General features: G+C 40.9%; 4 protein-coding genes across 4 annotated transcripts in view; 2 read left to right on the top strand and 2 right to left on the bottom strand.

Annotated features, from left to right (window-relative positions):
- Window positions 1–501: 501 nt before the first annotated feature.
- On the bottom strand, window positions 502–13,740 carry sppl2 (signal peptide peptidase-like 2). The gene is made up of 15 exons (XM_083908163.1): window positions 13,610–13,740; window positions 12,409–12,525; window positions 10,536–10,718; window positions 10,332–10,421; window positions 9,659–9,798; window positions 8,901–9,043; window positions 7,905–8,001; window positions 7,482–7,598; window positions 6,068–6,149; window positions 5,920–5,994; window positions 5,773–5,835; window positions 5,548–5,647; window positions 5,223–5,300; window positions 4,585–4,745; window positions 502–2,140 (listed from the first exon to the last, which is right to left on the bottom strand). The coding sequence occupies exons 1-15, from the start codon at window positions 13,655–13,657 to the stop codon at window positions 1,982–1,984; spliced, it is 1,653 nt and encodes a 550-aa protein (XP_083764289.1). The 5' UTR covers window positions 13,658–13,740; the 3' UTR covers window positions 502–1,981.
- Window positions 13,741–15,862: 2,122 nt separating this feature from the next.
- dapk3 (death-associated protein kinase 3) lies at window positions 15,863–24,668 on the top strand (the record flags this gene model as incomplete). The annotated part of the gene is made up of 9 exons (XM_083907933.1): window positions 15,863–15,914; window positions 17,033–17,124; window positions 19,514–19,874; window positions 20,794–20,923; window positions 21,084–21,132; window positions 21,222–21,248; window positions 21,336–21,488; window positions 21,575–21,620; window positions 24,135–24,668. Exons 2-9 carry the CDS (start codon window positions 17,063–17,065, stop codon window positions 24,666–24,668), a joined length of 1,362 nt encoding a protein of 453 aa, XP_083764059.1. The 5' UTR covers window positions 15,863–15,914; window positions 17,033–17,062.
- A 5,663-nt stretch (window positions 24,669–30,331) lies between these two features.
- On the bottom strand, window positions 30,332–44,452 carry LOC310942426 (polyhomeotic homolog 3; the record flags this gene model as incomplete). The annotated part of the gene is made up of 13 exons (XM_083907806.1): window positions 44,243–44,452; window positions 42,474–42,638; window positions 42,314–42,391; window positions 40,330–40,488; window positions 40,166–40,255; window positions 39,871–40,072; window positions 37,511–38,260; window positions 36,718–36,995; window positions 35,731–35,890; window positions 35,540–35,654; window positions 34,314–34,443; window positions 32,076–32,361; window positions 30,332–30,486 (listed from the first exon to the last, which is right to left on the bottom strand). The coding sequence occupies exons 1-13, from the start codon at window positions 44,417–44,419 to the stop codon at window positions 30,332–30,334; spliced, it is 2,745 nt and encodes a 914-aa protein (XP_083763932.1). The 5' UTR covers window positions 44,420–44,452.
- Window positions 44,453–47,994: 3,542 nt separating this feature from the next.
- The window catches only part of prkci (protein kinase C, iota), a 33,638-nt gene continuing 20,684 nt past the window's right edge, over window positions 47,995–60,948 (top strand). Inside the window, exons 1-6 of the mRNA XM_083908180.1 lie at window positions 47,995–48,180; window positions 55,424–55,545; window positions 57,594–57,683; window positions 59,028–59,078; window positions 59,188–59,273; window positions 60,756–60,896. Coding sequence (XP_083764306.1) covers window positions 48,098–48,180; window positions 55,424–55,545; window positions 57,594–57,683; window positions 59,028–59,078; window positions 59,188–59,273; window positions 60,756–60,896 — 573 coding nt within the window. The 5' untranslated portion in view covers window positions 47,995–48,097. The remainder of the gene's footprint in view (window positions 48,181–55,423; window positions 55,546–57,593; window positions 57,684–59,027; window positions 59,079–59,187; window positions 59,274–60,755; window positions 60,897–60,948) is intronic.

Below are 60,948 nucleotides of genomic sequence, written 5' to 3'. Positions count from 1 at the left end.
AGTGCGGGGGTGGGAAGTGTTGTATCCCATCAAACTGCTTTGAGCAGTGGAATTGATTTTCCTGGTGCTTTTTGTTTTCAGTTCATCTCCAAACCATTTGCACCTTTACCAGTGCAATGTGGCTGTCGCCTCAGTCTCTCAACATGAAACCTAACACTTCCTGTGTGCAGCATGGGAAAGTTGCTGGTCAACATAAGACTTTAGCACTGCTACAATGGATTAGGGCCCCATTCAGGCTAAGGACGGGCATGAATACTCCATTATTTGATTATTTGTTTTTATTATAAAAAGTTATAATCAGTATCACTTAATATAATGTGACTTATACATACATAAGTAAGTATAAATATATATAAAAAAGATACAGACTTTTTTACCGATTGCATTAATTAATGATTTCTACTCAAGGTGGCAGCATTAGAAAGCTGTTAGTTGACTGCATGTCTGTTTGCAGTAGTGGTGAAATTTACAAGGTTTCTTGAATGCATCTCGAAGCTGCTCCTCTTCGCTTAACATGCTGTGAACCCTTTCACTCGCTTTCATGCACTGGAGTTTAGAATATTCAAGTATTCAAACAAATAACCCTGGCAAATATACAAACAGAATTGTTGTGTTAGGTATGACTGTTCACACCTGGCATCAAGATGTCTCCAGTGATCACATACGACCTGACCATCTGTGTTTAGCCCTCCCAGTACATAAAACAAATCAGAGAGTAACTAGTGTTAATATCGTGGCGATGTCTGCACATGAATTAACATATTGAGCACTGGTTCGTTTTAATAATGCTATGAAACTAGCACTGGTCACAGGACTTTATCAGCATTGTGTGAGGTCATGCAACACTGGTTTGAATGATTTATGTAAAAGTTTGCGCACTACAGTTTTAAAATTTTAAGTGCCTGAAAGCTTCTCCACACACAGTTTTCAGATATAAGGCCACTACATCGCAGTTTTATGACCTTTTCTAGCACAAGCTCACTCACTGTAGGCAGTGATTGGATGACCTTATGGCAGGAGGTGTGCAACAATGTACACATGCACAAAAGAAAATGACCCACTCCTTTCACAGCTGTAAGGAGCCACTGATGACTTCAGACGCTTGGTGTTTGTTCCAACAAAACCACTTTTCAGTGGTGCAGACCAATGAGGCAGAAGTACTTGGATGGTTCCAATGCTGCACCAACAACAGTGTAAACAGTACATGGAAAGGTCCTGCATTCAGCCTGGTATTTCAAGTAACTTTAGTTACAAAACATAACTTGAGTGAAATTACTTTAGTTTAAGTACTTTGTCCCCATCATTTATATCTGACCTCATTTCCTGAAGCTCAGGGAATTTACTTTTTGACCAAAATACAAACTAAATGACCATCACATAATGATAATAATCACAAATGTTGCTTAAACCATGGGATGAACTTAAACTTTTTTTTTTTTTAATTACAAATCATAAAGATGTTGCTGGTTATTTCTGTAAATTAGTCATATATTGATATATAGTAGAATTGTTTTTAATCCAGTGCATCCAAACCTAGAGGGACTCCATCAAAGAGTTGCCAGATAAATTGAAGTTGTGATTCCATTAAACTACAGCTGCTGAATAAATGTAGTGGAGTCCAAAGAACGGTTTGTGCCCCTGAAATGAAGTAGAATAAAAATGGGACCATTTTTACAAAGTTGTAAAGTCGAGTACAATACAGCTGTTCTTAAGAAGTAAATTCCACCACTGGCACAGACTGTACAATGTGTTACAGCAGAGGAAGATGTTGGAAGTGCACTCTGGCCTTTTATACTCGGTGTGTTTGTCAGGTTTAATGCCTCCCATTAGTGTCCAGTCCAACTGCAATGCAGAAAAACACACATCTCCTCTGCTCGTCCCTTCACACCAAGTGCAAATTAACGTCCATACTTAAAATGTCCGTTGACTAAGACGAAATGTATATATAAAAAAAAAAATGAAGTGAAATTGAAAAATGCTGTCAGTCGTGTTTCTCAGCTGGTGGCATTTCCTGAGGTGGCTGCTGGCACAGGTCGTTGTCTTCTTTTCCACTGCGAGTCAGGGGTTCAGTTTGTGGCTCCACTTTCATCGGTGGCGCCGCAGTTTGCGTGCAGTTGATCGGCGTGAGCGCTATGGCAGGCTGTGAGGGGCAAAATAAAAAAAACACAGCACATATGAGACAAAAATAAAAAATTTAATTTTAATTACAGGATATAAGGACCAGGTAGCAGGAGCAGATAAAACCCACAACCACAAAGTATACAGTCATTCCTACATTCCAACTGAATCAAGTGAAAGGAGGTTTACATCGATCAGAGGTATTCCTGTAGTCAGCACTGGAACATTCATGGAAGAACATACACTAACCCTTAACTGTAATATCAAACCAGCCACCATCATTATTGTATTTTGCCAAATAGTCACTAATATATAAAAAAATAACTAAATAAATAAATAGTCACTAATCTATCACACAAACACACACACACACATTCTTGTACTTGCTGCATACTGAGGACCAGCATTTCCACTTTAAAAATCAACACAATTACAAAAATCTACTTCATGAACGACATCTACAAAGAACTACTGGTTGCAGTACCATAAAATGTCTGCAGGTGGAGCCCCAGAGCAGAAAGGGCTGGAAAACTTGGAATTATTTTTTTTTGGTCCAAAATTATACTATACTAAATTAAACTATACTCTGTCGACCAAAAAAATAAATAAAATTTGACCAAAAATTGTTGGTCCACAATTTGACAAAACTATCATATTATACTGTCGTCCAAAATTTGAAGAAAAAAAATTGACCCAAAATTTTTGGTCTAAAATTTGACAAAAACGTCATACTATACTATGTCATCCAAAAGTTGAAAAAAAATAAAAATAACTTTTGGTCCAAAATTTGACAAAAAGTCATTCTATACTATGTTGTCCAAAATTTGAATTTTTTTTTTTTACAAAAACGTAATACTATACTATGTACAACTATACTATGTACTTGTACTATGTACAAATTGAGTATAGCATGTTATAGCAACCTAAGGAAGTGATTTCAATGAAAACAAAGTGAGGACCGGCCAAAATGTCCTCACTTCGTAAAAATGACCTCACTTTGTTGGTTAAAAACCCTCACTGGTCCTCAGTATGCCGCGAGTACAAAAACACACACACACACACACACACACACAGGGAAAACAACAGTATTGGTCCAGTGTGCAAGAATTAATGACGTCAAAAGGAGTTACATCAGGAAACTACAGTGGCCTTTACATACCAAAAAGGTGCAGCATCGTCTACTTAAAGCTAGGACTTTGCCTAAAGTACATATAAAAAAAACTAAGCTATTTTTATTTTAGTCATTATACACTTTTTGTAGTAGCAGCCAGTACTTTAATAATCACAGATAACAATCTGAACTCTGAAATATGCAATTTAATCAGCACCATGTTGAGGTTTTTACAAATAAAAGTTCACTGGCATCACACACACAACTATGACGACACGGTTGTCAATCACAGTGGTGCACACAATCTGTCTATAAATGCAAGGAATGTCTGTCTGTCTGTGACTTACAAAGAGTACCAGTGTGTGCAGTGCTGATTTGAATGTTGTTTGGTTAAGAAATGCCAGAGTTATATCAGCAAAAATCCCCCCAAACTGCTTCAGCCACCACAAAAAAAAAATAGTTTTACCCATAGACTTAAATTCAAACATGGAGTCCCCCCCCCTGGTGGCTATTTATTGTATTTTTACCTACAGAGTTGGCCTCATCTAGGAAACTGGATTATCACATTAACCTTTTACACATTTTATAATGAAAACATACTCATTAGAGCACTTAAATGATTTATTGATCCAAAAATGATTGTCGGGGTCATAAGGTGACTTTAAACTTTCTTTAAATTACTTTCTTGAAAATATAGTGTTCTTTGCTGGAGATTAATACGTTTTTAATACGTATTTTTAGCATTGTTTTGGTTTGATTCTTTTGTTGTCACGCTCATGGCTCTTCCAGTGAAGACACTCTCTGGCCAATGGGTGGTCTGCAGTCTGTTGACGTCATGTTTTAATATCGGCTCAGGTCGCTGAGAACCTCACCAGAGCAGGTCCTAAAAAAAAGCTCCAGGTACCACCGTCTAACTGCTGTCACGAATGGAAAAGTAAAAAAAACGAAAAAGAGACAAGCCTAAGTAGTGCTACAACTGTATAATGGATATGCACCATCAGTATTTTTTTGTTTCTTCCTCAGTGTTACACACTGGACCTTTAATGGTGAAGTGTAAAGTAGTGAGCCCAGAGAAAGAATACCTGCAGTGGCATTCACAGACCGCTGGGCCCTCGGCAGCAGACTATTACACACCCACAGTAAAAACAAGGTTAGGGGGGGAAGGAGGAGACAGCAAAACAGAAACAAGAGTTTGGAACAAATGGAATCATTTAAAGAGGTTACTCAACTTGAAATTCACTTTACTCTGCGTGTTAATTAATACTATATTTTGGGTGGGGGGTTGGTTTTGTTGTTTTTTGTTTAAGTCTTTTTGTTCTCCAGCAGTAGGGCAGTCATATCAAACTGGTATTCACCACAAATCCACTTCCAGTCCAGAACTGGGGCAACTCCCTGCGCCACAGTGCTACCGCCAGGCTGGTGAGCAGTGTGCAAGGCACCAGGTAGAGCAAGGCCGGCTGACCCATCTGCATCACAGCAAGGGCTATGAAGGTGATCAGCAGGCCGACGCCGTAGGCTGCCAGAAACAAAGACAAAGACGGTCAGGATTTCCAAGGTGCTCTCATTACGCTGTTGCTTCTTCACGTGGACTGGTGCTGGTAGTCAAATGAGTGACACTGTAGAAAACCTGATTTTTATTACACTACACTGAGTCTTTATCAGCTCAATGTCATAGTTGTGAACTTATTTCAAGCCCCTCCTCCACTTATGATATAAATTCCAGCTCAAAAAAATCCTGAAATACTGAAAAAGAAGATCTGCACCACTTACAACTTCAAATATTTTAATTTAAACTAATGAGGATAGTTCATTACCATCCAATTACCAAGGATTCTCACCTTCCTGTTCACTGCCATGAAGATTTTGACTGATCCCGAACGGTTCTGAATTATTTGGACTTGAGGTGCATGTTCTTTTATCTATTTTTTACTTCAGCAAAGCGACATTTAACCAATTCCAAATCTTTCATGCCTCCTCCTTCTCGTGTACTTACCGATTGTACAGGCCACAAAGTAGATCCTGGAGGATTGTGTTAAAATGTCAAACCTGTGACAGTAAACCACCAGCAGACCTGACAGGAAAAAAAGGCAGTTACTTTATTGATCATGGAGAGATATCAGTTCACTGTTTTAGTAACATTAGTCTCATCACTTTAACATACCTTGATGCAGATATGTTACATATTACATCTTTAAATGACATAATAAATACTGTGTACTTGGAGAGTGTGGGATGTTATTGTTAAATCATTTCCTGGTGGCGATGACGTTTAAGCCATTTAAACAACTTCTGTTGTGATGATGCATGTAATGAATTACCTGGTACAAGGATATCACCAAAGCCCAGGAGGGAGAATGGCCGGTCACAGAGAGCCAGTGGAGAGAAGTTTAACCTTGGCACTTTGAGCACCATGGGGAGCTGGAGGAGAACATGAGCGTCAGAGATTAGAGGAGGCGTTTAGAGCAGTGGGAATTACAGTGTTTTCTGTAACTACACTAAAACTCTATTACCACCCATAAGGGAGTTGTGGAATTTGTACTCACCTTTTCATGTGTGGAGGAGTCAGAGGGACCAGCCGCAACCTCCACCATTATACTTTCCCCACTCTGTAAAGAGAAAACATGTCCATAAGTGTGACGTATGGATATAGACATGTGAAAGAGTCTTGAGAGGGAAAAATCTTTACATACCTTTGTAAATAAGGGTGTAATAAATACGAAGAACACGTCATAGACAAAAAGGACCGACAGTAGTAAAGTGCAAGCCTGTGGAGGAGGAACAGAAAAATTGATTTTCAAACATAAACCAAGCAGCACCATTGGAATAAAGAATAAATACCTTAAATGTTGGCAGTCTGACTGTTTTGAGCATGTAGAGACAGAAGGCGATGCCCAAGGCGTCCTGCAGCACCCACGCCCACCTGTAGGACGCAACAAAACACCAGTCATCATCAATATAGAACACAGACCACACAGACAAGCACAGTCACCCGTCACAGCACACATTAGCTTTAAGTTTCAACATAAACTGTTGTCTAGCATTGGGCAAGATATAAAGTCTCAGACAATATCATGATTGGTGTTTTAGATGTGCAAATTGACATCATTGAGTATTTAAATGACCGAAAAAAAAAAAAAAACTACGAAACACGCTCTGAAAATCCAAACACTTTTCTTTACATTTTAAATAGTTTCTTTGTCGCTTTAAAAGACAAGGCAGTTTCTACTTTTTGTGTATTCTTGTTATCACAGGAAGAGAAGAAACAGACCGATATAGTATGAACATTCCACTGTGGACATAGCAAGATATAAGCAGCAGTGTTTTTTTAAGACATGTGACTAAGGGTGAATTCCAATTCCTTGCTTAACCCTCAATCTTAACCCTCAATCTCAAAAATGCGCGCTCCCTCTAGTGCAAGTGTTGTCCCGATTCTCAGAAAAATTGAGTTGAGGGGCAAGTTTAAGAGCTGTATCGCCCTCAATATTGAGATTTTCCGAGACCACCCTTGGGAGCAAGGGCTACCCAGAATGACCAGTGACCTACCCAGTTACGTGCCTGCAGTTAGCGAGCGACATGTGTGGATCAATAATATGAAGAGCACGCGTTTGAAAGCACTGCAGAAAGATGTAGATGTTGTCCTACATTTCTTCTCAACCAAAGGCTGCCTTTCTGTCGTGTTTCCACGTTCTCTCCTCATATTATTCTGAAAAAAGCTGTTTTGGCAGGGTTATTGAGCTGCTATTGTGCTTCATCCTTATGATATTTTGACTAAAGCATGACACAGACATGTTCATTAGGGCATCAGGAACTAGTTTAAAGGTCCCATATTATACCCTATTAACCAACGTTAAATGTATTGTATATGCATTGTTCTGTGTAGCAGTGTAGCTCACAACAATAGTATCTGTGCTCATACAGAGAGGTGTGGTTTCACTGACAGCTTAGACCAGGAGGGGGTTGTTCTATGTAAATGTGATGATTCTGTCTCTTGGCTCCAAGAAGGTGTAAATCTTTGAGGCAAACATTCTCCCTAAAGCAGTTTGAGGAGTGCCTACATTCAAATGGCCATATCTTCTTCAAATATTATCTGATTAGTTGGAAAGCTTAGAAATCACACTTTCAGAATCTGTAAATAACTCAAAGATTAAGATTAAGAACCCTTAAAAGGGACTTTTGACCGATTTTGCCATGGCTGGACACATATATGCATTTGCAGAGAATGGATTTGACTTTTCTTTTTTTTTTGACTTACTGGTCTTCGTTGCGAAACACCATCCAAGTGACGCTGATGCCGATGCACAGAACCGACAGCAGCAACGCGCAGATCTGTGGCCGCTTGTGTAAATACGGCAGGTTATTCTCTGGGATCCTGTGCTCACAAAAATATCAATCCGGTTTTAATGTCAGTCACCACCTACCAACTTGAACAACCAGTATATAGTTTTGTTTACTCAGGCTGCCAATTATGCAGCAGTTGCACTATATACCCACAAATATACAAGGCACAGTGTCAAACTCAGACCATATGTAGCATTCATTTTTTTTAATGATTTATTTGTTATATGGCGCAAAGAAACCAGAGAATATTCACATTTAAGAAGCTTAACTTGCAGAAAATGCAGAAAAATATGATAACAGACAATTGTTGAAACAATCCTGATGTGAACAGTCTCACCTGCACTTGCAGAAAGGTATTCTCCTCACAAAAGGCCACAGGCAGCTGTAGAGGCCGACGGACGAGGCCACACAGAAGATTGCAATCACCCAAATGGCTGAACAGCGAGGACATAGTGGAGGGAGATTAAAGATTAGAATTTCATCACATATTTAACAAGGAAATACACGTGTGTTGTGTTTGTTCTTACACAAGCCCTTAAAATCGGTCTGTGGATTAAATGTCACCAGTTTAATCTCTTTATCAGTGCAACGTTATCCGAGGCATTAAAGGTCTTTTTCAGTGCTTTCAGTCTCGACACTCGAGATGTTCACAGCCAACATTAACAACTCTGTGAGAGGAAATGTGGAGACCTGACCTGAGAGTAATTTCAGTTTATTTTAGACATCTAAAATAGAGTTCAGTGCATGATTAATTATCTCACCCAATTATCTCATCCAACTTCTGCTTCACTTGTCTGTGTTTTTAACCGGCAAATTTTTACCTGTTTTTAGCTGTGAACGGCATGGCTTATACTCAAATATATATTAAATTTTGATTTAAACTAGTCACTGCTGGTTCCAAATAAAACATAATCCTACAACCGCATTACATTTTATTTTAAATGTGATATAATTGACGGAACCTCGTCACATAGCGCTCTATCACAGCAATAACTGCTAAGGATACACAGCTCAAACCCCCATTAATAGATTCAGTCAGAGCTTATATAAAGGTCTGGCCTCTGAAAAATTGCCATTAACTATATACTTTTAAATATGCCTTTTCTCAACCAATTGCCAGGTTATAGTATAACACTGTGTCCCGCAAATATTTCACAATAAAGCCTTTTAGGGAAAAAATTTGAACGTATTCGAGTAACTGAAACAGTAGAATATATAATTATGTACAGTATGTGGTGATACATAATTTTCCCTATTTTTGCTCTAAAATAAAACAGCAAAATATCACATATTCAGTTTACAATAACGGCATTGTTGTGTGTTTATGTCATACCTAGGTGATCGTAGAAAAAGTAGAGGAGCACCAGCATGCTGCAGCACATGACCACAAACACACAGATCATGATAGGAGTGACGTCGACTGTCTCCTCGTCCTGCTTCTCTGTGCCGTCATCCCGCTTGTGCTTCATGTAGCGTCTGCAGGAGGATAAATAAAAGTCTGTGTTTAGGAATGATTGCTTATGTTGAAGAAAATGTTGAACTAAATATAAAAAAAACACCAGTCACAATGATCAAATATCAACTTAGACAAAAACTATTTTCTTCAACAAGAAAACTTTTTCCTTTATAAATTTCGACTGAAAAGTAACTTTTCCTTCCTAATATCTGCCAATGAGGTTGTTTTTCATTAAGGTTGTTAAAAATAGCTATCGGAGTAATAATAGTTGCAATATCTATAAGCAGGTTAAGTTCTACACAGATCTAGAAATCCAGTGGATCGGGTGCCTCTATATAAAATGCAGGTAAAGTGTTTAAGCCTTGTTGGAGGTGAGTGCTCTCTAAGTGCTCTTATTTTGCCCATATTATACCCTATTACCCAAAGTTAAACTAGTTCCTGATGCAAAATAATGATGAACAAAATAAATGAAATTTTGTTCATTTACATTTCTGAACAAAATCAAATTCACTCTCAGCACACTTGAATGACATGTTTACATTATGTGAAAGAAATAAAACAGTAAACTAAACTAAAAAAATGTACAACTAAACATTTATATACACACACTCTGACCCATAGTTGTGTCCACTTACTTCTTGGTGTCTCTGCTGCCCGCCCAGTAGCCCCCAACTGCAACCGTTCCTACTGCCATCAAGAAGATGATCACCATGTTGTAATCCAGCACGGGCTCATTGGGTGCATACATGGCAACAAGTCTCCCTTTATCAAAGGTCTACAAGAGTTAGAAACAACATTATGCTGGGGTTAGTTGTACTGTAATTAACAAAAAATGAATTGTTCATTGGGCCAAAAACAAAAATATATCCTTGAGGTGTTCCTGGTTTAATTAGTTCACAAGGCAAAACTGCAATTTGTGAGGTCACAGCATCCTAAAATATTGACAAAAAAGTCCAATCACTTAATCCGTGAAGGAGCAGACGAATTGAAAACATAATTCCGTGGCCACTGGCTATTGCCAGGCGCAGAGGTGGAAACATTGATATACACAACCATTAAACAAGAGTAATTTACCTTTTGGCGATTATCACTTTTTTTTTATGTTGTCTGCTGTAAGATAAACTATGTGTGTACGTCTCTTCTGTCAGACTGTGAAATGGTCCATACTTAAAGCTGCAGTTAGTGACATTTGGTAATCGGCTATGTTATGAATGCAACATTCATAACACAATGTATTTACATTTAAAAATTGCATACTACAGTTTTAACACTGCTGGGTTATCAGGAAAAGAGAAGACTGCCTCTTACCTTGCTTATGTCCAGCATATCAGAGTAGCTGAGCAATGCTACAGGAATGTCAATCTCCCCATACTGAGTCTTGTTTCCTGCTGGTGGTGTCTGGAGTTCAAAAAATAAAAATAAAAACATATAGTTTGTGTTTATAGCTAAAGTCAACATAATGATGCAAAAATTAGCACAAGCTACAGCTTGGAACTGTTATTTTTAGATTACCAGTCTGTCCTTGCTGACGATGAGTAGGCCCTTGGCGCCGTTGATCTGGGCCAGACGAACCTTTTCATAAAAAGTGCAGTTGCCGCGCATCACCATGGGGATGCGATTTGGGAAGCCTCCCTCTGGGACATCAGAGGCCGAGCACAGGACTGATGTTGTCAGGTCATAGATCTGCAGACGTGACTACAAGAAGAGACAAGATAGTGTTAACCTCTTCTTCACGGTTGCCTCCGGGATCGGGGGCAGCGTCAGACTCAGCGACAAAAGCGTCGAAAAACCATATCTAACTTTAACAAACACAGACATGCTGTAAACCCACAGAAAGGTCAGAAACTCTAAAAGCTCATATAAACCATTCTTATGTTCACGAAACACCTCTTTCCGCCTCTAGTTCATCCAAAGACTATTATACGGACCTAAAAACTTGGTTGGTGTGGAGGCCGCTAGCCCGCTTGCTCCTTCAGCAAGTCGAGGGCCTGGGATTAAAGGACTCGATCTTTTTAATGGAGTTTAAAAGTCAAAGTTCAGACTCCGCCAGGTTTTTATCAAGGACTATTGAAAGTATGGTTTATGCTGGTGAAGGAGCGTGCTGATCGGTGCGACTCGCTGCAGTGGCTGCTGAAGGAGCCGGTGGTCTATGGAGGACGGCTGACCACAACCCTGTTGGGCGGGGCCAGCAGTGACGGAGGTCTTCCGCAGGGCTCGGGTTTAAACCTTGGTCTCAGTGGTGAAAAGCGCCGGCACCAGACTGGAGGACGGAGTCGCTCTCACTGCTGCCTTGGGTCTGAGGTCGGTGAGAATGGTGAACAGGCTGCTGGAGCACTGGAGACGGTGTTTATCGGGGCAGGAGCTCACGCTGCTGGACAGGTCTTCTGGACGACCAGCTGAATCTTGCTCGGAGGACCCGTTTCCAGTTTTAAGGATTAAACTGGGGTTCGATGGCTGTGGTGGATTTTATTTGAAGGATTTTTATGTGAACCTGAACGAGAAGGGGAAGATTTTATGTAAGACAATGGTCAAGGTCCTAAACCAAGAGAGACTACGCCAGAGGTCTGACACAGCCTGGCGTAGTCACCTGGGGCTGGAGGCCGACACCACACCTGAGTGGAGAGGACTGTACAAGCCTCCACTCCCTAAAAAGACAGCAGACCTGCAGTGGAGAGTTTTACATGTGGCAGTAGCTGTGAGATCGGAGCAGCTACAGATGACACGTGTCCTTTCTGCACAGACAGAGAAACTGTCTTTCACTGTTTTTATGACTGCAGTCGTCTCACACAATTGTTTTATCTGGTGAGGAAACTGTTTGGACAAATGGGGGTGACTTTCTCCAAACAGGTCTACATCCTTGGTTTTAAATACAAAAAAGCAACAAAAACAAAATGTCAGATGATTAACTTCCGGCTGGGACAAACAAAGATGGCCGTCTACATCAGCAGGAAGAAAAAAATAGATGAGGATGTGGATGTAGACGCTGCCTTAATCTTTTCCAAGATGGTGAAGGCCAGAATAATGGTGGACTTTCACTATTACAAACAAATGAAGGACATTGAGGTTTATATCAGAGAGTGGACTTTTAAAGATGTTTTATGTTCAGTGAGGAATAATGAGCTGATCTTCTCCAGACAGCTGTTCTAAAAAAAGTTTTAATTTGTGTGTATGAATGAGCAAAGAATGACTTTAGTATGAGTAGTATTTGCCGTTGAGACACCCTTTACGTCCTGTCATCAAAAGGCGTTTTCTGTGATCAGATTGCAATCCGATAGCACCTCACCATGTCCAGATGAGCCCTGTGGAACTTTGTATGTCCAAAGCCAGTTTTCACAACATTACCCAAAAAAATGGCTTCAGTCATAAAAACCAGAAAACCACTTACCGCCTTGTTGAGGTCCTGAGGTAGACGTGCCCACTGAGAGTTGAAGAATATGCAGTAATCCTTCCCTTTGCTGTTATCATTATCACTGAAATGGGCCATACCATACTCTGCCACCACCTGTCAACAGCACAACAGTGTCAGCATCAGCGCACATGTCCATTGAACAGTCATTTCACCTTTCACCTCTGAAAACCAGGTGGACCTCCTAGATTTTTCAAACTTTTTAAATATGTTATTTCTGGATGTGCAAATCACATCAATGTGGAGGATAACCTAAACATGGATGCTTTTTGGGAGTCAGAGGTTTTGATTTTTGTCGGCAATTTGTGATGATGCTTTACTTTTCTATTGAACACATTGTGTCTTTGAGTCCAGCAGTGCTCAACACTCGCCTCACAGGTAATATATTAATATATATGAATGTCTTACATGGCTTTTTTTTATTGTGTTTTGAAGGATGAGGCTAATTGATAATCAGTAATGGGATCAGTCCGATATTAGTCAAAATAACGGATATGTATGTATAAACCCTTCAAAGAAACCGAATATCACATAAATGCTTCACAAAAATGTCAATTAAAGATCCGTAACAGGATTTTAAATTAGTCATGCCATGAGTGGCTCATTTGAATTAATATACCACCCCATCCACCCATCGCCTTGGTTAAGGCTTATATAAAACAGTAACAGGCTTCTTCAGGACTTCGTGAGTCTATTCACACCACATGAAAACAAAACAGAGACTAAACCAAAAGACACATAGCAAAGAATAAACTACAGAAGCTGTTTCACCAGCGCAGGTGTAAGTACAGTGGGATTTCTACATAAAAGACACGGCAATGTTCAATCATTTCCTGACTGTAGCCTAATGTGAACTGTTTGTTTTGCTAACACTGTCTGCTGTCTGTTATAAACAGTCTACGGTCTGTTATAAACACTGTACAATATGTTATAAACGCGGTGGTTCCTCAGTGATGTGGTAAATAGCGATAAACCATCATATTTCATCTGAGGGTGAGCGGTGGTGATGGTGAGTGTGTGTTTCCACCGGGGCCCGTGGACGGTCATCTCCGCAGGCTAGCACTAATAGCATCCATGCTACTACTCCCCCGCAACACGGGTAGAAAACAACAACCCGATGTCAACCACAAGCCGCTTTACGACATCGACACACGGGTGATCCGTTTCCGGTCGCTCTCACCTTTTGGGCAAAAAAGACGGTCCACAACAGTGTTTCACGGAGCCTCATGATGCCAATTTGCTCGCTGTTGTTTCCCCCATTAACCACCGACGAAACGGCCCTACTCCAGTCCCCTTACTAACCCCCACCAGCTGTTCACACAAGACACCATACTTTTGAGAATTCCAGTGTTTGATTGGCTGTGATCGCGCCTCGGGTAGAAGCACGTCTCCGATTGGCTCTAGTGAAAGTCATTCAAATGACCCAATAACAGACCGTGGCCCTTTCTCGGGGTAGTACATACTTGAGAAGAACGACTGGAGTACATACTCGCCAAGTACGGGAGTACACCTACTTGCTTTCTAGTCCTTCTTCTTCAAATACGTCAACGTCATCATGTCAGACGTGATCCCTCACCCAATCAGTGTTGAGGGGGCGTGTTTGTAAGGGGTGTGTTTGTAAGGGGCGTGTTTGTAGGGCCTGCCATTCCCAGTTGTCGCAAAGTAATTGCCATAGTGTTGGCAGTAAGGGCGCACTTGAAATGTTGGAGCGGCTGGCTTGACCACGCGAAAACGAAAGACGGCTGGCGTGAACGCAGTCTGTTGATTTCTTCCCATGAAGCCGACATTAAAACTATTTCGGTTAAGTAAATGTCTGTCAGTTCAGCACTGCCTTCAAGCCAGCCGTCCCTCGATTTCAAGTGCGCCTTTATTGCTAACTTTATGTCAAATACGTTTGCGAGCTCACTGCAGCTCGTGGAAACTTCCGGTTTTCAGAATAAAATGGGTATTGTGTAAAAAGTGTTTTTTTTTTTTAAATATGAGTGTTAAAGGTACCATATGTAAGAATGTGGCCAAAAACGGTTACTACATTCAAATTCAAAATACCGAGGTATTTTAGGTTTCGTTTTCTGACCTAACTGGCAACCCGTGGTTGCTCGGCAGCAGAGACTCTACTGACTGCAATGATTGGTAGATGGCGGTAGGTGGCGCCACATGCCAAAACATGATTTCAAAACATAAACATGATTTGTGTGCAAAATATATTTTTTTTCAAATATTTTGGCTGCAGTGCTGTTGTTGTTGAGTTCAGTTTGTTTTATGAACATTATTGATTAGTAGGATTTTATGGCCAGTTATTTATAACATAATGCACCTTCAAGATTTGTTTTGTATTTTTAAAGTAAATAAATAAACAGGTGTGTCTCATTAAACAAGTGTATGCCTGCACTGATTTTGAGCCAGCAGGTGAATTGGAAGCTATTGAGCTTTAATGCGCATATTTACTGTATTTTTAAAATGTATAAAAAGTAAGGAAAGCATTAAAATCTGATTTAAAAAAAGAGGTGTGTCTCATACAACAAGTATAGCTCTACTTTCATACACTGGAATAGGAAGCTCATGAGGTAATATTGTCATTATCATTTATTAGCAATTAACAAATTAATTACCTCTAATTAATATGTCAACATTACCTCATGAGCTTCTTGTTGCCTAAAAATCGGTGTAGGACAGTAGAGCTACACTTGCTGTATGAGACACACCTCTTTATAACACATTTTAATGCTTTTCTTAATTTTTAATACCCAAAATACAGTAAAAATGTGCATTTTAGCTCAATAGCTTCCATGTTATTTCAGCTGCTGGCCCCAAATCAGTGCAGGATCACACTTATTGTGATTTGTGTTTGTGTTTTTGGATTTGTGTTTGTGTTTTTTGATTTGCGTTTGTGTTTTGCAACTCAGGGCCACCGTACATAAGTGCTTCTGACTCTTCAAGTACAATCAATCACCTGCCACAGGTATACCTGTTCTCGTTTATTCTTATTCTTCTTTTTTCGCCTTCTCCCTGAAGGGGTCGCCACAGTGGATCATCTGCCCTACATATGCTAGATATAGATGCTATGGGCTGGTCTGGTCTGAGTAATTGAGGAATTGCTGATTTTCTGTTATTTTTATGCAAAAAACAACAACATTTCTGAATTGAAAAAGAAATGTGAAACTTTTTAAACAAGCACTTTTTATTTTCAAGTGATTATGCTCCCATACAAACTTGTGTAGGTGTAATATTTTACATTTCATCCATTAATCCTTTACATTTTGCACATTGGACTTTAAGATATATTTCCATCTCAAGGGACTTTCTTTCTTCTTAAATAGAAGAAAACATGGACAAACACATATCAAGAGCCAGGAAATTGTCAAATTCGGAGAGGCTTTTAATTTGAAGATGAAGACCGGATGTTCAGTGTTTTGTTGTGGCTACTTGACAGTGTCGAGTTTTCATACACTCCACGGAAGAATGCAGCTCTCGTAGACAACTGTACTGTAAGTGAAGCGTTTCTTCTAAATGTCATATTGTTAAATGTGTATCTATTTTGTTAACAGTTTAGAATCACCGTCAACGGTATATTTTCCTAAAAGTATCGTAAAACAGCGGGGGCTGCTTATACCGTATGCTTGGTGGTTAACGCAGCTAGGCTAACGTTAGCCGTCGTCCGTTGCTGGTGGATTCCCTTAATTTATTGAATTATTCCGTTTGTAAAAAAGCTTGTGTTGCGTTGTTTTTGTACCAGGTCGTGGCTTAAATAAAATCTTTATGCTGCCTTTGCTCTTGAAAATCGCCTGTTGAAATGTCCACTCTCACAAGCGGAATAGTCGCCTCTCCACATCTTTTACAGCTCTCGCCAGTGTGTTATCAGCTAGATTTAGAAATTAGAAAGTTCATTTTCATCATTAACGACATATTTTTATATCAGTTACGTTAAACAAGATGCAAAGTCTCGAGGATGCGGCTAAACCTTGGTCCCTTTAATCGAGTCACGGATACATGGTCCGGGCAGGAGGTGATGTCAGTAGGACTGGTATGCAGCAGATGTCTGACGTCACCCAGAGTCTCAGAAAAATTCAAGCTGTGTACACTAAGGCCAAATAAGGAGGAAATAAACCCAGGTAATAACAAGAGGTGGAGTGTAGATTCAGAACAAAATAAGGAGGAGATGAACTCATTTAATAACAAGAGGTAAAGTAGATGAGAATTCCAATTCCTTGCTTAACCCTCAATCTTAACCCTCAATCTCAAAAATTTAGTTGAGGGGCGAGTTTAAGAGCTGTATCGCCCTCAATATTGAGATTTTCCCAGAATGCATTGCTTGTTTTCACATGAGAGTGAGTGCAGTTCAAAATAAAGGTGAAGTAAGTAGTTTATACTGCCATCTAGAGGAGAGGCTGAAGTTTACAACAAAGAACTGCTCCTCTGCTCACCCCCTCCCTTAACCCAGGATAACTGGAAAATCCTGCTTTAATTCATAATTGTGTTTTGTGAAACAACCCCCTCAGGTCTAGGTACATGGTGTTGTTACATTGGTGACTGTATTGTCTGTTTAGTATTTCCTCTCCACTTTCTGCCAGTTTCTAGGTTTACAGCCTTATCTCATTCACTGCAGTGGATCTAGAGGCATCACCCCCATCACATCATGGCTGGATTCAGACAAGAGGATTTTGAGATGTATTATGAGATGGGAGAGGAGCTTGGCAGGTATGTTGAACTGATTTACTTTTGCTTCTAACGTTTCATAAATAAAAAGCAAAACACAGTGACAGGCGTAGTGAAATTACACATTACACAAATTGCCAATAGGGCTCTTGGTTGTTTACAAACATTGCGGATGCGCGGTTGCAGAAGGTCATTAATTAAGCTTAATTCATTTTGAACTCTGTGTCCTCCAAGTTTGAGATGTAAAGCTGGCTCAGCTCACTCAGTTTGATCATTTTTCTGTCGATAATGATTTTTTTTGTCAATCCTCTGACATACAACTGATTATGCCATGCTGTGAGCTTGCTCAAGCTTTTCTTGTTGAAGTCTTTTCTCGAGGGAGATCGCTGGCCAGAGTGTTTGCAGCGAGAGCTGCTGCAGAGATTTCTCTCAGAAAAGAAGTCACCACTGGCAACACATTTCAGTGACAAGGAGTGCGTCGCAAAACTCGCTTACTTGCGCAACGTATTCAGCCTACACTCCTACACAAACATAAGTAAATGAACTAATGGCCAATTAGTTCTCACGCAGATCTCACTCACTCGCACTCATTACTCTCTCTCTCCCGCCCGCCCGCGCTCTCTGCGCATACTGATTTTGATGAGCAACAAACAAATGCTGAGTGCTGATCAAAAGTTTTGTGCAAGCAATTTGAGTTCCCGACTCTTGTTCCAAATATGACAGGCTTCATTCAGCGATTGAAACAAATATATTAACATTAATGAAGCGTTTACAGCTGTTTTGTGTATCTTATTTTGAAGGCACGTTTAAGCGTTACCATAGCGTCCAGAGAGCGTTAGGGGGCCGGTCCGTGAAAATATTTCCTGACATTAAAGCGGTCCATGGAGCAAAAAAGGTTGGGGACCGCTGCTTTAGATGGTAGTCTTTCGCTATGTATCCGATGGATGCTTTTATTTTGAAACCAGTTCTGAGACGTTGTTACCATGAACCTGCTATAATCACGCACAGCAAAAAACTGGGTTGGCTGGCTTGACTATCGTTCACGATGTGTTGGATGGCTTGACCGCAGTAGCTAGACAGGCAGGTGGTGACTCCGGTGTTGGTTTTTCAAAATAAGGGAAGGCTATTTGCAGCATAGCGTCACATTTCATACAATACTTTACATTAATATAAATATAAAACAACATAAAAACAACAACAACAACCCTGCTCTCCTCCGTGAAGATGTTTATGTTCATACAAGATGCGGATGGCCCAGATATTACAGGTTTAGAGAGGCCACTGTATAATTGTCACTCTGGTACGTGCAGGGCAAGCACAGTACAAGGAGTACATGGATTACCATGAAATAGTCACCATGACTCCTAATGTACCCTGGCAGGTGTGAGGAGCTGTATTTAAATGCGTGTCAGAAACGTTGTGTCAAAAAGGTTCAGTATCTATTTAGTTGGCAAATCTGAGTGGCTTTTACTCAATAGTGTACCTGCACTACTTTATTCTGCAGTAATGCAGTAAAATCATGACATCACTGCTTCTTACCTTTTGCTGTGGTGTAGTCTCTAAAGGAGAGGGCAACGTGTGTGTGTATTTGTATTCGTCACCTCTTTAGGACCTTCTCTGGCATAAACACTGACCTTGTCAAGACCAGTAGTCATCATGGAGACAAAAATTGTCCTAATGTCGCTGAACCACATTTCTGATGAACTGGTTACATATAGGGCTAATATTTTTTGGTTGGGCTAGTGTTAGGGTTAGGCATTAACTGGTTATGGTTAAGGTTAGGGATAACTCTTGTTTAGGTTGAACAAATGAATAGAAAAATCAATGTGGCGTTCCAAGAATAGCTATGTTAACATTTGTTCGTTTGTTTGAAGTCAACTGCTATTTTCTTAAATTCATTGTTTAGCCCTGTGTAACCAAGTTCAGAGCCATGATGTCCTTATCACTCAGTCATTTATCAGATACAGCTTAAGGGCTTAAAGTTTCCTTTAACCCTTGTAATGTTTTTCAAGTTAAATTTTTCAACATTGTATGTGTTTTTGGGGGGGTAGAATTGTAAAAGAGTTGACTTCTTGAAATATTGTCACCACAGTGGCCAACGTTTTCAGTTGTCTGAAGAAGGTTAGATTTATAATTTTGATTACTGTTGTAAATGAGTTGATGTATAGGTTTTATATCATATCATTGACCTTCAGTGCCTCCTGAAATCCCACAAATGAATTTGAAACATCATAAAATGTTGAAAACACTCATCGTCCAAAGCGATGAAGCTAAGAATTCAATATGTATCGTAACCGGTGACATTTTAGAGAAGGAAGAAATTAAAAGAAGTCACCAGTTACATTAGATGAGCCTTTTTATTTGTCCAGCTTCATGTTACTGTCATTATTGAATTCTCATCTTGACCAAGTCTGATCTTTTTTCCCTGCAGCGGACAGTTTGCCATCGTCCGCAAGTGTAAGGAGAAGAGCACAGGCGTCGAGTACGCCGCCAAGTTCATTAAGAAACGGAGACTGTCGTCCAGCCGGCGGGGGGTGAGCCGTGAAGAGATAGAGCGCGAGGTCAACATCCTGCGAGAGATTCAGCACAGCAACATCATCACGCTGCACGACATCTTTGAGAACAAGACTGACGTGATCCTGATTCTGGAGCTGGTGTCCGGAGGAGAACTGTTTGACTTCCTGGCTGAGAAAGAATCCCTCACTGAGGAGGAAGCTACTCAGTTCCTCAAACAGATCCTGGACGGCGTTCACTATCTTCACTCCAAACACATCGCCCACTTTGACCTCAAGGTCAGCAGTCTTTGTGGTTAAGACAGTTTGTGTTATTTGACACAAAGTGCCTAACGTTCGTGAATGACACTCTGATGAGAAGTTCAGTTTCAGTGTTAGGAAATGTTTAGGCTGTAGCTTTTCAAGTATGTAGCACTTCTGTGTTGAGAGTAATTTTCCATCTATACCACAGGACTCACTGCAGCTTCTATTACGGCAGGGAAACTGAAACCCCAAAATTGAACCTTTGGTAAAGTCGTAATGATGAGTCCATGAGCGTTATCATACTTTTTTTTTTTCAAAACAAGTTCTTTTTAGACCTGTAGTGACATGTAAATTAAATTAAATGGGTTTTTAATAATTTGGTACCTAAGAAATCTCAAATGGCACAGATGGTGCCGAACTGTGCTCAAAGAGAGAACGACTGGACATCTCTTTAATAAAACCTCTGTAATTTCACTCTGCTTCATTTCAGCAGCATCAGACTTTGCACAGCTCATGTCCATGTGTTGTTACATGACCTCCATGTGTTTTTAAGCTCCTACTGCGTATTTCAAAGGTGATATTTGCTTTAAAATGCAATATCCTTCAGTTATGCTGGGTTCCATGTACATTTACTCTGACACAGTGACATCTACAGTGAAACTTATTCCACCTCTGGTGGAATCTCACAAGTGTTATCTGTAGTTTGGGCATGTCATTTTCGAGCAGGGACTCAAAAAAGAGGGTCAGGGAAGAAATGGTTAAACAAACCAAACTATTATAAGGTATTGCCAATTGCCAATAAACCTCCCAAATGAACATTTAAATATTGAGTTTGAATTCATCAGGTTAACTGGAGCTCTACACAAATGTTACTCTGTGTCTCTTTTAATGTATATTTACTCACTGTGCTAAATAGTAAAAAGTCTTCTTTCGCTCATTGTTTGAATTTTTCCAGCCTGAGAACATCATGCTGCTGGACAAGAATGTGCCAAACCCCAGGATCAAACTGATTGACTTCGGGATCGCTCATCAGATTAAAGCGGGGAATGAGTTCAAGAACATCTTTGGAACACCAGAGTTTGTCGGTGAGATTCTGTTTCACCTCTCATGTATTTATTTTGCAAGTGAAACGTTTGAAAGTCGGCTTTAATGTTCATGTTTAATGTTGGCTGGGGGGGAAGTGGGTGAAGTGTGTTTCAGATCATCTGGTTTAAATTGAAGCGTTTATTACTCTGTGCTTCACAGCGCCAGAAATAGTCAACTACGAGCCACTTGGACTGGAGGCAGACATGTGGTAAGATATCTACATGCTTTTTATTATGAAGCTGTACAGTGATATATGTGACAGTTTCCATTCATGAGCGGAACTTCTTTTCTCTGCAGGAGCATCGGCGTCATCACATACATTTTGTGAGTCATGTTTTTGAATCATGTGTAAACACAGAACTCACTTCACTCCTCCACATTAAGATCTAAAGCTGAGTCCTTGTCTGTCAGGTTGAGCGGTGCTTCTCCATTTCTGGGTGAGACCAAACAGGAGACACTGACTAACATCTCAGGCGTCAATTATGACTTTGATGAGGAGTACTTTAGCAACACCAGTGAGCTGGCCAAAGACTTCATACGCCGTCTGCTGGTCAAAGATCCAAAGTAAGAAGATCTTTGCAACTTAAAGCAAAAAGTAAAAGAGAGAACACGTCAAAGTCTGAACACTTTAATTTTGTTTTCTTTTTCAGGAAGAGAATGACAATCGATGATAGTCTTGAGCATCCCTGGATTAAGGTGTGTGAATTATTCGAAGTTTTTAATCTGTTTGTTTGCAGTTCAACATTCACCAGTCATGTTGCACCTCAGCCCACTGTATTAAATGTTTTACTGTAATTCAAAATATTTCTGAGACACATTTAATGTACTGAACCTGCTGAGAGGGGAATCTTATTGACTAGATTATTATAATATACTCAACAAAAATATAAACTCACAAAGAAAAACTTGTAGTTATTGTTATGTGACAAAACAGAGTAACTATCCAAAAATAACAGTACAACTTTATCAATAAAAGTGGCTTTAATTTGCGAGAATTAGGATAAATTTCAAAACAAAAGTCCTGGAGTAATGGCAATGGGGGTCGATGATCCAAGTTCACAAACTTCAATAACGCATGGACATCACCAGGTTGTCGATCGTGGCCTGGAATGATGCACATTCAGTTGTGTTGCCACAGCTGTAACGCTCAACCCAGCACTCAGCATGCCAATGGCACGCTCCCCTCATGATTTGTGACATCTGTGGCATATTGACAAGTGACAAAAGTCCACATTTTGGTGTGCCCTTTTATTGACCAGACCATAAGGAGTGTCTGTGTACTGGTCACACATGTTGACCACCACTCTGCCATATTCTATGACTCTCGTGAGTTGAAATACTCAATCTGAGATTGTAGTCATAGGGAGGCATAATGTTGGGACATATCAACAACCCCGCTGTCAGCAAGCAGCGGGGTGTCATCGCCTCATCCTCCCCCCAAATTTTTAATGCACGCTAGATACCAACATCCCCCATACACACATCCCACAACACACATACATACACACACCACGCCATGGGGGGACCACCCGGGTGGCTGTGGAGCCCCGGGGCGCGGGCAGCTGCGGGGATGGATGGGTCGGCTGTCAGAGGGGGACCTGGCTGTGGCTTGCCATGACTCCTGGGAGGGGCGATGGTGGGCGGCGAGCCCGTCGCGCGGCGGGGTCTGGCTTTGGGTGTCTTGGCCCCTGGGTGGACGGTGGGTCCCTGTGCCGAGGGATCTTTCAGCCTCTGACCCATGCCTGTGCGGGGGGGCTTGCCCAAAGCGGATCCGGGATCCTGCTGTCTCCTGCTTCTTGGGGGCCCCTGGCTGGGATCCCTACATAAGCCTCTGCCTGCTTCCCTCTGGGGGAGAAGTCGTGTGGTTAACTCCGGGGTAGACGTTGGGGATAGCTGTGGCGGGCTCCGTCCTGCCTCCTGGGGGCCTGGGGGAGGCTCCGCTGTCTCTGGTGGTGGTCTGGGCTGCCTTGGGGGCCTGGGGCCTCAGGACCTGCCTGGGCGTGTGGTGGGTTGGCCTGCGCCCGTGGTGTTGTCGCCTCCTGCCCCCTCGGGGCGGGCTCTGGGCGGGGGGGGCTCTGACTCTGCGGCTCCCTGCCCTGGTCTTGTGCAGGGTGGACTTGCAGCTGGCCCTGAGTCGGGCGGCTGCGGGTCTCTCCTGGCCCGGGTGGCCGGTGGACGCTCCACGTGCCTGGGTTACTGGCGGTCTTCTCCCGGGGGGCTGAAGGGCGGAGACTCGGTTTTCACCACGGATTCCTGACCACGCCAAGTGACAACCTCCGCACATACATATACATGGATGCATGAATACACAGACATACGGATACACATTCTGGTTCATGATAGAACCAATATAAACTGATACAGCCGCTGTAAACAAGATCACCTTTTCTATATGTGGTTGTTAACAAATACTACTGTACTGTACTACTACTGGTACTGTACTTATACAAATGCATATCGGTGTTGTTAATGTTATAATGTTATCGTTATTGCCTTAGTGTGTTATGCTACTAACTTCTATCTAGTGTCTCTCTCCCTCTCTCCCTCTTCTCTTTTCCCCATCTGTCTCACACCTCCCTTGTCTGTCTGCTATTTCTCTCAAGATTACACATAGGTCTAATTTTTTTTAAAAAGTGACACAAACTGGCCAACAACTCAGCCTCCCCCATTGCGCTCTCTCTCTCTCTGTTTGCTACTGAAGAACATAAAACTAGCAAGTTAGGCTCTATCTGTCATGTGTCAGAAACACATTTCATGTACTCCTTTCAAAGGGTTAAATATTTGTTGGATCAGTAGATGCATGGCTTCACACTGAAGAGTCCTGCATTTTATTTATTTTAGAGCATTAAAACGTTTATATTTGTAGCGTTTTTTCAAAGGCAAGCCCTTTGTAAAATATAGCAGCAGCTCCTCAAAGCAAACATTAAAAGGCCACGGAAGCTAATGAAAAGGTCTTATGTATAAATAATGATTTCTATGGATTCAAAACATGTTTGAAATGTTAGACATTCATCTTCTCAGAGATAGATATTTAAATGCAGAAATTATATATTTAAGGTTATTTACAATCTGCTAATTTTCCATTACCTTACTTTTCCCACTCGGTAGCAGTGCGGTTAAGGTGTTGCCAACAAAGTGCAACTGCTAACTGCAAGAAAAACAACCATTAAATTACCGTACTTATTTCGTACTTGTATTGTTTTCCTCCAGGTGATCAAGAGACGAAATGTGCGTCCAGAAGAGAGAGACCACAAGCCTGAGCGCCGTCGCCTTAAGACCACTCGTCTGAAAGAGTACACCATTAAGTCTCACTCCAGCATGCCGCCTAACAACACCTACGTCAACTTCGAGCGCTTTTCCCAAGTGCTGGAGGAGATTGCATCGGCAGAGGAAGGCCTGAAAGAGCTGGAGCGCAACCAGCGCTCATGCCAAGAGGACGTAGCAGCACTGCTGTCCATCTACGAGGAGAAGGAGAGTTGGTATAAGGAAGAGAACCAGAGCATCTCCAGCGACTTGAGCCACATCCGCCACGAGCTGCAGCGCTCTCAGGTGCAGCGCAAGAAGTGTCAGGAGGATGCCCGCATCACCATGCAGGCCGCCACCATCCTCAAGCGCAAGTTTGGACGCCTGGAAAACCGCTACGAGGTCCTGGCTGAGCAGGTGGCGTCTGAGGTCCGCTGGGTAGAGGAGCTGGTGAAATCCATATCTGCAGAGGACAGGCTGAGCTCTGGCAGCATGCTGTGAGCAGGGCAGATGTCCTACAGTGACATTTTTACTCTCAAGTATCCTCCAGCCCGTCTTCTCTGCATGTGTGCTGCATGTATGCCGCACAGCAGAGTTTGAGTGGGTGAGTCCTTGTTATCATAAGCTATTCTGCTGCTTCCCTCCAGGAAAGATGTTCCTATCTTTTTTTTGGTCATGCTTGGAAAAACCAGCAAGAATCAGAGAGGCCATGTACTCTACCAATCACCTCAAGGAGGCTCATTCCTGTGTTTTATCCATTCATTTATAATTTTAGAGATTTTTTATGTACTGTAATTCAGCTGCAGATGGAGCAGACATTTTTTGTTTACCCTGATTATCTCTTTAGAATTTCCTTGAGCTTTAAAAGTCAGTTAACAGATTATATGAGAAATTGTGACAGCTGATTTTGTCAGGTTTTCACAGAAATCATTGGTATTTATTTATCTGCTGACATGCATTTTAGATTCAATTTCAGCTGATATTAGATTTCTTTTTCATGCTTGGGTGGGTTTTTGACTGTAAAGAATGCAAAAAACAAAAACTCTGAGCATACTAGATGGTAGGGGTGGGAATCTCTTGGCACATCATGATTAGATTCGATTACGATTCAGAGGTCAACGATTCAATTCTAAAACGATTATCGATGCATCTCGATGCAACAATTTTTTACTTTAATACTTTGCTACTCATTTAAAAGTAAGATAAAGCAACATAAATATAATAGTGGTAGTGCCCCCTCATCTGCCTCATCTGGTGCAGACAAACGGCCCTTTTATTTCTGCGCACCGCCCCTGCGCTGTTCTCTTCTCCCTCTCCTGCGCCGTTTGTCGCTCCTCTACGTCTCCAAACGCTCATTTCATATCTAAAGCAGACTGGATCATTTCTCTACGTGTTTTATCCGCACATAAAAATAATGATCTTTATGTTGAGGATGGAGTACAGTCACGATGAAGTGCAGGTCATCTGAGTGAAACGTGGTGACAGACTCTGAAGAGCAGAGCGCACTTTTCATCGTTTTCACTCCGTGGTCTTAATCTTTGTGAAAGAAGACACTTACAACGCTGTAATTAAGGGAATTACGTGAAGTGAATGTCGCGGGGAGTTCATAACCTGTGCCGCACGCAGCCAAGTTTCACTTTTGCGCAGAGACTTTCCAGCGTTTAACAGGTGCTGTTCCACCGTGTTGTAGCTGTGTTTCGAATTATCGGTGCATCCCTAAATATAATATCTTTATTGACAAGAACGATGTAACCGTAATAATGACGCACTTGATAGTGTGACTTGGGTTTCAATCGGCACCTGGACCATTGTGCGCTGCGGGTGCGAAAAAGCCGAGGTGTATAAAAAAATATATTTTAAATAAATAAACAAGCAACGCAAACCCTGGCGGGGGCAAGTAAAGCCTGGCGGCCCGCTAGGCTTATAATACACCGGGGGAAACCCTGGCTCTGCAGCGAGCGAAGCGAACAGAATGTTGCAGCAGGCGAAGAAATTCAATTTTTTAAAATTCCGATTATTAACTTATCCGCATCGATTCGGAATCGTTCTAGAGAGAATCACGATGCATCGAAGAATCTATTATTTTTCCCACCCCTACTAGATGGAAGGCCATGCTTTCATTCACAGGTCCATAATTTCAAAACTTTACTGGAAAAGTATCATGTCATTTGGTACTACATACATACTTCAAGTATGTTAAATATGTATTAAAGTCTTGGTGCGTAACTTTTACCAAATGTCTGTTGGAGTCAAACTACTGTCAAATGACTTCACACAAGGCTGATTAAGTCTCTCAGCACACACCTCTCTGCGTCTTGGCAGAACAGTGGTTAGATCCTGTTTACGCACTGTGGAAATGATTGGTTTTATGTCGAGACAGACTGAGGCAGCAGCAATTTTGCACTCTTAACGTGAGATGGCTGCAAAAAGGTTGGGAGTTTGACTGAAAACGCAAGGAAGCACCCGTGAACATTTTCAGAATTTAATTCTTCTGCAAATTGGACACTCTAAATTGACGACCAGACCAGGGTGTACCCCAACTTTCACCCTATGTCAGCTTGCATTGGCACCAGCTCCCCTCTAAGACCCTCAGGTGGAGGATAAAGCGGTAGAAGATGAGTTAGTTAGCGAGAGTGAGTAAATTCTATGGCTCAAAAAACTCTGATGGGATAAACCCTTCTTGTCCCTGTCCACACTGCTGCTGTATACAGACTCCCTCAGGAGTCAGGTCTGATAGTTTTGCATTTTTATCAGAGCCTGATTTAAAGGATGCGCAAACAAGTATTATATCATTAACAGAAATTACCAAAAGTTACATACTGCAGCTTTAATTATTCCTTAAATATAGGAAACTACATGTTTCTTCTAAATAGATAATAACTGAAAGTGAAGACTGTAAATGAAAGCATCACCAGGTGTGAGAATGTATGACGTCATCTCTGCAGTACCTCTTGTTGCCTCTGCAAGCCACTCATCTGTGACAGAGGGCAGAGGTCACAACCCATCTATCACATTGATATCGCTCGACGTCTTAAAACGCAAAACCACTTTTGCACAGTAGCCTTGTAAACCAAATAGTGTTGCATGGAAAGGAAAACTGTGAGAACTGTATCTCTGTATTCATTCAGACATCCCTGCGCACTTGAAAACATTCCAGCAAGTTTTACATTCAGGCAACACATTCCCCACATGTATAGCATAGAACCTATATGATATAGCCAATAGTATTTTTCAATAGAGAAATGTACTCCTTTGCACTTAAAGAATTTTAGCAGCGTCCAAAAAATAAACAGCTATCTGGTAATCTATCTGAGCTGTAAAATGAACCGAAATAAACAAAGTTATAACTTTAATTGAGTCGTACTGTGGCATTATTGTGTGAATGGGAATTATTGTAATAACTTATGTAATCTGTGGTAATTGGAACGTTATTATTCAGGGGTTTTTTTTACCCTGTAAATGATGATGAATGATGAATGTTTTTGTTTAGATGATGAAGGTGGTAGTAGTTAATTTTTTTATGTTTGAAAAATATAAGGGGGGAATTGTGATATTTAGAAGATATGTATCTTTACAAATCATCACATTTGAATATTGGCTAAATGTGTTCTTGTTCCAAGAATAGTGCAACATTGAAATTGCCTCGTAAGTAGAAAAAGGCCCTCTGGTGGTGAAGTAAGAATATTGTAGAACTTTCTAGCAGTTATTGAGCATGTGCATAAAATAATATTTTAAAAGGAGCCTTTAATGTCACTGCAGCTGCGGTGTTGGCAAAGATGGAACCATAAAAGATATAGATATATATATATAATCTATAAATGTACATATCTTTTACTACATGGTTCCCATGTAGTCTTGACATTGTTTAATCTGAAAACTATGTTTGTATAGGGTTTTCCTAAAAGGTTCAACACATGGGAAGTCGGTAGGATTGTATTTTTCTCATTTCATTGGAATAATAATGGTAGTGTTTTGTTTTAATAATTAAATGTTTGAATAAATCAAATACCTTTCACAGTGACATCACAAAGATCAGGATAGTGTCATGGTTTTGGTTCTGTGTATCATTCATTCTTTCCATATTGAATTGAGAATCTAAAATTGGAAAATTGAAAAAGAATGCATTTCATTATTTTACAATATATTAATGTATAAATGATATATCATTCATGTGATTATTATTATTATTGTGTTTAAATCAAATGTAGCAAATGAAAAACACTGATTTTTTTTGGTTTGGTTTAGTATTTCTTTTGTTTCTTGTTTCCTGTTGTCCTGTCTCTCTCTGTGGGTGTGGTCTCTCCCTTTGTCTCTTCACTCTTTTATTCTGCTCACCTGTCCCACATTAGTCTCATTAGTCCCCCCTATTCCTGTGTCTTGTCATCAGCCAATCAGCTTCCTGTATTTCTCCCTGATTAACCACTCAATCTCTACACCCGTGTCTCATCCCTTGTTAATCTCCCCACTTTTGTTTCAGGTCAGTAAGGTCAGTTTGTTCTCTGTTGTTTTTCCATACAGCCATCTGTTGTCATTCAACTTGAAATTGGTCAGAAAATATTGATACAAATGATTAATTATTTGTAATAATTAGTTTTGTTATTAATTTTCTTAAAAACCCTTGCACGGGGCACCATTATGTTGTGGTTCAACAATAGTGGCAATAATTTGATTGATAAAAATAAAAGTAACAAACATTAATGGGTTAGGGTTCCCTGAAATCAGGGAAACGACAATCAATCTATGCCTTTCAAAATCAGTCTAAATAATCACTGTAATTGACTATAATATCAAAGATATCCCAATTGAACAGTAATGAAGATATGAATCCGAGCACTGACCCTCGCAACCACCGTTTGTTACAACATTCATGTACAAAAGACACAGACCGTTCCTTTAAGTGAACAAAAGTAACAATTTATTAAATCAAATAACAAGAATCAATTAAACAATTTGATTCATCAACATTAAGTATCCAAGGTTAATTGAATGATCTAAGTCAATGAGACTTAAAGGGCTCTTCAGTCATAAACCCCAAGGAGTCTTACAAAAATGGAGGATTTGTTAAGTGTGAAACTCAAATTCAGGCTTCAAATCATGAATACAGGCCTTAGTCAGAGAGCAATAGATTTCAGCCATACTGTTAGGGCCCAACACATCTGTGCCGTTTTTCCATTATTATTAAACCTCTACTATGTTGCTTTTGTTTTCGTCGGCCTAGGTTTATCTGTAAGTTTGTCCTTCTGCGAGCAATTTCCTGTCTACAGTTCTTGATGGATGTGATATGTAGGCGTTCATCCAAGAATGTACCCGATGATTATGTCACAAAAAGAATAATGGGCAAAACTATAATAAAAAAAGTAGTTGCAGAATTTTATTTTTATAAATTATTTAGTTCCAAACCTATTACATTGCTCTATTGTGAAGCTTGACAGAAGTCTGCCAAAATCGTTTTATGGTTGATACTTTTACTTTTATATGGACCAAAAAAAAAAACATAATTGATGTGTTTTCAAATTAGTCTTAAACATCTTTCCCAAGTGGTTAAAAAGTCTTGTTAACTTGCTTTAAGTTGTAGAAACCATATACTAGATAAAAACCATACTACCAAATCATGGAATAAAAATGTTTTCACGCCAATTAGTTTTTACAATGGGGTTTATTTGTATTTTAATTGTGGTAATGATACAGTAATAATAAATAAATTGTTATCAGTAGTTTTGATAATTGTTATACAACAGTTTGCTGATGATCAATGGACAGTTGGGTAAACCTTGACACAGCATCCTGTAATCATGTAAATTTAAAGTTGTTCTCTCTGTTTACAAATGATACAAATAACATTTCCAACCATTTTGAAAAAAAATGGATAGCTGCAACAATCACAGTAATGGGAGTAATCGGAGGTAATAGAGGAAAACTGCTCGTCTTAGTGTTGATCAGCTGTGAGATTGACACGTCTGCTGTGACAAACAAACAGCTGGGAACAGTTGGAGGCGTCGCAAGTGAAATCCTTGGCAGTGATCACAGGAAAACTGCAGTCTGTGGCCTCTGTGAGTCAGACAAAGAGCGGTGCTTCATGGTTAAAGAAAAACATCCCGGTTTCGTCTTGGTCCTGGTCCAGAGCAACATGAACTTGCTGTCGGTAAGTAGGAATGTATCAACACTTATGTGTCTTTCAGGGAGTTGATGTGGGCACAGAGTTTCAGAGCAGGTCCCAGTTTTAAGTTCATGGTGCTGACCAGGTGATCCTCTGTGAGGAGCAGCAGAGCCTGGCCGTCGATTTCCTGGGAACGAAACTCCTCGGCTACACTTGGATCACCTGGGAAAAAAAGAAAGCACAGAGCAGCTGGTTGGTTCGGTGGGAGGTAGTGGTGTACAGTGTTAATCTGGATTCTAAGTACAACTGCTTATTTTCGCACACACAACAATTAGTGATAATGAATTTAAACCCCAGCATTTAACCCTTCACTTTTTTACACACCAGTAGTAAACACACACAAGCCAGGTGCAGGAACCGTGTGCAGCACAATCTGCGCCTGGGGAGAAATGGGGGTTGACTAAGTCCATCAAATGTGGGATAGCTTCCACAATGATGGTTGCTAATAGGGGTGGATGATATTATCAGCATGATATCCGTATCGGCTGACATCTGCTTTAAAGAAACACAGGGTAGGATTTGCTCCCGGGCTCCCCCTACAGTTGCTAAATGGTACTGTCTGTTACTTACAACTGTTTTACTGTATGTCGCAGTAACACAAGCATTTGAAAATTTCAATGGGGGCAATTTTTTCTGATAATGATAAGGTGACCCATTCAATAGGTGCATAAAGCAAGACAGTATCAATTTGTTGTTAGGTGATTAACAGTCCTTCTTGTGTCCACTAGATGGCAACTTGATAAACAAATATTATTTACGTGAATCTAATGTATGATGTAAAACAGCTAAACAGGACACAGGATGTGTCCAGCGACCACATAAAGACAGGGGCAGCATATTAAGTCAAGTATTTATTAATTGATCAAGGATCGAGAGCTTTCACAACCTTTACCAGAGACATACAACAGACATATGACAAGATAGTGCAGTCTAATTATTAAGTGTAAAGGAAAGTGCAGAACTGGATCTTTAGATGTTGTTGTTGCTAAATGCATCTTAGAATACTCTCTTACACAAAACAGTCTGATTGTCTGATTTGCCTGAAGTTTAAACCTGCAGTTAAACCCTGAGCGATACAAACATCATAAACAGCTAACACGTATGAAAGCGTGAACTCCGTGGCACTGGTCAAACTACGTGTACTTATCAGTTAGTGCTGGGACCGATTAAACGAGCACATGTTATTATATATAGTATTTTTTTAAAACGGTGAGCTTCGCTTCGCTCAGATCGCTGCCACTCGAGAGGCGAACAACTTATCGAGAGACGTGAAGTGAACAGAAGAGAAGATATCCCCTCATCTCTTTGTTTAATTTACATATGACGCAAGCACGTTAGTGCATGCACATAAATCCTCATTAAAAATGCATTGGAGGGTATGTTTTTCGAAAAAAACATTTTTAACATGACAGTCAATGGGAGAATTTTCGGGCGATTCCCCACGTCAGTGAAATCGCCCCAGAAGAGGCGGAACCATAAAAAGTGACTTGAATCTGACGATTCTGATTGGACAATGATGGATAATTATGTCTAGAACACTGATAATAACTACCTTTGCTGGCAGACGGCTGAAAGGAATATTAGTACTAAGACCTGAACCTGAGAACCTGGAGAAAACACCCAAACACAGGGAGAACATGCAAACATGCAGAAAGGCCTTTGTCGTCATGAACCCAGGTCTGTTTGCTGTAAGGCAACAGCTCTAACCACTACAGCGCCATGTAGCAGATTATGAATCATTTTCCCAGTACCTGGTAAGGAGTTGATGTAAGAAAACACTTGCTCCACATTCCACTGGGACGGACAGCTGGCGTCTTCCTCTCTGTCAGAAACGCTGATCGTCTCTGGGATCCTCTGCTCACTCTCGCTCTCTCGCTTTCTCTCAGCCTGCTTTTGTAGCCTGGTCTTCATGGGAACAGGAGGCTCATCTCCTTCCTCTTCCTCCTCCTCTTCCTCCTCCTGTGTGTCTTGCAGCTGCTCCTCTTCTTCTCTTGGTGAACACTGCTGAGTTTCCTCTGAGGGATGTGACCCGTGAGCCTGTGGAGCGTGAAGACAAGTGTCACCTACCTTGAATTTTATTTTTTTCCACATTTAATATGAAGGTTCACTGTTACAAATAATGTTTTAAAAAATTAATACATGTACCCAGTGGAGCAATTTGTACTCATAAAGCTACGGAACAATACACAGTATAATAAGAGCATAAAACTCAGAATATATGGAAATAAAAATGTGTAAAACACTGCATCTGATCTTAAAAAGGTAAATCAATTTTCTAAAACCTCAAAGCAGGAGCGAAAAATTTGCAAGAATAAAGAGCCACGGACCCAAAACATACATCGGGATAGACGTTAGCAATACCAGTCCATAACAATGCCTGTCATGTCATTTTCATGACTAGCATTGTTATTTTAAAGGGGTCATATTATTATATTATATTATATTATATTATATTATATTATATTTCACCAAGTTAACCTAGTTCCCTGGTGTCCTAATGAACATGTCTGTGACATGCTTTGGTAAAAATACCATACGGATGAAGCACCACAGCAGTTCAATCACCTGCCAAAACAGCACTGTTCACAAACGGGACGTTTGGGACGCCCTCCCAACTAGGAAGAGAAAGAGAATTTTTTTCTTGTTTGCTAACATTGTTGATGTTTGTATTGCTCTGTTCAGGATTTAACTGCAGGTTTAAACTTCACGCAAATCAGACAATCGGACTGTTTTGTGTAAGAGAGTATTCTAAAATGCATTTAGCGACACATCTAAAGATCCAATTCTGCACTTTCCTTTACACTAAATGAATAATTCGACTGCACTATCTTGTCATATGTTTGCTGTATGTTACTGCGTGGGAGGTTTAAACATCGCGTGTTTTATCGCCTATACTTACACTAAAAGTGGAACCACTAAAACATGACTGAGTCTTGTTTTTTTCACATTGCGGGGACTGGTATGGCCCCCTGAGTCCCAAATAGAAGTACTAAAATGATTAAAAAGTTGATTTTGCACAATATGGGCCCTTTAATAGTATTATCTTAGTTTAGACCCATATTATAGATTACTGACGTCATTGTTGCGTAACATTTGTTTTTATTTTACAATCTTTTGTCAATAGCCGGCCAGTGCGCACACGCGATCGTTTGCTATCGTTTACCCTTCAATAAGCCGTGGTGTGTGTGGTGACTGTCAGCTGAATATGTCCGTGGTTGTGGTATTTGTATGAGTATCATCTTATAACTAACTGACAACCTAATAACTTGACTGAAATAAAATAATAAATAAATAATTGTGACGTAAATGTGTTCTTCTTCTTCTTTTTTAGGAGTTGACAGACTGGACGCAGCTTTCGTGTTATTCTGCCCCCTACAGTCTGAAGACGTATCTGCATTTAAGGGGTGTCCCATTTCTAAGTGACAAAATAACCCTCAACACTTGGTTTTGAGGGCCAGTTAAGATTAAGGGTAGGAGCTTGAGGGTTAAGATTGAGGGTTAAGATAGGAATTGGAATTGGCCCATTGTCTGCGTCTGCTCACATTGGTGCATTATTGACTTTGTATGTAAACATTCACGCTGCAATGCGCATGTATGCTGCGAGTGAACGCAGCATAAGCAAGGGCCTTGCTTTTTACAGAGGCTGCCATCTTGCAAAACAGCCAGAGAGTGCAGTTTGCCATTTAAAATGGAAGCTTACTATGCAAATAAGGAAGAACAACATTATTGCTAGCATGTAAAGGCCAAAATAATGGAAATATTGGAAGGTTTAAAAGCATCAAATTATAAAATAAATGCTTTTGAGAAATAAATAAAATATTAGAGTAATTATTATTCAAACAAAATGGAAAAAGGTGGCCAACATTAGCTTTCTATATCAGCTTTTAAATGCTTTTTTGAGTGAAACCGGTGAAAGTGTGTGTTACTTGGACCAGTGATCCCTGCAGCACCTCTGCTATATTCCTGTCTTCTTGTCACAGAGAACTGACCTGTCTGAGGAAATGCTCTCTGGAGGCTCTGTTGATTCTGCTTGGAGGTCGTCCTCTCCTGCCCATCGGCCTGTGATTCCAGCGGCATGTTTTCAGCATGGTGATACGCTTGGTGCAGCTCACACTGAACCTGAACACAGTCAGTCACTTCCTCACACACTGAGGTGATACAATCGCACAGAAACTATGAAACAGCAAATCATGGCTTACATTTAAGTAATTTCTCATAGGATTTGGTTATAATACAATCTTTTAATATTAAATTAAAAAACAAACTAGAAAAAAGCCTTTAATTTTAACACACTCAGTCCAAGAGTTAATTAATTTAATTTGTATCTAATGTATAATTCACTGTATTGTATAGAAACACACTGATACTTTATGTTCAATATACTGTATGTATATATAGTATTTGAAGACAATACAGCCTGTTTATATTGTATATATTGGTCTGGGTTTTTTTTTATTATTATTTGTAATGTTTTATATATTTCTATAATTTTATATCCTCTGGTGTTTATAGTGCATGCGCATATTTTTATTGTCTGCTGCTGTGACACTGGATGTTCCTCCATAGTGGGATTAACAAGGATTCTCTACCCGATTTTGCTTTGGTGCCATACCTTGTAGTTTCTTGTCGAGTTTTGCTTCCTGTTTTACTTATTCTATACATATTCTTTCTATTTCTTTTTTCCCCTGGCTCTTTATAGTTGTATTTCCTGCCCTTGACCTGTTTCGCATTATTCCTCCTCTAATCTATGTTTCCCTGTATTCTCTGCTAGTTTTGTCTTAACCTTGTTTATCCTTCTGTCTTTGTTCTTGGATCCTCTTGGATGTCATTTCTTTAGTTTCTGCTTTACGCCTACATGTTGTTGTTTTTTAATTTATTTAAGCAGCCATTTTAAATGATCACAGTAGCGAAATCGCACGCTTGGATAACAAAATGAATGTTGAGTGAGTTCCATTTAGCTTCCTCAGTTTCAGGTTGTATGCTGGTTCACTGTCCTGGTTTACATGAACTGCACATAAGTATCAATAATGTGATCAGTGACATCTGTGCTTTTGCTGCTGAAATATGAGTTCTGCTTAGTTTCACACCAGTTCTGCTTTTTGGGTAAATCCTACCATATTCAGGAACATATATGCATATTAACATCTTAAGTCTGTGCGTGTGTGTGTGTGTGTGTGTGTGTGTGTGTGTGTGTGTGTGTGTTTCGTTTATTTACCTTCTAACACAGGTCATGGAGCAGAAGCGTTTGGAACGCAGGAACGTCTGAGCGTAATCTCTGCTCCCGCAGTATTCACACTGCAGCAGCACTGCTGCCACACTCTCCCTGAGCTCTGAAACTGCACAGGACCAGCTGTTTGTGAGTGTCTCACACGCACACACACGCACGCACACACACACAGTCCTCACCATCTGCTGCAGGACCATCATTTTCCATTTCTAAGTCTGTTGAATCTGACTGGTCAGCATCCAGAAGACTGTCCTCTGCCGCTGTGTTCCCATTGGTGTGAATCTCCTGTGACTCTGGAAGTGAAGCCTGCTGTTCTCCTGAGAGCGAGAACGAACCCACCTGCGTCAAGATATGCAAAAACATGAGCAATGTCAAGATATTAGTTCATGTGAAGATGATCCACTGTGGCGACCCCTAAACGGAGTCATAAAAAAAAGTTTTTATGACATTGCGGTCTGGTATACATGAAGAAATGGTAGCTGGTGATATTCAAAACTATTCTTCGGAATCCTGTGAAGAGACCAAAATCAACAATGAAGTGACTGTACTAACTTGTAAAATAGTATTCCTTTATGTTAGGAAGTTTCACTATCATCCAAAAACCATTAAGACCATATTAAGACCACGCAAACAGTAGTTTATTTTGAGTCTATACCACATTAACCAACCTGTTGCTGTAAATAATCTTTACATTCAAAGATTACTCCAGGTCTGAAAACTTAATATGTGTCAAAACTAATAATCAAACACTATATTTATGATACATTTTAAGACACCTTGCACAAAGGTTAGAAAGTAAAAATACGAAAGATGAAAAAGTTATATCCTGTAATAACCACATGTTTCAACATTTATTTTCAACAGCTACATTGAAACTAAATAGTGCTAGGAATTTGCTTATATTTGTTTCCGTTTGCCCTTCAGAATGTATTTATCTATGTGGATTAAGATTCCTTCAAGTTTTCGCTGGATTTTACTGGAAAAAATGAATTCTCTGTGCCTGCGCTGGAATTCTTTGATCCTGGCATCACACTGATTACACTGCTGATAATGATCTATCATTTTCTAAAGATTTCAGGGTGAGCTACGACGTCAACTGCTGACTAGAGCGAGCTGAGGCCCCTCAGTGACTTTGCTTTGGTTCATTTCTCCTCCATGTGACTCACCGGGAATGGCTCCACACCCTCCCTAATGACGAAGCCCTCTATGAGGTGGGTGAGGACATGGTTTGTGAGGATCCTGTCGGGGCTTCCCGGCAGGCTGGCGGGGGCAGAAGAAGGCTGACTGGGGCTTCTTACTGCAGTAGGAAGGATGGGAGGGGGAAGCGTAGAAGAGAGAGGTGGAGGGTTGCTGCTGCTGGTCATGGTGAGCTGAGACGGCTCCTCTGCCTGTGGTGCCCTGGTCAGTGAATCACTAGTCATGGCGGCAGGCGAACCTATCCCTGCTGGAGAATAAAAAGCATTAAAGAATGAGGGGGAAAATTCAATTATTGCAGCAATTAAATATCTAAAATTCAAATAACCCATAGTCCTTACCAAAGCTTTATAACAAAGGACTGTGATTTTATTTTATTTTTTTATCAGCAGCCATTTTGACAGGTCACAGTTGAAAAATTGTATCGTAAAGTATATAAATATAATATTCGGAATAATATACACTTAGACGTGCATTATTCTGATCTTACAGTACGCACAGTATGTGTTGTATGTGCCTTAATCATGTAAATATATCCTTATGGGGTTTTCACAGCAGTGAACATAATGTGGATGCGAGTCGTAAACGGATCATCTTCTGTATCTTCACATACAGTGAATGAAGAATATAAAATGTAATATTGTGTGTAGTGTTTATAATTTATGCGTACATCAAAATCTGATGCTCAGATTGCTGACCACAAAAATGATCCATCCAATCCATGTTTTTGTTGCCCTCATATAATATTACATATCATATTATTACCTGCAACATTTTGCTTAGGAGACACAGTGAGATGTGTTGGTTTCCTGTCTGTCTGTTGACCTGGAGAACATTCTTCCTTCATCTCCTCAGAGCTCAGTCTATTCTCTTTACACGACGGAGATTCAGTCACTGGCGGAGCTTCGCCACGTCTCACCAGATGCACCTTCAGATCGACCGCCACTGTCTGAGGAGGAGGCAGGTTCTGATACGGCATCTGGACCAGTGTCTCCGCCACAGGCAGCTCCTGCTCTGTCAGCATCAGCCGGCCCGACTGGACGGCCAAAGCCTGGACCGAGTGCAGGGACAGTCTCTGGAGGGTGGCTGGGGGGTTCTGGGGCAACCTGGGGAGAACCAGAGGTGGAGGGGGAGGTGGAGGCTGATTCTGCATGTGTGGGAATGAGGTCCGACGCTGTGGCGCAGCCACCAGAGGAGGAGGCTGAGGCTGAGCTGATGATGCAAACACACTGGTGACACATGAAGAAGAAGAAGAGGAGGAAGAGGGTGCTTGGAGGTCACTGGTGGTTTGTGACTGGGTGCTGGGTGTGGTCAGTCTCTTCAATGAAAGAGGAAGAGGGTGGGAGTTTGTTTCCTGTGGAGTGACTCTGAGGGCGATGGGCTGCAGCTGTCTGTGGTTGAAAGCACCTGCTGTGGCTTGCTGGAGGACAAGCTGGTGGTGCGCCACCTGCTGGCCTGATGGACAGGTCAGCTGTTGCTTGACCAGAGCATGGGTACACTGCACTGGAGAATAGGCTGCGGGAAAAGTGATGAATAGTGTTCTTACTGAAAACATGGCAGCGAGTAGGGACACAAGGAAAAAGTGATTTCAGTCACTTAAAGGCTCTTTACTGAAATTATACAACAGCATGATCAGAGTCACTGCTACAGACTAAAATGTGTATTTTCATGTGTCTCAGGCTGGTTTGCATGATGCACATTACAGGTGCTGGTCATATAATTAGAATATCATGAAAAAGTTGATTTATTTCAGTAATTTCATTCAAAAAGTGAAATTTGTATATTATATTCATTCATTACACAAAGACTGATATATTTCAAATGTTTATTTCTTTTCATTTTGATGAGTATTACTGACAACTAATGAAAATCCCAAATTCAGTATCTCAGAAAAATAGAATATTACTTAAGACCAATAGAAAAAAACTTTTTTTAGAAATGTTGTCAACTGAAAAGTATGAACATGGAAAGTATGAGCATGTACAGCACTCAATACTTGGGGCTCCTTTTGCCTCCATTACTGGCGTATCGTATCTTCCTCTTCACAATATCCCATAGATTTTCTATGGAGTTTGCTGGCCAATTAAGAACAGGGATACCGTGGTCCTTAAACCAGGTACTTTGTTGGTACTGTTTGCAGGTGCCAAGTCCTGTTGGAAAATGAAATCTGCATCTCCATAAAGTTGGTCAGCAGCATGAAGCGTGAAGTGCTCTAAAACTTCCTGGTAGATGGCTGCGTTGACCTTGGACATCAGAAAACACAGTGGACCAACACCAGTAGATGACATGGCACCCCAAACCATCACCGACTGTGGAAACTTTACACTGGACTTCAAGCAACATGGATTCTGTGCCTCTCCTCTCTTCCTCCAGACTCTGGGACCTTGATTTCCAAAGGAAATGCTAAATTTACTTAACTTAGCATAACTTTGGACTACTCAGCACAAGTCCAGTCCTTTTTGTCTTTAGCCCAGGCGAGACGCTTCTGATGCTCTCTCTTCTTCAAGAGTGGCTTGACACAAGGAATGCCACAGCTCAAACCCATGTCTTGTATACGTCTTTGCGTGGTGGTTCTTGAAGCACCGACTCCAGCTGCAGTCCACTCTTTGTGAATCTCCATTTTCACACTATTCTAATTTTCTGAGACACTGAATTTGAGGTTTTCATTAGTTGTCAGTTATAATCATCAAAATTAAAAGTAATAAACACTTGAAATATATCAGTCTGTCTGGCATAAATGTATACATTATACAAGTTTCCTTTTTTGAATGGAATTACTGAAATAAATCAACTTTTTCATGAAATTATAATTATATGACCAGCACCTGTACAATGCTGCCAGTGTGTCTAAGTATCTCAAACAACTATCATCTTAAGGTAAGAACATTTGTTGGCTTTGGTAAGCTTTTGTTTTGACAGGACATCTTGATTTGTTTAAAACTATTAATGGAAGAATGAACTTAAATGGGAAGCAGCGTCACTTTTCTTAGCTGAAAGATAATGAGGTAATTGTTTGGCAGCAGAAAAACCCCTGCATTAGTGTGACTCATCACTTAAGACTGAAAAACATGAGCTTGGTGGAAAACTTTGATGTTCCGCCTCAGGATTTGAACACATGAACTAACCTGTGGTTAAAGTCTGAGGTTGAGGCTGACCTGCTTCACTCAAGGTGTCAGTCAGCTGGTTGGCCTTCAAAGCACAAACTGACGTTTTGGTCAAAGAGGCTGCTGGAGACAGGGCTTGGGACTGAGTGGATGGCTTTAAGATGACACTGTGAGCTGTAGCCAGAGCTGCAGGCAAGTGGGCGTGCAGAGCCAGATTCTGCACCTGAATATAAACAAAGACAGAAAGTTCTATAGCTCTAAAAGTCACGCATGGCACTCATGCCTTACTTATTCTTCTGTCAGGCAAAATCTGTACCTGAGAGGAGGTTGGCAAAGAGGAGCAGGAGGTGAGAGCGGGGGGGTCTGACTGAACTGCAGCCAGTGAAGCCGCAGGAGTCAGAATAAGCTACAAAAGAAAAACACATTCAGCAAAAACAGAAGTAGGGCAAATGAGTCACACTTTTAAAAAAAGACTTATACCATCTGAGTTCGAAGGTACATCTGAGCTTGATTACAGTTGGCTGGTCGGTTTCCCAGGAGCATGGCCTGCTGGGACACTGTGGCGGCAGCAGCAGTGGAGTTGGATGTGTGGGTGCGGCCAATCAGCGGGGCTGTCACTGGAGATGTTGGTAAAGTGATCTGGATTCAGGGAGGCGTGAAAATGCAGAATTACTAATGTGTTTATCTTTTTGCACTTTTGTATATTAGATTACAGACAAGGGAGGTGTGAGAGAGATGGGGGGAAAGAGAGGGAGGGAGAGAGGGAGAGAGAGAGAGACACTAGATAGAAATTAGTAGCATAACACACTAAGGCAATAATGACAACATTACAACATTAACAACAATGATATGCATTTGTATAAGTACAGTACCATTAGAATTTGTTAACAACCACATATAGAAAAGGTGACCTTGTTCATAACGGCTGTATCAGTTTATATTTGTTCTATCATGAACCAGAGTTTGTCTGTGTGTGTATCTGTATGTCTGTGTATTCGCGCATCAATGTATATGTATGTGCGGAGGTTGTCACTTGGTGTGATCGGGAATGGTGAAAACCGCGTCGCCGCCTCCCAGCCCCCCGGGAGAAGACGGCAGTAACCCAGGCACGTGGAGCGTCCACTGGCCCCCCGGGCCAGAAGAGACCCACAGCCGCCCGACCCAGGGCCAGCTGCAGGTCCACCCTGCACAAGACCAGGGCAGGGAGCCGCAGAGCCTGAGCGCCCCCCCCCCTGCCCAGAGCCCGCCCCGAGGGGGCAGGAGGCGACAGCACCACGGGCACAGACCAGCCCACCACACGCCGAGGCAGGCCCTGAGGCCCTGAGGCCCCAGGTCCCCGCACCCGGGGCCCACCCAGGTCCCCAGGGCAGCCCAGCCCACCACCAGGGACAGCAGAGCCTCCAACCCAGACCACCCCCCAGGAGGCAGGCCAGAGCCCGCCACAGCTAACCCCGACGCCTACCCCGGAGCCAACCACACGACTTTTCCCCCAGAGGGGAGCAGGCAGAGGCTCACGTAGGGATCCCAGCCGGGGGTCCCCAAGGAACAGGACACAGCAGGATCCCGGATCCGCCCCGGGCAAGCCCCCCCCGCACAGGTAAGGGTCAGAGGCCGAAAGATCCTTCACGGTGAACCCCACGCCCACCCGGCACAGGGACCCACCGTCCACCCAGGGCAAGGCGCCCAAAGTCAGCCCCCACCGAGCGACCAGCTCGCCGCCCATCATCACCCTTCCCAAGGGTCATGGCAAGCCACGGCCAGGTCCCCCGGGGCTCCCCCTGACAGACCGACCCAACTACCCCCCGCAGCCGCCAGCGCCCCGGAGCTCCACAGCGGCCCCCCAGCCCAAACCGCCGACCCCAGCCCAGCCGGGAGGCGGGCGGGACACAGGTACCCGGGAGGTGTGTGAGAGTGATTAACCAGATCCGGTGCAGGAGCATGGAGGGCAGACAAGGTTGACCACCCAGGCCGGTTGCTAGCTTCCTGACTAGCAGAGCCGTGTATCCCTGCCCACCCAGCCCCCCAGCCTAGAAGAGGCCAGCCCGCTCAGACAGGGGCGACGCGGCAGCTCTCCACGGGCACCACCGGCGTGGCAGGGTCAGGTCTGCTCCCGCTCCCCCAGAGGGGGAGGCCACCAGTGAGCGCCACACCCCGGACGCCAGTAGGACCTGTAGCCAGATCAGCACGGCATCCACCACGACAGTCCAGGCCCCCGCCCTACCCACCGCTAGGAGGCAGCCCAGGCCGGGCCAGGCCCCGCCCCCTCCAGTCCCCGAGGCCCCCCATACCAGGAAGCCCACCCGCCTCCACCGCTATACCCGCCCAGGGGAAAAGAGACGCGCCGGTCCACCCCAGGGCACCGCCGGGGCGCCGCAGCAAGCACCCCCCCCACCTCACCGGGGAGTGACTCTAGCAGGGCCGCCACCGGCGGGGGCCAAGCCCACCCCCAGGGGCCCATGCTTACTGAGTTTGAAGAAACACCAGTAGGTTGAACCAAACTGCCAGTGGATGACGTTGGAGGCTGCCTCTGACAGACTGAAGCCTGAAAAGAGGTGAGAACACATTTTAACTCTCACACTCTTTCATCCACATTAAAATGTACACACACACGTACATACACTGACCTGCTGGATGGAGGTCAGACTCTGCAGCTGGGGGCTGTGCTGCTGCTGCTGTTGCTGCTGCAGAGCTGCTGTCTGCAGCATCAGGTGCTGCTGCTGGGCTGCGTACATCTGATGCAGGTACTGAGCTGCCATACTCTGAGGTCTGTGGATGGCGTGCTGGATCACCTGTCACAAAAACATGATGTGCTTTACAAAATAAAATTTCAGTCCACTCTATGCAGCACACAGGACAAAGTCCTCCATATGAGGGTCGTGAAAGGTGGGGTCACACCCTGGACAGGTCGTCAGTCCATCACAGGACCAACACACAGAGATGAACAACCATTCACTCTCATACACATTTGGAGTAATTTAGAGTCCAATTAACCTAATCTGCATGTTTTGGACTGTGGGAGGAAGCCCTTGAAAGTACCTGGAGATAACCCACATATACATGGGGAGAACATGCAAACTCCACACAGAAAGGCCTCCGATCAAACTGGGATCTGAACCGCATACTGTGAAGCCTGCAGTTGGATGGATTTGAAATGAAACAAACAAGATGTGCTTTAACTGCACACTTTTAGCTTTAATTTGAGGGCATTTGCCCTTGCCTTATACCATTCACTTGATTTGGATGTACATTTTCCATCTAAATCAAGTGAATAGTGTCAGAATTTCAACACTTTCTATATGTGCCTCCCACGTTTTAGGGGACCAAAAGTAATAGGACAAACCTAACAAACATAAATCAAACTTTCATTGTTTAATACTTTAACTATTTTGTTATATTCATTAGAATGTGTTATTTTTGTTCACACACACAATAGTGTCTGATAGTGATACAGTGAATTTGACCTCTGCATTTAACCCATCCTTTTTAGACACCAGTATTGCAATAGAGATTGGGTGCCTTGCTTGCGGATACAAGGCCACTTCCTTTCCTCTTGGCCATGGACTGCCCTGTTATATGTTCTTAAATTCATCTTTGTTTGGGAAAACAGTATTAATAGCAGAATGCATTGAATCACCACCAACATCTAATCATCAAATGATTTCTTCCCTACGTTGTTTCATCCAAATCTGTCCTTCACCCAATTAGGTCAACTGCCATACATACAGAGGAAATAATAATGTTTTACAAGAGACTATATATTTCCCGGACATCCTGTATTACACATTGCCAGAGAATACACGCTGAAGTACACAGTGCTGTCTTTAACTTTTCCTACTGCCTTCCTTTAAAATTAAACAACGGGTGCTGTCTGTTACCTGGGTGTGCTCACTGCAGAGCAACAATACTACCAATTATTTGGAGATGGCTTGTCGTTGTATGAGCACAGAGCTTCGATATATTCTTTATTGTGTGGAATAATTCCCACAAATGTCCAGTCACATTGCACCCTCGCAGTGTGTTCTCCCGCTTCTGGACATTTTGAGCAATATGGCCACTTTCTGTTAGACTATTTCTGCAGCCTTTGCCTGAGGTATTTACCCACAGTTCATAGCATGTAATCACCAGCCTGCCATGGCAACAGGGAGGGAAAATAACTCATTCACAGAAGAAATGATCAGCCTTAATGGAATCTTATTAAATGATTCCATAAAGACCACGTTTTGTCCAAAAGAGTAAAGTATTATTATTTTTTTATTATACTTAATGCACTCTGTAAATTGGCAAAATGTTCAGAACATAAAGTAAATGAAATGTTGATTTAATTTTGAATACTGAGGAGAAGGTGATGTTAAACCAAAAACAAAACTCATGCACCTCTGGTCCTGTCTATTACCTGGACAGCGTGCCTCTCGGACGGTGGGATGCCGAGGGAGGCTGAGGGCGCCTGAGTGCACGTGGTGCTACTGGAGCTGACTGTTGCCACGGTGATGGCAGCTGATGTGGCAGGGGTGATGGAGGCCACCGTTCTGTTCTTTGCTGCCTGCTTCTCCCCTGTGCTCTGCCTCTCCATCTCCCAGGTCACACACAGATTCAGTGATGGTGAAACTGTGATGATATGAGACATTAATTCATCAGGACAGAGTCTGAGGGACATTAAATGTACAGTATGTAAAATTTGGTAAAAATGTAGCCTTCATTTAGCATGATGTTGAGTTAGTCTGTTGTGGGCCTCCGTAGATCTGACCAAGCTATTGATATACATTTAAAAGGCAAATTAATAATATATTTTTTAAAAACTATTCATACAATCAGGAGATTGCACACTTATCTTCAATGTCTGCCAAATGAAAACTAATCCACCAGAATTTTACACACTGCACCTTTAATGTCACATATAGATGATGGTCTGCTATGTTTGAAACTGAACTGTTTAAAAGATCATCCTCCTATTTCTGTGATGTTTGACAGCACATGGACAAATGATTTATTTATCATTTATCGTTTTCAAGTAGAATCCACTTTCATGCTATGGAAATAAAAATAATACAGGTTGCTGCACTAGCTGCTCTTGGTCCATAATGCAGCACAAATGTACTATCTTTATCTAAATTTGTTTTAAAATAGTGCAAACACTGTATATAGGCTTATACAGCTTTACCTATACGGTTTAGGGAATAAACTTTCTTTTATTTTCATTGACCTAATTAATTTCACTTATAACAGTGAAATGTATACAGTAGTCTGTTAGAAACAAAGGACAGGAGAAGGACAACATATGGATTTTGTTGTGAAATCATTGTTCATGAAGACATGGAAAACAAAGTGAATCATTCACATAATTGATTAACGGTGCTTTGTGCCACTCACACATCTGTGACAACGATGGGAGGCAATTATTTTCATAATAATGCGAATAATAAATGAATCAAGATGTTGCCAATTAGAAATAATGAAATAATCTGCCGTTTTCACGAGAATAAAGGGACATGATGGATATTAATTGAGCTTTGTTTTTGCTGCAGAGCCACTAATTGCAACCAGATCGCGACTATAATAAAAGCATAAAACCACCACGAAACCTCGTCTCAGGTGCACTGTCTATAATTCAGGAGGATAAATCCAACACAATCAGGCTGTCGCTCTCAGACAGCTCTCTCCTAACGCATGCACAGCATTCACCTCTTGTCGGCGGTGTATACCTGCCTGCTATTGAACGACGCGGGCCATCAGGAACTGACCAAACCCCGGCACATTGTCCCAGTCAAGAAGCCGCTGATGCTGCGTCAATACTGTCTGAAATTGAGATTTTTTTTATTTTTTTTTTTGCTGTAACAACAGGCAATAATAAAACAGGCACCGACACAGCACCGCTCACAGTGCGGGAGGACCTTCCACATGCAGGGAGTCTGATGATGCTGATGCTGATGATGCTGCTGCGCTCACCGCATCCACACAGGCATCACTGACTGTGTGCTTTCCATTGGGGTTTATTTTCCTATAAATTAAGTTAATATGTGTGTGTGTGTTTGTGTGTGTGTATATATAAAATTTACAGGAGGATATATACATATATTTATAGCTAAATTTATTTGGTTTTATTTTGTAGTTGAAGATTGCTTCTGGTTTACTTGTTTAATTCAGGTTCAGTATCAGTTAAATGTTTCACTTTGAATACGAACGTAAAAATAAATTCTAGGCCTCTAGTCATTTTACTGACCTCTTGAAGTTAAAAAAAGTGAGTGTAAATAACATGACTATATTTAATGTCCTACGCTCAGGGCCCCATAAAGATATAGGATGATTACAAAGTGCAGTTCCCCATTCAGAGAACTCAGGTTTGAATATATTTAAGCAGTAAGGGCTGCTTTAATTTGTTTTTGTAAACAGACCCACTGTTGACTCTCTCTTAGTAATCAACAGGTATTCAGTGAATATCATAGCAACTGATCAGTTGACTCTTATTCAACAGATTGGTAGGTAGATAGGTTCTAACCCAAAACCTATTCATTTTACCTATTTCATGGGAACTAATCAGTATTTCGTGGCCACGAATTAATATGTCTTGCACATGTTTTACCTTTTCGAGTTCTTTTTCCCATGTCATGTCTGGGGCTCCGTACAAAAGTGCCTGTTGACTATAAATACTATTTTAGTGTTATTAACAATCATTGAACCACTTCTCTGTAGACTGTAGATCTACTTCTGATTAATATGTCACTGGAAAGTTCACAGGATCATGTCAACATATGATCACAAGTCTGACCAATTCTTAGTTGATATTTTGTTGATAATTAGTTCCCAATGTTGACAATTAACTGACAATTAGTAGTCAAACTACACAAACAATTGAGAACAGTAGATATTAAGTGTCAACTAATTCTATGTTGACCATTTAACCATATATTTATCAAATCAAATTCCACACAATCACAGAACAACATGTAGCTATGCAAAACAGGCCAGAGTCTTTTTAGGAAAAGCCACAGGAAATTTGCATAAAATAGATGAATACTCTAAAAAAGTGCAGAAGAGTGAGTACAGGTATTTATGTGTCTGAGTTAAACATTTGAACTATGTATACGTGTGAACTCAATATAACTAAAATAAGCATGAAAAAAAGGTGAAAGTAGTTATTAATGCATTTGCACATGTGCAGTGTGTTTGAATCACAGTTGGTTGGGGAAATGTTATGCATAATATTGTACGCTGATCATATATTCAGTAATGTGAGATCGTGATCTATTGTTTAAATATTGTCTATGACTCAGTGGAGGTAAACGTCTAATTGTAAAATGACAAAGGGAAGGTGAAACATTACAATACTCCCCTCAAAGAAAGAAAGAAAGAAATACTTATTCCAGTCTATAATGTTTGTACTACAATGTACTACACAAACAATGGTTAGATCATTGCATGAAGGATACAACTTGTTTTATTTATGTAGACCATGTTGCAATAAAATTCAATTAAATTGATTGCAAATGTTGAAAAGCTGTCACATGTATGTTTGTAGGCAGTAGCCCCTATTACTGTGTAATCAATCTGTAGCTTCACACTTTTTTCCTTTTCATTTTTTTTCTAATAAATTACATTCCCTTTCTTTTCAGTTTTCTACAGCTGACTCGTTGCCAAAATAAAATGTAAAAAGGAAGCTTTTTTTGCTTCTGAAGCTTGGTCAGTTTTGTTGTTATTTCCGAACCAGATCACTTGAATGCGCGACTGTGTCTCAAAGGTTTTTACGATTTCCGAGCTCAGATATTTGATCTTGAATGCAGCATTCGCACACGCTAAATCCTTGAGTTGGTACAGTCGAAAACTGGACACGGACACGGTTGACATGGCCAACACTTAACATACTCTAAATGTGTTTGTTAATGAACAATAAATGTTTGTGTGTATCAGTGTTTCAAACCAACATCCGTTTGACGTGAGTGTACACGTCTGTAAAATGCCAAGTTTAAACGCCACCCCAAACATTCCAACAGTGGACTCTTCCGGTGTTAGGCCTCTGCAGTAGGGAGTTGTTTGGCGGATCTCGCAAGTTTTCTTAGACTTTAAATGTAAATTGTGTTGGTCCCAAACGGCGAGAGTCTTGTTTTCTGGCGTCACTTGTCTCGTTGTTTACTCGCGGTTTAGACATAGTGTATAAACAAAGTGTTTGGGCGTGTTACACAACTACACAGCTGAAGGAAGGAAGGGAGGAAAGGAAGGAAGGCATCGGTGAGTCGGAGAGACCACGGCTGAGCTTATGATGCCGACGTTGCGGGACAGCACCATGTCCCACCCCAGCGAGAATTCCCACCAAGTCCGGGTCAAAGCTTATTACAAAGGGTAAGAATACCCGATTTTCTCCAACATGGGATTTATACTGTTCATAAGCCGGTTTGTTGTGGTTTCAGACTTGAAATGGTGGTAAACCAGGTGGCTAACATTAGCAAACACAGCTAACGGCTAGCATAGGGTACCAGGTTTCGGTAAACTTGACAAGACAGGTGAAACTGTCCATAGCTACCGTCAGTTTAAAGCACAACTCACAGTGTCACTCTAAAACAAATAATACACTTAACAATATTTATAAACGTTGTCAAAAGTAGTTGTTGAGTGAGCTAACAGTAGCTAAATGTAGCTAACAAACCCAGTATCTGTTGGTTTAACATCTAGCCCAGGTATTTCGCCATTGATTCACTAACATTAATGTCCTGCTGGCACATTTTAAGGTAACTTTTATTTTAAACATCTATGTATGCCATTAAAGGAATGAGAACAGTTAGACATCAGGTGAAGTGTGTTATGAGTATCTTGGTTAGTGCTACAATAGTTTCATTTTTGTTGTGATTTCAAGAACATCAGAGATAACACATTGTCAACTTAACAAACATGTACTCTACAGCAACAAGCCTTACTCTTTCTTTCTGAATGTCTTTTTCCAAACTTGTACAATATACAGGAAGTCAGTGAATGAAAACCATGTAATGCTTTTAAAGTTCTATGGATCTTATATAATATATATTTTTTATATCTGATTTATCTAATGCATTCAGTTGAAATCACCAGGTGGGGTTTTAGCAGCCCATGTTGTAACTTCATTGGAAATATCACTTAAGATTTTTGCTCCCTAGGGAGGTTAAAAAGTTGGCATACTGAAACAGATAAGAGGAGGTATGAACAGACTGATGAGGAAACCACAGTATTCCTGGACTAAGTGAGAGGAGCAAATATTTCACAGAGCTATTCATTAAGAAGAGTGCCATGCAAATCGTGCTTGTGCCTTCTTATCATTCTTCTGTGGTGACCCGGACTTTGTTTTGTGTCACCTATTGTTATCTTGGTGAACAAATTCCCAATATTCACGAGACTGCAGAAGATGAGGACACGCATACATTTTTTTCATATTTTTGAAAGTTTTAATGTTGCAAATCATTCTAAAAACAAATAGGTTAATCAGTGAGTAGAGTAATGAGTTTAGTTGAATTTGGTTGCATTAAAATGTATAATCTATATATACAGTAGTTACTGTGTTATGCATTGTTGTGCCATTTTTGTTTTTAAAGTAAAAACATATCAACATATGGTTATTTGTTGTCAAATGTTAAACAACTGTTTTAAAAGTCCAAATTATTTAATTTAAGAAGCCAGCACTGGGAAAAGTTTGGCTTTTTTGCTTTATTCAAAGACAGATTGATCAGTTAATCTAGTTGGCAACCAATCCATTCTGAAAGTCATAATTTTTGCTCCATTTGAAATCTCTACAACACTCCATAACTGCATGTTGCACATATGCATTACTGTTCCATCAATCCATGATTGTCTCTGCCACTGGTTATGCGACTGTTGGATAGTGTTTACCCCCCCTGCCTGGCAGAGGCAGTGGATTTGTTTTAGTTTCACACTCAAAGGATGTGGTGATGGACGTCACCCGTTCTCTGGCACACCCTGTCCCACTGTCGCTGTTTGAGTGAGCAAGTGGTTGGCGCTCAGCCAGCTTGAAAAACATGTAGTGCAAGTTACCTCAGCCAGACCTGTTGTATTTCTCTCTGTTTGACACACCTCAGGATCTGGGTAAGTTGTGTTGTTTAATTGTCGTTCTGCAGAGCAAAGCATGTGAAGTATTTATGAGCTTGCTGCTCAGGAATCTCAGCTATGTTGGAGTGCAGAAAAAAGGATTGTACTCACTGGTTTTGGTATTGGGGTGCATTAAGAGATAGGGATGTAACTTGGGATGGGACTTTTTTGTCAACAAATCGATCGACAATCGACACGTGCACACCTCGACAAAAAAATTTATAGTAAAAAAAGTCGAAGTGTCACAAACGCGTAAAGTTCAAGACCATGGAGGTTAAAGAAGCTGTGCACGAAAAGGTGATCCTGCTGTCCAGGCTCCCTGCGCGTCACCGACTCGTTCTCTCGAGTGGCTGTGCGCGTCCGAGCGTGTGTGCGTGCAGTGCGAACGAGGTTGCACTTAAAGGGATACTTCACCGATTTGAATGTGGCACCAGAACGAGCGCAGGTTCAAAAACCTGAGCCGTCTGGTGAGTGGCGACACACGCGTTCCAGTGGAGAGTCCGCTCTTTTTTTGCCCCTCATTTTAATTATCGCTGTTCTGATGGTCAATAATGGACATTACAGCCATGTTTATGAGCCTAAAATGAAGTAGTACAGTGTAGAATAGTTAACACCCCCGCATTGCTGCTGTTGCTGCTGATGAAAAGTCGACAAAAAATTTGACATGTGGACCTTGACAATCGACTCTAAAAAATTGTGAAATTCCCATCCCTAGATGTAACGATACACTCAACTCATGACTCGATAGGTTCACCATTTTTTGTTCACGATACGATTTTCTCACAATTTTTTTTTATCAAAATGAGCTAAAGACAAATTATGACCAAATAAAATTATCTTTTATTCGTAGGAAAAAAATCTTACAGGAGCTTTCTTTGCAGTAACTCTGTTTGTGCTCTTTTATAAAATGTGCAACTTCAGGGTTTCCCCCAGTGTATTATAAGTAAAGCCTTGCCCCCCCGCCAGGCTTAGCGTTGCTTGTTTATTTATTTAAAATAGATTTTTTTTTATTCACCACAGATTTTTCTATACCGGGGAACAAAAGCGCATGCGCCCCCATGTAATCAGCGCACGCTTGTCCAGGTGCCCCAACCGGGGGCAGCGTCAGACGCAGCAACAAAAGCGTCATAAAACCATATCTAACTTTAACAAACACAGACATGCTGCATACCCACAGAAAGGTCAGAAACTCAGCTAGAAGCTCATATAAATCATTCTTATGTTCACGAAACACAGATAAAACACCGATTGATCAAACAGCAGGAGCGGAAAAAAAACGTCACAGCGCACACATTGAAAAGCGGCACCGGAGCGCCAGCGTGATTATGTAAACAAAAAAACACGTGTCGGCTGGACAGCGGAGAATCTACAGATTCTAACAGTACCATTTTTATCACTCTACGACCAAGATTTACGGATCCAGCCCCAAAATAAGAGCAAAACAACAACTGACTTTCAAGAAATACAACCAGAAATATTGTCTTACCTTTGCTGTTATTTCAAGTTATTTCCACAAGAACAAAACCACTTCTAATGAAGAACTGCACTTTACAGCATGCTTTGGGAACAAATCCCGGTCTGATTGATCATTTACTTTGTATTTTTCAACAGTATTATTTTGTTACAGAAAAGAGAGAAATCTTTGGTTATTTATTTATTTATGTTCAAAACCGTTCACAGCAGTGGCGGAGCTAGACTTTTATCTTTGGGGTGGCAAAGGGGGGGCCAAGGCTATTTCAGGGGGTCCACAGACTATGACAATGAATTTGTTTCTCGAGCGATGAATTGCAATCAGAGTCTCTTAATGTTAAAATGTACATACTAAGCACACAGGAGATCAGATTTGTGTGTATAATTTGCAGTTTATTAACAATTTACAAAATGTATTTAATATATTTACAAAATTTTTCAATAATGACATAAGTTTTTACAAAAATGATTAAAATGCTTTCTCTCTGGTACTCACTCACTTAATGTTAACGTTGTTTACTTTATACCCGTGGCTTCTAGCAAAACGAACTTTTATCTGAACACAAAAGTGATTTTGAACAGCGACTCATTAGGACTAGTGCTGTCTAGTGCTAAACTAAGCGATTAAAAAAATTATGCGATTAATTAATCCAATTAATCTCATTTTTAATCTCACCTAAAATTGCTAAGAAAAGCCCTCAACTTGAGGTATTTTCATTTAAATGCATTACTACATTATTGTGGCAGATCAAAAAATTCATATATAACAAAAAAGTGTCTTTATAAAGTAATTTATTGTTTTGACAAAGCCATTTACATTCTGCTGTGTTATTGTCAAACAACTCAAACTGAACTTTGTTCCGGTGGAAATGACTTGTTGTTATAAACAGCAAAGGTAATACAACATTTCCGCTTGTATTTCTTGAAAGTCAGTTGTTTTGCTCTTATTTTGGGGCTGGATCTGTGAATCTTGGTCGTAGAGTGATAAAAAATGGTACCGTTAGAATCTGTAGATTCTCCGTTGTCCAGCCGACAAGTGTTTTTTTTTGTTTACATAATCGCGCTGGTGCTGCTTTTCAATGAGTGCGCTGTGACGTTGTTTTCTGCTCCTGCTGGTTTGATCCGTCAGTGTTTAAACTGTGTTTTGTGAACATCGGATTTCCGGGGGGTCCAGTGCCCCCCCGGCCTCCCCTCTAGCTCAGCCACTGGTTCACAAAATATTTGTTATTAAATGTTACATTAAGTCGCTATATAAGTAAATGTTGTTTAAATAAAATGTTTATTTAATAAAAAAAAAATCGTGGAATGTATCGAATCGTGGGTCAAAAATCGTGATACGAATCTTGAGTTTGTGTATCGTTACAGCCCTATTGTGTGCATTTCTTTCTAGCAATTAACTGTTGTATGAAAGATTATATTTCTGCCAAATGAACATTAATTTGTAAAACTATAACAGAAGTTTCACAAAGAGTACATCGTTTTCACTGATTAGTTTAATAGGTTTCTAGCACTATTCTTTCATAACAAATAATCTTCCGACACAAACTTCAGTTTTTTTCCTAAGCCTCTTTTTGAAGACTGAATATGAACATGCAGCAAAATTAGATCTTACCAAAGGCTGTGATTTGTGGGTTTTACTTCCAGAGTGTTACCATGTCAGGTGAAAATTACACACACACAAAAAAGTGTCTTCAGAGTTTACAACGCTGACAAACACAATAATTCTTATGAGTCTGAACTTCAGGATTCCTGCAAAAAGCAAGATCATGGCATTACACTGGCTCTATGGAGCAATATTTTTTTTAAAGAGTTCCTTTGCAAAGACATACATTTCCATTGGAAGGCTTGGCTTTGTATAAAATACGAGAAGCTGTCAGTGAGTTGTATGTTGTTGAGTTTTTTCTCTGAAAGCTCCTCAAGCGCTGAACCACAAAGTAACGCACCCACTTGTCCTTCAATTCACTCGCACATTTCCACTCATTATTGTGTCTGTTATTGTGTGTCACTGATTTGAAGCTGCCGCTTATATGCATTAATGTATTTGTTTGACTCAACACAGCAGAAGTGTTTGCGTTCACGTCTGTCCAGTGTTATAAGTGACCTTGTCCTCAGGTTTAGCTGGGGTGCATTTGATTGGTCCTGTTGTGCTGCAAGGCTTGATGCTCCCCCCATGTTTAATACGACAGGTGGACGTAGTTGCCTGGAAACGGCAGCATGCTGGATTCTGGAGAAGTAGAGCCATGGGTTGTGTTGGTTTGTGCTGGTCTGTTTTTGCATAGTTGGCTCTTTTTGGACAAATCTTACAGAAAAAAACTTACAGTGTGCTGTTTGTTTTGTCTGTGTTAGCATGTCATTCTTGTTACCGGAGCTATTACGTGTGGATTGTGTTGAGGTGATGCAGGGGCTATAGCTATGGCAGTGCTGACAGAGAGATGGATGGTCCTAGGTGTTTGAGGAAGCCGAGAGAGGCGCCCTGACCCTTCTTTCTACTTGAGCGCTCGCCAGTGACAAATGGCTTCTTGCCGGGCAGATGGGCCTTCAGAGTCCTACTCACGGCAGTTAAGACGGCAGGGGCACGGGTCAAACCACTCTCCATTTCCTCCTCCTCTTCCTTTAATTTAGCTGTACTCTAGGACAGAGGAGAGCAGAGGAATGCCAGGTCTGTGAGGAATGCCACTTCCTCCCTGTTACTCACCAGTGATAAGCTGCACAATCCATCCACCTTCGTCACACTGAAGAATCTTGCAGCTTATTAGGGTTCGAGCACGACTGTGCAAGAACACTATTGAAACTAATAGTTTTTATTATTATTAGGGTTCGAGCACAACTTTGCAAGAAACCTATTGAAACTTAAGTTCACTTAAGTCTGGGTAAGTGAAATATCTTAAGTTTTTTTTTTAAACATCGCATGGCGCACAAGATACGGGGCGACAAAGTTGGCGAAAATTCGCATTTTTCCGCCGCAGACAACAAAACTCTTATAACTTTACGACGGAAGGTCCGATCAGAACGAAACTTGCCATGAGTGGTGATAGGTAGTTGCTGAGGCAGACAATGAAGAAATGGTCAATTTTGTTGCCCCTGGTCAGGAATATCACATGCTGGAAAAGGTTCGGCATAACTTTTGTGAGATTGGCTTTGTTAAAGTCACCTGTCACGATGAGGCCAGTGTCCGGGTGCTTGTTGTGGTGATTGTTTATTGTGTCGTGAAGTGAAGCCAAAGCAGTGTCCGTATCCGCATGTGGTGGGATGTAAACAATGGTGACCGACTGAATCGCTGCCAACAAAATTGTCAGGTTCATCTCCAGGAAGATGAACAAAATAAAGTATGTGTCCAGTTTTTTGTAACTTGGCTTTTACTTGCTCTCTTTTCTTTTCGCTTCGCCACTCCACTTTTGTGTTTATATGAAGTGCCACTCATGTTAGCTTCCGTAAAAGTCTGTTGACAAGTGACAGATGATGACGTTGGTGGACGGTTGGTGACGAGTGACCCAAAATACACTTGGAGACAATATCGGTGATCCACTTGTAAATTTGTGCGTCATAAAGTTAAATGTGAGAGTGAAAATGAAGCCAGTCATGCAGCACAACATTTCATTCAATATTTTACACCTACTACATCACTAAAGTCAGTCGGTCTTGTAAAGTTTTTAGCAACCGTGACTCAATCCGGACTGGGACAACCTATACAGTTAGGTCCATAAGTATGCACCATATTAGCTGCGTTTTTACATACAGACACTATTTTTCTTCTGGAATTTTCTTCTGGATTGTGTCTTTTGCATGATGGGATTACTTGATGTCAGCTACGATAGCTTCATAGGCACTTGTGTGTTTTTGCCAATCATGTCAATTCAATTGAATTCACCACATGTTTACCACTCTCAAGGTTTTCTATAGTTGGTCTATAAGTAGAACTTGATACATAAAACTGTTGGTGTGTGTGTGTGTGTGTACATACATAGATTTCAAGGCAGCATTTGTTGCTTTTGCCATTATGTCTCATTTAAGTAATAGTCAAATAAACGCGTCTTTTCTGCAGGGACATCATGATTACACATTTTGAACCATCCATCTCATTTGAGGGTCTGTATGGAGAAGTGAGGGACATGTGCTCAATGGACAATGACCAGCTCTTCACCATGAAGTGGATCGACGAGGAAGGTACAACTCACTTACCTGTTTCTTTTTCTTTTTAACTTTTCTTAGGCACTGAGGCACGAGAAGGTAATACAAATACACAGGGTAAAGAACATGTATTTGATGACTGCATACCACATCTTGAAGTGAATTAGTACACATGCTCATGTCAACACTTTAAAACTCTGTTTTTCAGTTGTCAGTGAAGAAATTGCTCAGTCCCCCCACCACCTAGTCTCTTGTTGTCAGCCAGTTAGTCAGGCAGCAGTAATAGTGTCATAGGAAAGATGGAGCTGTTGGATTGCTCTGCTCAGGATAAGGTCATTCTGCCCAAACTCATTAGACTCAGATCAGCTCCCACTGGTTGCCACCCACATACATTCACTACAGTCATTAGTCTGCCTGAAAAAGAAAAGCTGCTTGATGGTTGTAATGAAGTACTCGTACTTGTCAGTTTCCCACTCACTTTTCCAGCTCACTGTCGGCTGAATGGCCGGACATTTAAACATTTCCAGCTTATTATTTATGTTACCATATCAATACTGTCAATTATTATGGTATAACTTCATTTATTATGGAGTGTACAGTAAGGCTGAACATTTGATTGTTTTCAAATCTGGATAGCTGTTTGAAACAATGCAATTAGCAAATCACAAAATCTGCTAGTAAATAATTTCATGGATTAATGAATAGATAAAATGTTGATATATTATTTGTCTGTTCCAAAAAGTAACAGTATTTCTTTTTGTTACACTGGTTAACTGATTCATTAAAAAAAAAAATGAATTATCAAAATAATCCACATTAAAACCCTTATATGTATTTATTAAGACAATTGCTGAATATTACATATTCAAGAGGAAAAACAGGCCATAAGCTTGCAAATTTAAAAATAAAAATTGTAGCTTAGATGCACTGTCAAATAATAAATGTGACATATGTATTGATTATGAATTATTTTTCAAACAAAAATGACAAATACCAGAGAACAGTTTTTTGTTGTTTAAGCCCATGTGGGACATGTACACAGACACGAGTCCATTAGAATCCACTCAAGTTTTTTGCCATATTAACTTTTTATCCACATGGAAATACCGTTCTTGGACCTCTGAAAACACTATTTTTAACAAACGAGTGGGAAAATAGAGTTTCTGTTTATGGAACACACCCATTAAACATTTACTGTGCTGGTGGAAAATTTAAGTAAAGTCTTTGATTTAAAACTGGCTGAACACCTCTTGGCAACAATAACTTCTAACAAGCATTTTGGGATAAGTTCTGCAAAACATTCATGAGAATTTAGGAGCATTATTCTCAGAACTGCTTCAGCTCATCCCGTTTGTAGGATGGGTCACTTCACAGCACCTCTGTTGAGTTAGTAATAGTACTTATTATTTTTAGTTTGCTGATTTATGATGTCCATAAAATGTGAACAATGTGAACAATACCAGTTATTTCAGATTTAACAGATTCCGAAAGCAATGTTTGATATTAACTCGGCTTGGCATAGCTGGCATTATGGATAGTAGTACCCTTTTTAGTACTTGCTCTGAGCACGACGTCCGATACAGAAATCAAACCGAACAAAGTCGAACTGTAGATAAGTTAAAAATACTTAAAAATACTGAAAACATGCGTTAATCTTCAACATTTAGACAGACATTTCTAAAAACTCTATATTAGAGTCTGGTGTATTTTGCAACAGCACTGCTTCAAGCCAGCAATCACGAGGCAATAATAACAAGGAAATTAGATTAAAAAATACAATGGTACAGAAGTGGCATAATTTCTTTCGGTGTTTGGGTTCCGGTCTCCCGCCAAGTATTTCCTGATTTTCAGAAGAAGAAGAGATATAAGCACAATGGTTTGATTGATTTAGTTGGTTGTGGCTAGGGACCACTTCTCTAGTATACATTAAATATGACAAGGTTGACAAAATTGTGTAATTGCAAGTTTTGCAGGAACAAATGTTGAGTGAATAATGTAAAAGATGTCTTCCTCTCATGTCGCCTAGTAACCTGGTTTCTTGTATGTGAATGTGATGAATAACATAGTCTGTCCGCTACTGTCAGGTGACCCCTGCACTGTGTCGTCTCAACTGGAGCTGCAGGAAGCGTTACGTCTCTATGAACTCAACAAAGACTCTGAGCTCATTATCCACGGTGAGCCTGCTGCTTTTCACGTGGACTATTTAAAACACAATATGTAGAGTTTGGGGTTTAACCATTAGGATGTTCTTGCTACTGTAAGGGGTCAGTAAGGGGTGATTCATAATTTGGACAGTAAGAGGTCCTGATAGGAAGTCTTTTATCGCTGACTCTTTGCTCTATCCAGAAGGGGGAGATAAAGAGGAGAAAATGTAGTTTAAAAAAAACAGTATTACCCAGTATGGACTAACCCTTATTATATGGACTGTATATGGATAAATGCTGAGTACCGTGTGTGTGTTTGTTTATGGGTTATAATTATATGTTGTTGTTTTTTTTTATTTAATATTATTACTTATGTAAACAAATATTTATACAATGTATTATAACATTTGTAAATAAGTGGCTGCTCTAGACATGAGTTAAATATTGATATTTATTCCATAGAAGGAAAATGATCCACAAAGTAAAAGCTACCTCAGTTTAAACTTAGAAATGATATTAACAAGCAAACAAACAATAGTATAGCCCATAATGGCCAAAAAGCTGTCAGTAATTATAAGGATATGTTCATGCAACATGATCACGAATGTGCAATAGATCTTTACTTGGAGTTTCTCTCTGAGAAAAAACGGTTCCTTTAAGGTTCCATTTGTTTTTCTAATTGTCAAGCCACAAAAATGCAAATTACATGCACTGACCCATGTAAACAACATTATTTCCTCTACTGACATCTGTCAGTGTGGCCTTGAGCTAGTTCACTTTGATTGCTAGTCAAGGCTAAATGGGTTGTATGTGGGATTGTACAGCATTTGATTGACAGTCTCTGTGTGTGTACCTTTTCTGGTACGAACACTACCCTGTCAGGACCAAGAGTCCCCAAGGAGTCCAAAACATGGTCCTGATGAGGTAGTACCTCATTTCTGAGGAACTGGTTAAGTTTAGGTCTAAGATTTGAATTGTAGTTAAGTTAGGGTTAGACATTAACTGGTTAACGTAAAGCATAAATGCTTTGTTCCAGCTGTCCGAATGATTGTAAGTCAAAGCAGTGTCCTCAGAAGCATATCTGTGCAAACTCCTGTGTGTGTTGGTGTATGCTTGTGTTGTGTTTGTGTGTGTAAGCATGTAACCTAGGGCTTGCCATGATGGGGGCTGTGTGCTTAATGTAAAGTTTTAATCACATCAGAGGTGAAGGGTCAAGAGTACAGTGAATGTCGGATGCTAGCGTGATGGCAGACGGTGAAGGGAGGGAGTGGAGGGTTGAATAGAGGATGCCGCGGGGGGTCGCTGGGTCTGCTTGTTAACGAGCTCGTCGGCCTACGCCTACATCAGACAAATTTTTTTTTTTTTTTTCCCCAGTGTTTCCATGTATACCAGAGAAACCTGGCATGCCTTGTCCAGGAGAAGACAGTGAGTAAAAACATTTACTTGATCAATTGGCTCCAAAATTAAATTCTACAAATACAAAATCACACATATATATATACACACAGATGAAGCTCTCTATTTTCCTCTTCAGAATCCATATATCGGCGAGGAGCTCGGCGCTGGAGGAAACTTTACTATGCCAGTGGTCACGCTTTTCAGGCCAAACGCTTCAACAGGGTGAGACGTGACACTGAATAAATTGACACTCTGTTTTGATTTTTTTTTCATTATGTTGCTAAATTATTAGAATGTGGAAAATGTGAGAAGTAGGTTAAAGGCGCCATCTGTAACAATGAGGCCAAAAACTGTTACTACACTCAAAATCAAAACACTGCTGCGATTCGTATCCGCCTCCCACTCCACCCCTCCCTTCCAGAGTCAATGTTGCCAGAGCGGTTGACATGTAACTCCGTCAGCAACTATGTATTATAAATTATGGTAACATTAGCTGTTGACTAGGGATGGATATATCAGATGGAATAACTTTATGCATAATATTTGACAGAACTGTCCTTCATTTTTGCCTCCCGTTTTACAATGTTATATAGCAGGGCTGCCAACTTCTGAGAAAACCTTAGAGTGAGACATCGTGGCAAATTACCACCACACACCCAATATATTTATTTATGGTAATATTTTATCCATGCAAGCTTATTAATGCTTTTTTATGTTGACACTGTCTGGAATTAATCCTACAACCTTCCCAACACAAGTCCACCTATTTAACCACTCGGCTACCGCTATTATCCTCTATTATTCTCTTACCATTAGGTACTGCAACTGCCGCTGCAGCCCGCGCCGAGCAGAACCAGCCGCAGCCGCTGACAGAACAGAACTGTCGGTGGTCGGTGCGGCAGGGGTTGTGGCTCCAGGCAGAACCCCCGCCGTACCGAAGCGGCGGTATGGCAGCCGCACTCGACAGTCGAGCTATGATGCCAACTTAGTTAGCCAAGCTGAACTTAATTGTCCAGGAGAAGAGTCCATTCTGCATCCGTTTTGAAATTCCTCTCAGCTTTAAACTCTCTCCACTGTTCAAGAGCATGTCCTATATAGACCCTCGCTTTGCCGCAAACTTTGTTGGCGTTTTTGACATTCATACCGAGGTCTTTTAGGTTTCCTTTCGTTTCGTTTCAATTGTAGCTATGTAACTGGAAACCCATGGCTGCTCAACAGCTGAGACTCTACTGACTGCTATGATTGGTAGATGGCGCGTCATGCCAAAATATAATTTCAAAACATAAACAAACTTTCCGGTGCGGAAAATATTTTTTTTTACTAGTTTTGTTGCTGAGTTCAGTATGTTATATGAACATTATTCCTGGTCCTCTGTGACATATTAGGAGGATTTTATGGCCAGTTGCTTTACATTTATTACATAATGCACCTTTAATCTTCCCATAGACCTCCCTTTAGATAGAGTTCTCAATTCTATAAGTAAGCACATTTTAAAGCTTACATATGAACAACTGCCCCTTAGTAATCTGTCTGTGCACAGATTTGTTGAGTAAGAATGCATAGTGACACAGAACAATAGTTTTTGTAGGATTTTATTGTAGATCAGCAGGATTACACACTGTGGTTCTGCTGCTCTTCAGCATTACCTTGAATATATGAGCCTATTTGTGCTGATGATTTTTCTCCATCCATCTCCCTGACCAGCGAGCACATTGTGCCATCTGCACGGACAGAATCTGGGGTCTGGGTAGACAAGGCTACAAATGCATCAACTGCAAACTGCTGGTGCACAAGAAATGCCATAAACTGGTGACAGTGGAGTGTGGCAGAGCGTGTGGTTTTCAGGTGAGGGCTGTGAACAAATGACACACTCACAAGCATGATTGTGATTGTGAGT

The sequence above is a fragment of the Microchirus variegatus genome (genome assembly GCF_963457635.1).
Source record: "Microchirus variegatus genome assembly, chromosome: 21".
Taxonomy (NCBI): Eukaryota; Metazoa; Chordata; class Actinopteri; order Pleuronectiformes; family Soleidae; genus Microchirus; species Microchirus variegatus.
This window is presented reverse-complemented; position numbering and strand designations above follow the sequence as displayed.

Bases quoted from the DNA above. Each gene is read 5' to 3' on its own strand.
- sppl2 (XM_083908163.1), bottom strand. From the start codon at position 13,657: ATGAGGCTCCGTGAAACACTGTTGTGGACCGTCTTTTTTGCCCAAAAG. The intron at 8,002-8,900 runs GTATGACATAAA...CTCGCTGTTCAG, and splicing joins CTTTTTCTACGATCACCTAG to CCATTTGGGTGATTGCAATC. The intron at 5,648-5,772 runs GTGAGTACAAAT...GTTCTCCTCCAG, and splicing joins ACTCCTCCACACATGAAAAG to CTCCCCATGGTGCTCAAAGT.